The 61,652-nt window shown below is 45.2% G+C and overlaps 1 long non-coding RNA gene across 1 annotated transcript; it reads left to right on the forward strand.

Moving 5' to 3' along the window:
* The first annotated feature begins 37,978 nt into the window (after nucleotides 1-37,978).
* Nucleotides 37,979-48,753, forward strand: LOC109369312. The gene is made up of 3 exons (XR_002118228.2): nucleotides 37,979-38,101; nucleotides 46,291-46,459; nucleotides 47,249-48,753. It is a non-coding gene; the product is annotated as an uncharacterized LOC109369312 (long non-coding RNA).
* Nucleotides 48,754-61,652: the final 12,899 nt, after the last annotated feature.

A 61,652-nucleotide genomic window follows, 5' to 3' on the forward strand; every position in this document is an offset into this window, starting at 1 on the left:
AGGCTCCTTCAGAATAAAACAAATATTTGGCATTAAAATCTTCAGCAACATTTATACAGTCTGTAGGGAGGAAACCTACGTTCCTTAAAATGAAAAAAAAAATATATATTTTTTCAGGAAAAGACGTTTTAACAGAATTATTTTCTACCTTTTAAAATAACGTTTTAGGTTTTTCACTGCAGTTGCCTTTGAAGTCCAAGACACCAAAACAATCAACTTTAAAATTAGCACATAAAATTAATGATTGCTGGAGTTGGCAGAGTCGCTGGAAAACCAGGACTCTTCTGGCATTTTCATTTGGAAAAGCTTCAAAGCTGCTGCCTGTGTTTGACATTAGAAGCAAGAGCTGAAAAGTGAGGGAGAAAAGAGGAAAATATCTCCCAAATATCAGGTGCAGAGCAAATTTCAAGGGGCAGAACACCCTGTGCTGAGTTGGCAATCATGGCATTGTGACTGAAAGCTCATTTTCTTGCAATCCTCTGAATAGGAGATTGGTTTATCCACTTTGTATTATTATTATTTTTTTCTTGAGTATCAATGGGTGAAAAAATGAGGGAATGAGTTCTGGGGAGCGGTGGAAGAAGCCACTGATACAATCCTGTACAACAAACCAGCTGCCATCTCTACCCTCAATGAAATACTCCTATATAGGAATAGCCAACTCAGTTTGAGACCTAATGGTTGGATTTGGCTGAACTTAAGCTGTTCCTTCCTTAGGAGACCTGTATTTGGTCACCTTTCCTAAGACCACAACTGGAAGCCCAAGCACTTTATTGTATTTTTTTTGTTTTTCCTGCAACATCTACGAAGCACAAATTTCAGGGGAGCGAAGGACGTGAAACTGCTGCTTTATTCCTTCATTAATGGAAAGTGAAGTTTTCCCTTTCCTGTGAGAAGCCATCTGGGTGTGGGGTGGGGATGGGAGGCAACTGCAGGCAAACATGTTGGGTGGATTAATGAATGCACTGTGTGATGGTGGAAAAAGAGCTGAGCTCTGCAGGGAGGGTTGGTTATCACGGGTTGAGGAAGCTGCAACGAGGTTGGTGTGAACTGCGTGTAATACAGTCCGGCTACAAGCTGTGCGTTCCTATTTAAAAAGATGGAAAGGATGTCTTGAGAGAGAGGAGAAAGAAGAAAATATGCATCGAGAGGAGCAAAATTGGCAAAATATGAGTTGCTATAAGTTGGATTCTTGTTTTCTGGGGTGGATTTGGCTTCAAAAGTAATTAGCGTCTTGTCACGTGCTTGGGCAGTCGTGCCAAACAGCTCAACAACACATTATTTTTGTCACTGCACAAAAGGTGATACTGAGCCCAGAATAACTGTTTCTATTTATGACTTTGTCTTTTGGCCTAAGCTCAAAGGAAGTGAAAAAACAGCAATATCCTTTTCTGAAGGTCTTGGGGCACTCAAGTTTCAGATGTTAGTATACAAAGAAGCTTACCAGCATCTCAGTATCAATAACAAAGCCAGTTCCCTCCCCCCCCAATTTATTTGGATTGTTTTGTTGTTTGATGGAGAGAAAACCCAGCAGAGCAACCCCTAGGATTAGCAACCAAAGCCACAGTGATTTGCTAATGCTACATCCACCCAAGCTTTTGTGAGGTGTTAGCAGCTTCAGGAGGAAGAGGAGGACCTGATAATCAAGACTTTGTGCATGCCACAACTCCCAAGAGCCATTCCCCCACCTGGGCCATGTCTCAGCACTGTTCCCTCAAGATCCCGGGAAAATATTTTGGTGCCTTAATGCATTGGTGAAACACGTGTAGAAGAGTGAGGGAGTTCCTTCCTGCTGGAAGAAATTATTCTTTAACCTGATTATTGATGAAGCCGACAAATCAAGTTCGGTTGGCTTCTATTAACCAGACAGCTACTGCAGGGTCATACAACAGGTGAACGGTGGTGGGTATGGGTAGGAAATGGGTTTAATAAACACTTACTGAATCTCCTACTTCACTGCCTGTAAATATCCACTGAGGTATTTTAATCTTAACCTTTTTTTTTTTTTTTAATAATGCATGAAAATCTTATTAATAATTACATTTTGGAATGCTTCTGGTTACTCAATTCCAGGGCAACAGTTTAGCCTGACACAAGTGTTTGCTTTATGTAGTGTGGACTGTGCCAGTCTGTGGAGGTGATTCATCTGCTGGCTAATTAACAGATGTCTAATGTAAATTTAACATTCACTTCACCTTACATTCCTCCAGCCCAAACTTCTTTTTGATTGGGATGGCTGCAAGTGGAAGCCAAATATTTTTGTTGGTGGAGCCAAGGGGATGGCATATGCTGCTCGTTTAGATTTCCATTTCCTTTGCATCTTTTCTGGGACTGAAAGTCAGGCGTTAATATTTCCGAACACAAAATCTTTTTAATGTGAATGTTTGTGAATAAACCAAATAATAGTAAGAGCTGGAGCACCAAGCCAGCCATCATTCCTGGACAAGGAGTATCCCTGTTCTTCCAGCTGGTGCTCCACTGCTTCTTTTGGACACAAGTATTTCTGGAATACTCCAACACAGACCACGATGTAAGCAGCATCATAGGTTTCCCAATGGATGTAAACAGAATCATTGCTTTCCTGATGGCCCACATAACAAGATAAACAACTTAATCCTGCAAACAGACAGCAGGCTCTGGCAGCTGACCAGCAACGCGCTCCCCAGTGGCTGCATTGCTGGGAAATGCTAGGTAAACAACAGCCAAGATGAAAAGCAAGATACTTGTGTGTGTGTGAAGCAGAGAGGCTGAGCCTGGGACCCCATGACACCATGCAGATAAATAGTTCAGGCTCAGATGATGTTTGCCACCAGGCTTTGTGCTTTCCCCTGTGAGTGTTTGGTGATGGAAACCCAAGACGTCCCTGAGTGCACTGCACACTGGTACTGTGCCTTGGAATGGGTAGAATGGCCCCAGGAGGTGTCTGAGGGTGCCAAGCATGGCCATACACAGAGCCCACGCTGGTCACACACGGAGCTGTGCACTCTCCTTCAACTCTCTTCTTTACATCTTCACCAAACCACTGGGTTGCACTGGATGTGGTTGAATGAGACTCTATACCAGTATCTTCATTTGTGTTAAAGCAGGGAAAGCCTATGATGAGAATCTGTTTCAAATGTTTTAAAAGCAGGATCATGGTTTTATAATACATTTTAACATAAATATCCTCCTTCAACTGGCTTTTTTTTTTTCCCCTTCTTGTGAGAAAAAACCTTCTTAACGGAGCAGGATTTGGGAAGCCTCCTCTAGGGAGCTGAGCAAAATGAGCTCAGAGTGCCACTCTTGCTGCTTCACTTTGCAGGTTTGCAGAAGGGACACAGTGCATTTCCTCATCTTCCAGCTCAGCAGTGCAGAGCAAACACTGGTAAAGCCCATCGGGGCTGCAAGGTACAATCAAGTCATGTTCCTTAAGTGCTTGGAAAGCATCTGATGAAAGCCATGTGCTGATACCAGGCTCATCTAACACAGGTTTGATTTCAGGATTATCTGAAAATGACCCGAGAGAGAGAGAGAGGGCTTGGGGCTGCTCTTGAGAAATGCCTGTGCAGCATTAGCCATCAGCCATCAGAGGTCCAGGCACATCCAAGGGGATTTATTTTAGAAATTGTATAGTATTCTCACAATAGCCATCCTTCCGATGTGATTTCCAGCACCTCCTCACTATGGCCCCATTTCAGTGAGATGCTGGGCCTTTTTTCCCTATTTTGCAATCTTTTTGTGCTGTAAATGCACTTTGCACCTGGTTTGGTTGAAGGTTTGGGCCAGGCTTGTGGGGTGAGTTTGAAAAAGGCCCAGTCTGGCTCTATTACTGAAGCTCTATGGAAGAAGGACACAAACCATCCACGAGGACTTATCTTCTAAGGGATGCAAACCCATGAAACATCCTTTTGCTTTGTTAGCCAGCAGGGCTGTGCTTTTGGTGTATTTATCTTTGCTGCTATATCGACTGGTTGTACATATAAAATATTTCTGCTCCTACTGCACATACACCCACCTCGGAGAAGCTGTAGCTGAGCAAACACAAGAGAAGTGTTTTGCAGCTCCCAAGGCTTGCGAAAACAGAGTGCCCTTTCCAGCTGAAAAGTTCAGATCATCATTAGGACGGAAAGGTGTCTTCATGACTCTCTTGTGCTCCTTCATGACACAGGGAAACCTATATAAAGAAAACTGGCTGGCTGTTGAAAAGCATAAATTAGAGGAACTGGCTGGGGGAGAGGCTTCTGAGTATGTTAGGGCTCGAGAAGAAGTTCAAACGTTCTGTTCTTCAGCTGCTGGAGATAAAAGTCCTGGTACATTCAATTCCCTCTTTCTGCCGCTGCCAATAAGCAGGGGGGCTTCTTCCTCAGCCTCTTACCACTGCAGAAATAACAGAGATAAAGCAAGCAAAACAAATAAATGCTTTGTGGCTGGAATAGATAATAATTTCACCAGCTGAATATTAAAATATCAAAGCTCAAGGAAAGGATATATAATTATGGGCCTTTGAAGTTCAATAAAGGTCTGTTTCATCAATGTGCTAGCTACTATTTCAAATGCAAAGATAGAATAATAATGCTATGCTGGCATTTCTGATCCACAGAGGATATGTTAGGAGAAGAAGGAAGCCCTTTAAGACAGAAGCCGTTTAGACTGCGGCTGATTAATTATCCTACTCCAAATTTTCTGTCCCTGGTAGGAGAACACTGCTCAGCATCACTTCTTCCCACTTCACTCTTGTTGTATTCCTGATTTTCCTTTACAAGAAGGATTTATGTGTGGCCCAGTAAGAGCGGATGACACTGAAATGAGGGGACTCTATGTGATTGGGTTGGTTGGAAATATCCCCAAGTGGAACAGAAGTTCCAAATTCTTCAGCCCAGAAAAGTGTGGCTGAAATTTATTAGTAGGCTGCAATCATATTTAGATACATTTTTCCATTTGTATTAGCATCCCATTCCAGTTCTGTGATTGGGAGAAGGTGAATAAGAGTCCTCAGCTACATCTCATGGAAGAAGAGCTTTTGTTTACAGGTAGGGATGGATGCTGAGTGACCCCATAGCTTCCTATTAGTGCTTTAATAGCGGGATGTTCCCAGCTGGTCTTGGCCAGAAAGTCTGTTTATGAGGACTCAGCACTGGCATGCAAGTGTAGCACAGCCCAGCTCTGCTGGCTTTGTCGGCCAGCCTCGACCCTGGTGTGTGATGGCAGGAGCGGGTGGCTGAGGACAGCCTCTTTGCTGAGCATTTTGTAACAGGGAAATGTAATCCTTCAGATTAGTTCCACTTCACATTTGGCCTGGGTCTATATCAACAAACTGAGGGGAAAAAAACGTTGGCTCAGCACACAGAATGATCTTTGGAGGAAGACACAAATGGTTTTTTTCCAGACTTGTGTCTGTGGGGATGTGCCCTCAGTTTTTATGGGGCTGATCCAGGTGTGTGTCTACTGCAGCTTATCTGTACGTCTCTTGTTTTTTTTTGTCTTGTCTACATCTATTTAAACGCTGGTATCTCTTGTCACGCTGTTCATTACAACAGGCCATTACTGTCTGGGTGGTCATGGCCTCTACGTGCTAAGTTGAGGGAGCTGCAGTAGCTTTTGTCCTGATCCCTATGACCATTTCCATTGGTGGCTCCAAGCAGCAAGCCCCAATGATGGAAACGATCAGCCACTCAAGGCTGGAGGCTCTGCTGCCCCAATGCGGTAAGGATTTACTCTTCCTTAGTGTTCTTCAGAGCACATCAGTAGAGTAAATGTCTGACACGAAGAATTCACAATACCTAGGAGGACTTTTGCAAAACTCTTGCAACCATTCAAGTTCAGTGATGGCTTGAAGGTTGTAAATATCTTGTTCAGTTCCTTCAAACTGAAAGTGGGAGGCTTATAAGCATGAGTCCCTGGTGGGATGCTCCTGTGCTGCGCAGCTGGAGGCTTGCCCAGCACAATGTGTGATTTCCCTCAAGATGTGCTGCGCTTGTGCCCTCCCTTTTCTCTCATGCTGCTGATTTACCTTTGGCTCACCTCAATTTTGGAGCTGCTGTGGGACATCCCTAGTGGCCTCCTGACCTGCGTCCCACTGCACCAGCAGTGCTGTCCATTGAGGATGTCACTAGCAGGGGAATGTGGGTCCCTGGGAGGGCTTTGGGTCCCCACTCCTGAGCGTGTTGGCCTGGACCATCCTGGGGGCTTCTGGAGAGCACAAAGGAGTCATTCAGGAAGTATCATAAATTGAAACCAGAATTATTGTAATGAAATCTAAGTGAAACCGTAGTATAAGAGAAATAGCAAACAAGGATTTCCTCTCTTCTGGGGTAGAGAAAAAGATGAAATCAGGGAGCGACACACAGTTCAGTAGGGAGTCGGCTGGTGTCCTGGTTCTACTAGAGAGGCATTCAGCTGAGATTCAGCCCTATAGGCTTGTATTTGTGCACAGACTTTTCTGTCAGTTAGCTGCTTCTACTAAACCACTTTATAGGGACCCATGGTTTTATGGGGACCCATTTGTGGAAAAGCATCCAAATACCTGCCTTGGAGCTTGTCAGCTCTAACTGTATCCTCAGCAGACGCTGAAAGCCATAAACCTCATGCTGGGGGCTTTGAATTTTGGTTTTGAACTTAAGCCACATTCTTGGAGTGAGTTGATGGGAAAAGCCCCGAGGGACCCAGCAGTGGGGACAGGGAACTGGAGCTCCCCTTCCCTTCTGCTGGCTGGGATTTAAGTCCCATGGAGAGAGGTGGCAAAGCTTTCTGTAAAAAGCACAGGGGAACTCCCAAAAGCATTGGGAAGCCAAATGCCTCAGTTTAAGATCAACACGATGGAGGGATGGTCAGAGCAAGGAGGAAAGAACTTTCTTCATGTGAAGACAGCTCATTAAAGGCAAGCTTATCGCTTGGCCCTCAAATTATCTAATAGCGGGTTGTCCTTTCTTTGGCTGGCTCTGTTCCCTTTCTGACACCACAGACAAGAGCAAGCATGCAGCTCCAATTTAGAAATGTCAACGTCGTTTAGGTTAGGGAATGTTTATAATAATTATGAATTGCCTTTACGGTTTGTTTGCTTTCCATAGCAATTGCGAGAAGACAGCAGCTGACAGCTGTGGAAATTTCTGGTGTTGTTCTCTTAGTGTAGAAAAACATGGATCTAATTAGCGTGTACCAGCGGCACTGTATTATTAAATTAATAAAATTAGAAAGCTATTTGCACCTGTGCTAATGCAACACCATTTATCCTGAAGCACGTTAAATCATTAAGTGCTTCACATCTCTAATGACACTGCTCTACAAGCAGGCGAGCAGAAGGGGGAGAGGCGGAGCCTTCCCCAGGTTCCCAATCAAAGGAGAGAAACTCTTCCCTAGCCAAAGCAATAGGAATTAGGGCTGCTTGGTGCGTGCCATTTCTAGCAGATCAACCACGACTTTTGCTGTCAAAAAATCCTTTACAAACCCACCAAGATTCCTTTTGCTCCTTAAGCAGTAGCAGAATAGAGATGCTTGTTGAGCTGGTACGCTGTGTTAGACTTGGCTGCTGTGGGCTGATTATGGTTGATATTTTTTGAGGAAGCACATCGACCATAAGGAAGCGTGTTGGAGTCTAAGCTATACCACATCCACACAAAATATTTGCTGGGGTTGAATTTGTGCAACATGAAACCTGAGACTTTAAGTTAATTTCTATTTATTTTCAGCATTGTTGGTGGTAGGAGATAGCAACATCCCTCTTTAAAGATTGTGTACCACTCTTGCAAGGACAAAGGCAACAAACTTCGGTCAGGGTGACACCATTTATTCTTACTCCTTGGATTTGTTTTAATTTTAGTGGGATGGAGGAGGGCAATCAGGGCCAAGTGCACTGTGAGAGATATCTTGTAGGGAAGATGGCCTCGTTCTCAGAAACAACTGCATCACAGTGAGTGCCAGGGTTCAGTGAAGCAGTTGAGCACAGATTTAATTGTAACCACATGTACAAATCCCTTTGATGTCACATCATATCGGAAGCTGTGATACAAGGCAACAATTAGGCACACTGAGCCATCATATGGAACATGGATGGAGAGGGAGCAAAGAGCTGAAAGAACACACATTTACATAGGCCAAATAGATACAAGATGATGCCCTTTCCCCTCTTGCTATGCATGGCTCTCTGTTTTATTGGCAAGGAGGTTTGAGATCAAAAATAGCCCGTGTAATCTCATTAGACCTCTTGCTCAGCCCTCCAGCAGCTTGAGTTCTATCCCATGATGGTCAAAGGAAGCAGAGACACAGGTACAGATGGTGGCATGACCACCCTGGCCACCTGTCACTGTTGTGCATCTACTGCCATTCTTACCCCAAAGGTGGGGGTTGAATGTCTCACCCTGGGGCTACATCTGCATCTCCAGCAAAGGTACAATGCATTCACAGGTCACCATCCTCAGCTACTTGGCAAATCTGCTTGCAGACTGCTGTGCTCCTTTGTCCACCAGCTTCTGCTTGAAGGGACAATGTGTGTGCATGAACCATCCGCTCTGGGAGGGGATGAGCAGCAGTGCAGTCATCTGGCATTTCCGTGCATGGAGCCCAATTGGAACAGATTGCTAACATCTTCCACTTGTGGATCCCAGTTCTTCAACTGTCAGCGTTTGCTTGTGATGTAATGCTTTGCAGGGAGAAAGTTATTCCAATTCTATGTGTTTTGTAACAGATATTGCTGTGCTAGTAAATCACTGCGGAGTGGCTGCCTGCTCTGCTGTCAGATGGAGCTGCTGTGACTGCTCAGTGCATGCAGCAGTACCTGAGCAGAGCTGAAATTTGGCTGAAGCCTCCGAGAACATCTGCCCATCGTTAGCTAAAGACTTCTGAATCCCTTTTTCCTTTCCTGCCTTTCTCATTGTACGAAGGCTGAAAGAAACAGTGACTTTCGCAGAAGCTATCTGTCCTTTGTGAGCCCTCTCGGAATGAACTAATGTGCTTTACTTCATGCACAATGAAACTTCAGCACAGTGTCATCAAAGGGAGAAATTCTGTGAGTGGGTGGGCAAGGAGCTACAAGCTGTGCACATGCTGCTGATGGCCTCATGTGTCTCATCTGCAAAGCATCGAACTCGGAGGCGTAAATCCACAGGTTCAGCACTGAGAATCTGCTCCGCAGTATTTATGGCTGTTGTTTAACTTTAATCTCAGCCCTTCATTTGCTTCCTGGCTCTCATATAATTAGAGCATATTAAACAGGAGCTAACCACAAGAAATATAAAAGGTTAACGCAGTTAGGAAATGTCAGTGGAATGAATACAGCTCCCTAATTCACAGGTTCTTTCCATAAATATTTCCACCAGCCAAAATATTGACTTTAACCTTTCCATCTCCTGCACATAAAGCTTTGTTTTCCCTTGTTGCAGCAACAAATACCTCGGAGGGTGCGGATGGCGCGGCGCAGCTCACAGCTATGGTATTAATTAGGTGGCAGAGTCAGATTTCATGATTGTAAGGCACACCCAGGGATGAGAAACGTGGACATAACGAAAGGAGCAAAATCTTGTTGTGGGAAACACAGAAATTGCTTAGGACAACTGGTTGGACCTGGTCCAGCAAACTTCTAATCCCCAAATATTTGATGTGAGTAACACAGGTGTTGGGACACTGGACTAGGAAATGTCAGCGTTCTCGGCTGCTGGAGGATCCCATGGCTTGGATCTGCCCTCGTGCATTGGTCAAATCCCATCCTAAGATGTGAGATAGATGGCCACGTCCTTAACTCAAATGGAGCATCAGGCTACGGTTGCTTCACGTATGCTGGCTGTGCAGTGCTCTGTTGGGCTGCCAAGATTTTGGAGGTCCTGCTGACCCCTTCCAGTCCTTCACCAGCATTTTCTGGGATTATTCCATTCAGGGAATTTTATCCCTGAGTTTGTCTTTATAAAGTAAATGGGATTAAGTGTTGCTTAAAGTTAAGCCTTTGCCTAAGCAGTGCAATGAGAAGCCACAGACCACAAAGAGCTGAAGAGGGTGCATTGCTCGGTGCTCTCTTTGCTTATCTTTTGTCTTCTATTCACTTACCTGCAAAAACGTTCCTGTCTGTTGTAAGCCCAGTTGCCTGGACACTGGTATTTCTTTTCCTGATCAGGTACACTAGTTTGAACAGGGATGTAACTGGAGAATACAAAGCCAAGAGAGCCAGCCAAGAGAGCCAGAGTTAGAAGCATCACTTTTTAGAGCATTGAGAATTGCAGGACTGCAGGTGGAACAGCTGTCACAAAGGGCTTAGAAAGGTGTTAGCATCTGAACTGTGCAGCTCTGCAGTGCCAAGAGATTAGAGCTGGACCTGATATCTCTGAGCAGGAACAAGATATGCAGCTGTGGTGCAGTGCTGCAGCACACCAGCACCTTGCCTTCAAGCTCATTGCAGTTTATACTGCAGGTACACTGAATTCCACATTTAGTAGTTGTAAGAAGCGCCTGGTTTCCTGCAGTGCTGACTATTTAAATCTGGGTTTGATATACATGTGGCTGTATGTAGAATAAATTCTTTATGACTTACTGTAACTTTAACACCAATTCACAACACTTGTGTAATAACATGCTCCTGACAGAAATCAAGATTTGCCTTTGAGTGAATATAACTTTTATAAAAAGAACCAGAGTGAAGCAGCCCAATGAGACATGCACTTGGTTTTTTTATAAGGTTTTATGCTGCTTTCATCCTCCTAGGATGTGTGAGCTTCCCATTAGTGCATTCACTATGTACAGTCAATGAATATGCAGATGGCATAGTATATCCAGGAGCTTTGCTGATGTAATTATTACATTGGAGTAGGAAAAGAAAAACACTTACCCTATCCTGGGCTCGCAAAATAGACTCTGGTGAAGTAGATCTCCAGAAGAGATCCTTCCCCACTGCAGTCAGCTCTTAAATGGGTCCAGGAGAGGTGCAGCCAGGCTCCACCTCTTCCAGCAGCACAGGTGAGTTGCCTTCACCTGTGCTCCCGTGGCTGACTCACTGCTCGCCTCAGGTGATCAATCAGAGGCTCAGGCCGTGATTCAGCAGTCTCCATACACACTACCACCCTTGCCATCTGTCGCAAGCAATTTGCTTGTTCTCATCTTACCTCTCCCAAAGAACTGTTTCTAAGCGAAATTCAGTTGTGCATATGTTTTTTGTTATTATTATTATTAATTTATTTATTTATAGGAGGGGTTTTTTGGGTGAGGTAGTGTTTCTAAGTTTCTTTGGAAGTACACCCTGCCTGCTGCTTATAATGGGGAAAGTCAGGCTGAAGATGCATTCCTTGTCATGGTCATAGGGACAGGTAGCATCTCTGCCCTGGGGAGATGCAGGATGGCGTTGCATATGGGGCTCATTGCACACCATTTCCAGGTCTTGTCAGTGCCCTGTAAAGCTGCTGGGTCTGCTGTCCTGTGCTGCTTAGCGGGTAGGGGCAATCAAGGCTTTCTAGCAGGAATGCATCCATTCATTTCCCATTACCTTGGGGCATGGCTGGAAGGAGTGAGCTATGGATTCTCATCCCAAAAACCTTTGAGAAACAGCAGCAGTGGGATTCTGATCCTGAGGTGATTTTGGTTTGATCCAGGCATTGCTTGGTTGATGCCCTCAGCTGTCATCTCTTAGGCACTACTGGCCAAACTCCAGTCAACCTGTCCAAATTATCCGTATGGAAAAGTTTACATCTGTGATGGCTTTTCCCTTGAAAAGAGCCAGCTGAGGCCTAGGGAGGAGAGCAGGTGTGTGCTGAGTGCTTGGAGGTTGAAGCTGCACCTACTGACAGTCACACTCGCTAAAAATACATTTTTTTTTCTTCTGGGATATCTTGGGCTCTGACTCTGAACTAGATCAGGCCAGAAGGTGTTTCTTATTGGGCCAGTTTTCATTGGGAGGCAGGGACAAGCTTCTTCCTTGTGTTGTGCTGGGCTAATTTGGTGTTGGCATGGCTTCTGGACTGGTTGGAGTGTTTCTAAAGCTGGGGTCAAGGCACTCCTTCTGAATATTCTCTTTGGCACTTGCTGTACTGTAACTATTTCCAAGGCATCTTGGAGCTTTTTGACTTTTCTCAAACAAAATAAAAAGAGAGTAGGCCCCAGCTTAGCTTGGAAACCTTTGTGCCTCATAGTTAAGAGCAGATATGTGCTGTTGCTGTTGGCATTGGAATGGCTGAGAGGCTGCCCTGAGGACGCCAAGCTGCACTGGGGATGCTCCAATCCTTTGTGCTAACAGGAAACCCAAGAGGTGCCCCTAATAGTCAAGGAATAAAATCTTTCTCCACATGCTTTGAAAAGCTCACACATCCTCTGCCTCTGAAGCATCCAGGAGGAGTAAGTGGAGTCTGAAAAGCTTGGAGCCGTGATGGTTAAATGAGGGACTAAAGTCAAGATTAAAGATGCTGAACTGTGCGCCGAGGGATCTTGGCCCTATTTCGAGCCGAGCTGCCAGGCTGGGGAGGATTGCTTTGATCTGTGAAGTGGGGAAAAAGTCCTTATATAGAGATTTTGGGCTCTATGTGGGTGGGAAATCTGGGAAATGTCCGGATGCAGGAATGATGGCATTGGTATGTTTCATAATAATATGAAATAACTTAAATATGAAATCTTCTACTTTTGCTACAACTGGCATAATATTTCTTTAAATGAAAATCCTCTGGATCTGGTTATTGTAGAGCTCTTTCATCTTCAAGAGTCTTCACAAATTGTATCCAACCAAATTGCTTTAGAAACGCATCAAAATTGAGGGCTAAATATTACCTTTCTCCATTTCCTCCTAAGATAATACATTGCAGTTTCATCCTCATTGAAATGAATGACTTTGGTTCTCTATAATGTTTCTCTTAGCATCCTGGTAAGAATGCCTCATGGAATAGTTCAGCAGGGGCTGTAGTGTGGCTATGAGTCTAAATTTGTCTGTCTTTCAAATTTTAACCTCAGTTTTTGTCTTAGAAACTTCCCTTGGCAGTCATCACTAGAGGCTCCATGGGTGCCCCCGCTGAGTTGGAGGAGAGGGTTTCCCTGGGCCTGGGAGCCAATGTTGATCTTCCATATGGTCTACCCACTGACACTGTTTGCCTCTTCCCATGGAATGCAGAAGCTTTATTGCCAACAGATTTTAAAAACAGTGCCAGTGCTCCTTCACTGCCTGATTGATTAATAAGAACAGGCAGCAAAGGGCTGCAGCTCCCCTCTTGCTGTTGCATCACCTGATGGAATACAAGAGCTGCAAGATACATAATGTAGGAGCTGCACCACATCAGGAGTGCGTTTATTACCAGTTCAAAAGAAGTCGTGAGGCGTGATACATAAGTTATCAGTTCAGACTGTTTGGTTTGTGTTTCACAGGAGGCAGGGTGGCACTACAGTAACAGCCCTTTTGGTCTGAAAGCTCTATCAGAGTTATAGATGTTCAATCTAGGTTAATGCCTTTGGTCTTTGTGGGAAGTAGTGGCTGCACGGAGGCCTGAGGGATGGAAAGAAATGCACTGGACATAATAGGCATTAAGCATCGAGCATAAATCCTGGCTTGGGCTTTTTTTTTTGTTTTCCCATGGCAAACAAACTTAGAAAATATCTCTTTGGCCAAAATTTCTATGGTGACAAGAAGGTTGTGTTGCATTGCCCTTGAATATGGCATGCTCTGGTATGTGTAGGTGCTCCCAGTCAGTGCACCATGAGTGGCACATGAGGCTGGGAAGCAAAGGCAATGCAATTTAGCAATCAAGAAGACAGGGATTGAGTTGTTTGAGGTTTTGTACCTGTTGCATATGCTGTCAGTGTACACAATATTGCCAACGCTGCCATTAGATTGATTGTAAGACAGTAATAAAAGCCTCGAGCATTTGCAGACAGGGCTCTGGGCATCTTTCAGATGATTCAGGATGTTATTCTGTGTGTGCATGGGACAAATGGTGCGGGCTTGAGCAATGCACCAGAAGAAAGCCTGGGAGCATAAAGGTGATGTTCATGCAAATATAGGCCCATACAGATGTTTCTACACCACTAGAAAGCCCAGATGGCCATGGGAAGAGTGTGCACATGTGAACTGAGTGGGAGTTATTTGTGGAGCATCACCGTGTAGTGAGCAAATTTGTAACCTAACCTCCTCACCGGCTGGGGCCAAGCTATGAGAAAATGGGTAAAGTCATGGAGAAAAAGGAGACACAGTCCGCCTTAGAGGTAAAGTTTTTCCATCTGACTTCAGCTGAAGTTTGAAGTGTTTCCTAAGTAAATAATATTCACACCCATGTAAGGGAGGAGGCCTTGGTTCTGTAATGAGTCTGCAGTTTGTTCTGCGATACCTTTTTACTCTCTGCCATCGTGTTTCTCATGCTCTGGGCGAGCTTGGATGGGTATTTATATAGCAAGAATGTCTGACACCCTCACCTTTCAAACATGTACTCGGCCCTAGGAACCAAAATGATTAATATCCGCTTCTAATCACCATTGATTATATGTGGAAAACTTGGATAAATCTTCTGAGAGATTTGAAATTCAACATATATCTAGAATCCAAAATAGCCATATGGTTGTGACTCACTGCTTTAGATGCTGTTCATAAAAATCAATTATATGGTCATTTTGGCTACCAGAAGGGATCTTTTCCGTTGGCCATTTTCCGCAATATCGTATTTTATAACTTCAAAAATCATAAAATGCTTACAAATTAGATAATATTTCTGGCAAGGAACATCTTCCGTAGAGACGGATCTGTCATAGTTTATTCAAAAGCGGGCTGGAATCCTGGAACATGCTGAAATTTTTAGCATTGATGTGCTAGAAACACCTGGCAGGGAGCAGGGAAATGCAAAGCATCTGGAGAAGAAGCGAGGCTGGGGAGGGAGGTGGTCAGAGCTCTGTTCCTTGCTCAAATCTGCGTTCCTTGCCAAAGTCATGTAGAGCAGTGTTTTCCAATCTGATGGCTACAATTAGAAGGTTCAAGCCATTGCACTGTGGCTACCCAAATTGAATGCCAGGTGCTATAAGAGTGTTGCATGGTCTTACTCCCAGTGTGATGACATAGGATGTTGGTGCTGAAGTGGCTCTCCTGTGGGTTAAAGTGTTAGGCAAAGCAAGTAAGGGACTCTGAGAATCTGGTTTGTCAAGCAAAATACAACTGAGATGTGCAAAGTCTTCATAAAATATAGCATTCTTTATAGTGATCCGATCCAGTTCCATGGTAATCCTTGGGAAATGTAGGAGTCTTTGAGACAGTGAGATTTGCTATTCGTTCTTTGGGCTATGCTGCTGGGAGAGACTGGCACTGCCTGCTTCCTAGCTATAAAATATTCCAACTTCTAGTTACTGATCTTTCTGCCCTCTCTGTATGTAGATTGTTCCATGTTGAGAAATATCACTGGTCAGCATTCAGTTGGCACTTCTTTGCACTTCTGATTGCGATGGCTTTTCGTAGAACTGTAGAATCAGGATGGTTGGGCTTTGCAAGTGATGGGCTTGCCTTGGACACCTGCTTATGAAATCACAGAATCACAGAATCATTAATATTGGAAAAGACCTCTCAGATCCCCGAACCCAACCCCCACCACGTCCTCTGCCCACGTCCACCAGTGCCACATCCCCATGGTTCTCAAACACCATGTTGCCTACTGAATACGAAAAGATTACTTCCAAGATGCTCACTGTGAATTTGGCCTGAATAAAATGTAACTTAGCAGTCAGCTGCCTGTGCCTGCATATGTCAATCTGACAGGTCCACCAGCCTTTACTGAATGCCTTTTGGTGTCCTGCACTGGTTAATGCCTTGATTAGGAGTCTGTTGTGAGATTCAGGTCTGATCCTTAGATAAATCCCTGTGCAACTCTTCCTCTTCTTTGCACTTCCTGTCCCATGTGCAGGACGTCCATCAACAGAATCCAATCCAGAGCAAATGTTACCCTAATAAACAAACACATTGCTAGATTTCTTCATTTTATTTTCTAAACAGTATATATAATTTGTCTTTTTTGTTGTTTTTGTTTGTTTTGTTGTTGTTTTTTTTTTTTTTTTTGCACTGGTCCATCTCTTTGAAATATTGCTCTGCTGCTCAACGAACGTATCTTACATAAATATTTACACACGTTTGTACTTTGTAAAACATGATTTAAGTTGTGGGGCTGCAAGGAGGCTGTCTGTGTGCCCCAAACACAGCCCACATTGCCATCAAAGCTTCTAGCCATCCTCTGCTACCTTTCTGCTGCTTTCTGTTACTGAGCAGCAAGGCTCATTAGCAGGGGCAGCTGTAGATGGGGTATAGGGTAGGCTGGCAGCCTCCAGCTGTCCCAAAACTGCACCATACAGCTGTATGTGTGGCCGTACATCACTAAGGGACGCTGATTACAAAAGCCTTAGCATCCCTGCCCTGACTTACACTTTGTGAAACAACAGAAAGATGGATGCTGGTTTTTGTGACGTGTCATCTGAAAAATGTTAGAAGAAAATCTGTGAAGGCGTTGTGCTGTGATATTTGGATGCTTTCACCTAAACAGAAGCACGGATTTCAGGCAGGAGTCACTGGGTGAGGCTGTGGTCTCCAGAGGGTCCAGCTGAACATTTGTGACGGCTCCCTGACCTTAAAACATATGAATTTGTGCATTTCCATATTTATTAATACATTTTTCTGTGCGTAAATCACTGGGAAGTATTCAAAGTGAGTCATCTGAAGGGAAGGATGCATCACTGCTGCGAGCTCACTGGTGGCTCAGAGCTGACAGTCAGAAATGATGGGGAGGCCACTGGGTTTGATGTTGGTTTTACTGCTTAACTCTTTCTTAGGCATCCCTGCTACTCTAATAAAGTCGCTAGCAATTAACTGGCCTGACTGATGATTCAGCCTGTGGTTTTTGTGTTTGTTTGGATTGTTGTTTTTTTTTAAATCCTGAAACGCAAGAGAGAGTGACGGGGAAGCAGTGAGGACAAATTGGATCCAATTGATGGTCAAAGCAGCTCTAAGTAGCTCTAGTGATGGGTGATGCAGTTTTTATAGAGGCCAGCAAAGTTCACCAAAGCCCATTAAGGCTGCTGAGCCGGGTCAGTGGGCTGTGGATCAGGCGCTTCGTCGGGATGGCTGCGGGGTGAACTGTGCGCCTAATGCACTCTTAATGAAAATGTTATCCTCTGGAGTGGGGCCAGATACGACAAGAGCAGAAGCAAAGACCCTCTGCTCCCCAGAAATCATAGGAAAAGATATTACAGCTACTTCATAAGCCTTCATGTTTTAAAAGTCTAAGAAAGCCAGCCCACATCAACAGCAGAGTGAGCCGACTTCGACGCGGACACGTCATTTAATCACAATTTAATAAGGCTCCTGTATCAACCTTTCGTAATGAAACTTTTGGGTAGACCCAAACAAAGGGGTCACTGTGGGAGAGAAGAATGCAGCCTTTGATTCATGGTTTCTTTTTAGGGTTCATGATGTTTCGTTTTCAGTAAGCTGCTGGCCAAGTGAAATGCTTTCTGCATGCCAACTGTTAGCTCATAAATGGTCCTTATGAACAGCCATTTTCGATTGCTAGATGATTATCGGCCTGCTCGGCTCAGCTCCTGTGAGAAGCACGGGTTCTTCTTCCCTATAAGAAACCCTTGGGTATTTAGGCCTTGAACAAGTGCTGAATAGAGGTGTTTAGGGCCTGGATGACAAAAAGGCATTACTTTAATAAGACAGTTGGCTGCCGGGAGCCAGAAATTCGGCACACACAGCTTGGTGGTCTGGTCATGAGGGCAAGGGGTGAGCAACCAGCACCGATATCTGCTGTGCCAGATGATGCTGGAGGACATTCACCCCTGCTGATGTCAATAGTCCTCCACAGTCCATGTTTTGGGAGCCTGTTGTATGAACGAGTAACTGCTGAGTGTGGTGGATGACCTGGAGATGGTCAGTGGGGAGAGGTGAGGAGGAGGAGGGTGTCTACTGTCTGTCTGAGCTTCCTGGCAGTCTTGCTCTTGCCATGTTTCTGGCTTTAGCATGGTCTATGCCTTGTACTTCAGAAACTTGAGGAGGGTCCTGGACTGACAGGGCAAAGGCCACCCTCACCCCTGTTGTGGCTCCCCCTGGACAGCATGAGCTGAAGGTATGTTGATAGACAAAACATGGCCTCCGAGGCTATTCAATGGGTGACTTTCATCGGTGCATGCTGAGGCACAGTGTCCCTTCTTGGGATGGAGCCAGTGCTGCTTCTGTTCAGCCTTGATCAGGTCCGAATGTGGGGCATTAAGGAGGAAGAAGTATCTATGCCCAGCTATGACTCTTCCAAGCAACAAACTTGGTTTAATTGGCAATCTTAAGTAGCAAATGCTTAAATTACATGATGGGACATTGGCCAGGCAGGTGTCCTGACTCAGAGAGCATCACAGATTTGTCTTTATAGCTGTTATCTCATAAAAATTAAACAAAAACAGCTTAGATCTTCTCTACTACTACAGAAATGTTAGAATAATGAAACCATAGAATCATAGAATCATAAAATCACTTAAGTTGGAAGGGATCTTTAAAGGCCATATGGTCCCATTCCCTGCAATGAACAGGAACACCCCCATCTCCATCAGGTGCTCTGTGTCCAGCCTGACCTTGGGTTTTCCAGGGACTGGACATCCACCATCTCTCCGGGCAACCTGTGCCAGTGCCTCATCACCCTTATTGTAAAAAATTTCTTCCTTATGTCCAATCTAAATCTCTTCTTTGGTTTGAAACCATTTCTCCTTGCCCTGTAACAACAGACTCTTCTAAAGAGTCTGCTCTTTCTTATAGCCCCCTTTAGATACTGAAAGGCTGGGGGTAGAAAAGATACAAGTGTTTTGAGAGAAGGGACTGTGGGTCTGGTAATGGGACGGATATTTTGTACTTATCCACTGCTCGTTAAGCATGTGATGCTGTGCATCCTCCCCATTGCTCCCTTTCTGTCCAGAGTCCTCCTTTCTAGCAAAGCTTTGCATGTTATCTTTGGCCATCCAGAGGTCGGGTAGCGTGTCCCTGGCTCCTTCTCCTACTAATTAAATGTGGCTGAAACAAAATAAAACAGTTCTCAAACTAATCCTCATTTTCTTATTTTTACATCAGAAGCAGGGCATTCGTCCATCAGTGGCTCCAATACAATTGCTGTGAATTAAGATGACCCGTTTGTAGGGTGTCCATAAATATGGATTGCTGCTACTCAACCTAGTTTTCCTGGCAAATTCTTCTGCTTTCTCATGTGTCAGGAGATCTTCCCAAAGCTGCTGCAGAGGTGCAGCAGCCAAGTGCCTCTCTACAGATTTCTGCAGAAGCTGAGGTTATGAAGTGTCTTGTTAAATCTGAGCTGGGTTGTTTGGAGTGCTTCAGTCTCCTGATGTGACCCTTTACAAAAAAAGCCCTTTTTTGGTACTGCAGGTCATACCACCAGAGCTTGGCATCCCAATGCTGGGTCACCTCTGGGAACACTGACCTGAGCCCTGAAGTCAGGCTGACTTTCAGCGAGGTAACACCACTCTTCAGCTTCATGTGGTACTCATCATACTGACAAAATGGGTCCTGGCTGTTCCATGCAGGAGGACACATCCTTTCTCTTGTTTGCTGGTGGTTCCATTAAGCATTGTATTGGATGGAATTCTAGGGAGCTGATGTGTTACCTGGTGGTGAAATAAGAAGTGAAAGGTTGGTCTTCACCACTGACTGGAGCTCTCAATGGAGCGAGGAAGCAAAAGGCTTTTCTCCTTGCTCTGTGAAAGTAGGTGCAGATGGTTCTGAGGTGTTATTGAAGCTGATTGATCCTTCTGTCCCATGCTGGAAGGCACCTCCCAGGTTAACATCGCCTCCTTCGCTCTGCTCAGGTTGAGAAGGTGCTGGATGTTGAGGTATCGTGTGGGTATGGAGAAGCATGTCCTCTGCTCCGAGGACAATGGAATGCTGCTCTGAGTGAGCACTCCTCCTGGTGCCCAAGGGGGCCCTATTTCCCACACACCTCCACCAGCACTGGTTTGGAGGGATCCTTACCATGCAGAAGCAGCCTCCAACCCTATGTCAGCTCCCTCTGATCGTGATGTTCCTCCTGTCCTTGATTTGTGAGCTATAAGTCCTTCCACCTTCGCTGCTACCTCTGACTGTTGGCTAACCCAGGCGGGAAGTAACCTGCACTCATTGCTTAGCATGTTGGGGGAGGAAGAAAAAGGCTGAAAGCACGCCAGCACCAAACACAGGAAAGGTTGTTTTTCGTTTATTGTTGAGATATCAAAGATAAGGGAAGCATAGAAGCAGCTCTAGAGGAGCGGGCGGAAGGCCTCGCGCTGTAGGAAGCATCAGCCAAATAAAAGTGGAGGATGTTTATGGTGTGAAATCGGGAAGTGTTTTCAGGAAGCTGCTAAGAAAATTCAGCTGAGATAGGAGAAGGGAAAACAAGAATGCAGAGAGCAAGAGGAGAGAGGCTCAGTTGTTTAGCCATATTTATAGAAAATTGGACCATCATCAAATCTGATGGCCACTGGTGAGCTGCCATCCATGTTCCTGCCCCTCTTGGCCCTGAGGGGTCACATGCAGGAAATGAAGCTGTTGTGTGTGCAAGGTTATTTTGGGGCCCGAGACTATTTCAAGAGGCATCAGCAAGGCCAGCTCATCAGCACTGCTGCAGATGGACTTTGAGCGGGTCAACTTGGCTCATGGAATTAATGTGTTTAGGCAGCAAAGAGCTTTGGAGGAAAACTACCTTAGTCTTTTTTGGGTTTTTTTTTTTGAGCAGCTGTTGCTGCAGCTCTCTCTGCATTGAATGGAGGCATCTCTGTTTCCTCAACAGGAAATGGATGTGGGGAAAGGTGCATCACTTGGAGGGCTCAGCAGGAGAGAGGTGGGCTGCCTACACAGGGCATTTGAGGTCATCAACAAAACAACCCTTTGGGACAGAACTGGGCTGCTCATCTCCATTTAAGACTATTTCTTGTGCCAGCTTGTCATTAGAGATTATTGGCTTTGTCCCTGTAATAAAAATCATGATACAAAAGATGATCAGTGCAGAAAAAATGGCAGACTCCCTTGCATGAAGGACCAGAAGTCCTCAGTTTCCTTTCTCTAACGAAAAATTCATGTTGTGGCATGGGTTAGTGAAAACAGTCTGTTTAATCAATAACAACAAAGTCCTGGAATATGATCCCTAGGCAAAACACAAAGCCTGCTGATGATTAAATACCTGGGACAAATGAAAGGAAATAATCCTTCATGGATGCTGCGGTCACTCCAAAATTCACTGCTGCAAGAAATCATGTAAATCAAGTGGTTATAACGTTATTTTTAAGGACTGTTTTAGTTTCACACTCATCAATAGCATGGTTGGGTTAGGCAGGCAGTACGAGAGGAGTATCCTTCTCATCTCCAGAAGAATTGCATGGCTCAGGGGGAGGAATTACTCCTCATTTGTGAGCTCTAATGACTGATCGTGGGCATTGCCGGGGGGAGGAAGTCACTTTCCTGAGCATTGCATTTCACCTACTTAGAAAGAGAAGTTGCTTGACAAGATAGACTTACGATTTGATTGCAAGTCAGGCCAATATTTCCATATACTTGATTTAAATTTTAATCAAAGTAAATTGTTTTTCAAGTACTGATAACAGAGCAATGGCTCCAAAAATAAAACATGAGGAGCAATCTATCAGACATGTCTGTCAGCCAAACTGACTCCATCCCATAAACCTGCCTAAACAGCCCTTTGCTTGAAACAATAAAAACTGGAAGGGATTGAAAGCCTCAGCTTTAAAAATCACTCTTTGTACATTCTTTTTTTTTTGTAAAAAAAGGCCCAGTTCTAAATCGGTGTAATTTGGAGTAGGTTAATGTAAAAAAACCCCAAACCATTCAATAAATCTTTTAGTGGAGTTCAAAAGCAATGGGTGTAAGAAACCAGAAAATGGATGATATGACATTTTCCAACACTCTATAATGTTCATATTATTCAGAGAACTGCCAACCACAATTGTTTGAATACTCTTTTAACCAATCTTGCTCACTGAACTCATGAGCCAGCCACTGGTCTCCCCAGGGGGAAGCATATGGGAAGACAGTAGCACAATTATAAGTAATATGGTGTCTGCCTCTTAATCCTTGGTTGAGCCCTTGTGCCAGAGAGCTGTTAAGTAGATACTCAAATTTAAGCCTGTGCTCAATTTTTATCTTTCATGTGTGTTTTTTTTTGAGTGAAAAGCCCCCAAACACTCTTGAGTTTCCTTCGGTGAGGGGCTGAGCTGGCTGTGCACGGAGTTGGCACCTCCTGCCTGCTTGGTGCTTCAAGCTCTGCAAACATTGCCGGATGCTTTCTGTCATCAGTTAACACTGGTTTCTAATTGCAAAACCTTATTTGAATCCCGTCTCCCTCTAATGATGGGGAATCATTTGGAAGGAGGCAAATGGGGAGTTGGAGGTTTGGCATCCGAGGCTGTCTCCTATATCAATGATGAAATAGCAGACGTGCAACTCTCCCCATAACCATGCACCTCCATTGACCACCAGAGAGTGGGACTTGCAGGGGTTTTGGAAGGAGAGTGTCATGTTGTGAGCCCACAGAGCTGCTGCTGGCTTTTGGCTGATGAATTAAGTGCATTCTGGCTGGGCTGTATCTTCTGCTCCCCTGCAGGGATGGCTTCTCCATTGCGTGCTGGCGTCTGTGCTGAACGCGAGTCTGGCATCCCCTTGCCTGTCCTGAAAATTAGTGACATCTGAAGAAAATGAATTATGAAAACAAGATTACAAAAAGCTCACTGCGTGGAAAGAGAAGTGGAGGGACTGAAGCCCTCCTGGATGGATCATGCAGACTGTGTGGTCCTCTGGCATCCTGGGGGTCCATAAGGCATGAGACCTGCCCAGCACAGAGGTGGGCACAAGAATGGGAATGGCGGTGAAACAGAGCTGAAAGCCTGTTTATTTTACTTGTGTTTTATTTTCTCTCCTCTTTGATGGGGGACAATGCTGCATGCACCTCGGCCGCAGGCTCACAATGGACAATGCCCAGTGGAAGATGGCCAGCTTCTTTCTTCCCATGGTATTTTAGCACTCATTAATCCTTTTGATTTTATCCTCTTTGAAGCCCAGGCTCTGGATGCTTTTCAGCACACACTGAATTTGGACATGAAAACACTTGAACCAGTGCAAAAGTTTAAATCCCTTATTCATACACCCTGGAAAGGCTCTCACTTGATATGCTGAGAATGACTGACTTTATTATGTTTATCTTTTGGCAATATCTCCTCTTGCAATTGATAGTGTCTCGCCTTTTCCTGGTGCCATGTTCAATTTCCAGCCCCAGTAAACGAAAGGGGCTGTCGTGCTCCTTTGCCACACCGTAGCATGCTCTGTGCAGCCCTCAATTTCAGCAGTGAATATATGGAGAAGGAAAATAAACACACAACGGAACAGCACACACAGACACACATATGATAAAAAGTCTGGTCTTTCACCTAATTTAGACCAGAAAATTGGCATCTGATTTTATTGTTCAGCCTGACTCCAAGAACACAAGAATATTTTTTCCTTCGAAACGACAACTGCCAAAATATGAAGAATGATATCTGCTGTTTTGAACTAATTGGGATTAACTGTTTCATGGCTGCTTGATTCGAAACAAGTGTTTTAGCAGCAGGAGGATTTATGGAATCTCACAGTGTGAGGGTCCTGCCCATAACCCAGCAGTTGGATCTACGTAGGAGGCAATTTCTGACCTGCACCTTTGGGTGTCTGAAGCAGAAATAAATTATTTCCCAAATTCTCAGCCCTAGGAAGCTGCTGCTCAGCTCCCATTACAGCATGGAATGCTAAGCTGGGAGCTGCCAAGCCGGACAAGGGAGCTTTCAGCAGATTGGTTCCATTTTAATTAGTGTTTTCTGCACACTTCTTCATTTTGCATTTTCATGACAACTGTTGATACGACTTGCATTTTTGTAACTGTTTCCAAAAGGCAGGAAAATAACTTGATCCCATTGAGAACTCAAGTGCTTAATTAAGATTGTTGGGATTTGAAATAACATTGCAACTAGAGTTGTGTCTGTTTCTCTTCCGGGCTTTAGGATCCATGTTTTCAAGCTTTTTGCTGTAAATGAGGGCCTGGAAATTTATCCTGGGGTTTCAAAATTGCCAAGTGTTGCAAAACCTGCCAGAAGGACTGAGAGATCTGAGAGCACGGGGCTTGAGAGAGGACTGGGGAACAGTCCACCCTTTGCTTGAGGCCGATTGGGATGTTGAAATAGGTGTAGAAAAAACCCACCAGGTTTTGTTAAGGAACTGCTCTGAAGATTCTTACAGGAGAAGCTGAGTGTAAATCATGGCATGTTTTATGGAGGAACCATGTAGCATTTTTAGCACAATTTCCTGGCACCTTCTACATTAACTGCTTCCAGACAGAGGATCTGGAGATCTTGGTCAGGGACAGTCTGGGCCACCAGGATTTGTGTGCAATGCATGTGCAGGGCAGGGCAGCCAATCCAACTGCAGAGCAGAAGACCAGGAGGAAAAAAGCAGTATTTCTTATGCAGATCCCAGGGGACCTCTTGAGGCAAAGATGCCTGAGCAGTGTGGTACACCACTAGCCCAGATGTTTGGGCTGTGGTGTGAGCACAGCAAGCCTGGAGACAAGCTGTGCTGGGAGTAGCCTGTAGGGACAGGCATGTGAGAACTACATGGAGTCATCAGGTCTACCAGCCCCCTGTCCATCTCAGCTGGCACTGCAAGGATCACCTCCAGGAGCATGGCTTGAGCCAGGCTGTCAGGCTGGAAAGGTCCTTTGTGCCCAGAGTGTCACCACGTAGGGTGTTATTTCCTGCTTGAATAATGAATCTGCTTGTCCAGCTGCCCTTGGGATGCTCCTCAGCCCCGGAGATCTGAGATGGCCTCCAAGGAAATAGACAAGACAGAGGCCAAACAGAAGTAGGAGTCTGCAGGCTTTGCTTATTTTCATGTTTCGTTAATGCTTTAATTAAATTGACATTCAGGCACAGAGATTTCCGGCCAGTGTCTCAGTTAAAGGTTATGTGTATGTGTACACAAACGTTAAACTACCAGGGCACACGGCTCCCACTCTCACAGCCACGCTTGCAGCCAAGAGCTGCTCTCAAGGTCTGCAGTATGGAGCTGATACTCTGACTCCATTGCAGAGGCACTGCCCATGGCCTGCACAAGGATCTCAAACTATCGTTTTTTCATTGAATTGAATCATAGAATCATAGAATATCCCAAGTTAGAAGGGACCTTAAGGACCATCAAGTCCAAATCCTGGCCACACATGTGACCACCCAAAAATCACAGACCATATGTCTGAGAGCGTTGTCCAGATGCTTCTTGAACTCTGTCAAGCTCTGTGCCTTCTCCACTGCCTTGGTTGTGCACTGGGGAGACTGCTGCATGCTCAAACACCCTCTTGGTGAAGAACCTTATCCTATTATCCAACCTGAACCTCCCTTGAGGTACTGTCCCATCTTTGATTTGAGCTGTATGCCCATTTCTGCAGGTGGAATCCTCGAACACCACTTTGGGGAGAATTTGTGAAAGCTTGTGTTGCTCACAAATCACGCCTGATGATGTTAGTCAAGGACATTGGAGCTCCTTGGTGCCAGCCTCTAGGGTAGGAGGCCATAAATTTTGGGATGGTCATGTTGGGCAAGAGTTGTGAGAGGAGGTATAAGGCCCTGGGACAGGAGGAGCTTTCTAGGAATGACATCTTCCTGGACAACCTTTAGGAATATCCTGAAGGAGCTGTGCAAGCAGCAGACAGAAGGGCAGGGAACTTTCTGCCTGAGGAAAAGAGATGCTTGCCCCCAGCTGATGGTATTTCTTCTTCCCAACGCAGCCCACCTTTGTGAGATCTCCCCAGCCCTGCTAATCTGCTTTCACTGCTGGGTCATTGAGGAAACCACTAAGCCGGCTGAGAGAATGTTGATTTGGGGTGGTTGGTTGGTTTGTTTGGTGTGGGAGTCTGCCATGAAAATCTGGGGCAAATTAAATAAAACAAAGCAAAGATTTTTCTTAGGAAGTTGAAAGGAAATGTCGGAAACCCACGTTGCATTTTATAACTTGGTGGAAAGGAAGAAGTGAGCACATAGACTCTCCATCCTGCCTGAGACTTCCCAACTCCTAAGACTACAGAATAAGTGACCCCATCAAACAAACAAACAAACAAGTCTATGAGGTGGCAGAGGTTCACAGACCATGAAAAAAAAGAACATTTATTTATTTTTATTTTAATTTCTCACTTTGCTGCTTTTACCCTGTAGAAGGCTTCACCAGATTTCCTCCATGTGATTTCCCCCTCCTGTTGCAGAGGTGGAGAGAGACATCCCCAGACCCAGCAGCCTCGCACCTGGCTCTGATTCCCCACTCACCCTCCAGAGTTAATGATGTGCCAAGTGTTGAGGTCCTGGCTTCAATCTGAGCATCATATGGGAAGAGCTGGCTGGGGAAAGGTTGTCAGCTGTGGGGCAGAGCTTAGCGTGGTAAAACACGGAACATGGGTGAGGGAAGCCCAAGCTGGAGAATTTGTGGGGTGGGAGAGAGCTGGGGAAGCCCCACACCATGACTGCAAGCAAGGAGCTGGTACTTCTAGAGCTGCATCATCCTACTTCTGAAGATACAAAGATGAAAAGATCCTTTGGTGTCTTTCATCCATCCCGGGAGCCACGCACATGCTTCAGAAACAGCAGCTTGCTTTCTTCTTTCTATCCCTGCTTCTGATTTGCTCAGTCACCTCAGGCAAATCATTTAACCCCAGCTTCAACCTATTTTACAGGGATGTTGCAAGGCTTAATTAAGGCTTGTAAAAGGTCTCGAGTTCCTGAGAGGTGCCTGTTAGAGGGAGGTGATTAATCACATGCTGATGGGAGGGATAACGTGGGGGTAAGTCCATGCAGTCAGCAATAGGGCAGATGATATTTTTCCCTGGGGGAATGAAAACCAGGGGGGTTGTAAAAGCATGCACATATCAGATTTATTCATTTTGGATATCGAGTTGTTGAAACTGTAGAGAGACCGTGGCCAAAACCACAGAAATCTGACTGTATGGCTGTGATAAAGACATTCCCAGTTTCAACAAAAATCAATCACAGATACATAAATTAGGGTGTTTCTCCCCAGACTTTGGAGTCACAAAGGCAAGCAACTCGCAAAACTTTGAGTTTTTGAGATAAAAGCTTAGCACTTTCTCTGAACATCGTCCTGACCCCCTGAACACACCAGAATCACCCTGTTAGCATTCATTACTGTTGTGCAAAAGGGAGGAAGGAGGTGGATGTGGAAGAAATGCCATTTGCTGGTCTTTGTGTAGTTGTTCACATAATTGCCCAGTTGCCCTTTCAAATAGAAAAGAAGAGGAAGAGTAAGTCTAGTTAGCTTCAAGGTGAGCCAGTTCTTCTCTTTTGTGGAAGAAGAGGCAGAAAAGTCACCTGCTGAACTCCATGCGTGGTTTCACTCTTTTGTTTTGTTCTGGCCCGGTTCTTCTTCCCTGTAACTTCATCCATAGACTCACTCTTCAGAGGCAGAGCATAAATCAGCATTGTTTCCTGGATGGCTGGGCTCCTCATGCTTTTTTCCTTGGGGAACATCCAGTATGATAGGGAAGGATGGCTGTGCCCTTTGTCTCCACCTCAACACGCAACTCGGTGAAAACTGGATTTTATTCTTCCAGGAACCGAACGGAGCCAGCTGAAACCAGAGATTATCATCAGTGAGGAATCCTGCCTGGGGAGCTTCCACCAACCAGGAGAGCAGTTAGTTTGAGATTTTTTAAAGCATTTTTTTTATGGCACGGCAGTTTTAGTTGAGCTAAATGAAGCTTATTGCAGTGGGGAATTCATCATGCGCATGTTTAAAAATCTTTTAAGATTGGATATTTTAACTCCAGCAAATAATCAAGTCCCAGGAACAATTTAGATGAGTAATATATTAAAAACAGGCTTACACGGATCCAAGAAAAACGTTGGAGGATCCATAGGGGTCATTGTTATGCACCGCAGGCTTAAATATATTGACTTTTACAACTGCGAATGGATGGTTGCATAGTGGTTTCCACTGAAGAGCAGTTTCAGTTGTGATAACTCATACAAAGTGAAATTCAGTCTTGTGCTCAGAGCCGGCATGAGGTCTAAGAACTAAGTGAACTTAATCTTTATCTCTCTACAAACATTGCATCTCTTTAATCCTTGAGGCATGCCATTCCTGGGAGGATCCTGCATAATAGATGCGATAGAGCAGAGCAGGAATCGGATTTGTTATTTATGGAAAAATCTGAAATCAGAGAAAACGTGTTCTGAAATTACAGGAAAGAAAACATTTTCCAAAGGGGAAGTAAATCTTGAAACCAAAAATAAACTGATTTTTTTTTTTTGTTCACCAATGGAAACGTTTTTCACTTCTCTAAAGTTGCACCATTGTATTTCAAATGAAAGAGAATATTTAAATGTGCTGGTCAGAGCAATGGCAACCATTCCATTCCAGGAAGGGCAGAACACTTTCTGCAGGCAGGATTTCTATCTGATGTGAAATTTGTGGAGCACAGAGATTTTTATGGAATATTGTTTGTTTTCCAATGGAACAACAACAAAAAATCAAAACAAGGACTTTGTCCTGGAAAACGTGCAAACCACTATGTTAAACCCATGATGTCTGAGAATGTTTGTGAGATTTGGAAGTGTACTGACAGGAAGCATTCATGATGTGTGGGTAGATAGGATGTGTCCATGTATGCACGGGATTCTCCGTGGCACTGTAATCTGGATTTTGGACTATTGGAAGAGACACTCCAATGGTTGGACTAGATGATCTTAGTGATCTTTCCAACTTTACTGATTCAGTGATTCTATCTGAATTGGAACAATACAGCAGCAGAACCCATTGACAGGGTGCTGCGTACTGAGAAATGCCATCTTGCAGAACTGAGCTTCACGAAACAGGAAAATGTTGGCTTTCACTTGTTAGAGCTATGCATATCTCTAGGTCTTCACTGAAAGGATTTGAATTAATTTTAAGTCAAATTTATATCCTTGTTCTGGAAGAACTGCTGCTGATGATTTTCTCCCTGAAGACAAATTTGTCATTAACAAAACCAGGAGAGGTGGCAGTGTCAGAAGCAGAGCTCGTAATCACCTCCAGTAGCAAGATATTGTGCAGGAGCCCAAACATCAGAAGGAAAATATTTTGCCTTATAGGAATTATTTCTTCCTAGCCCACTGGAGGAGCTACACCACTTGCTAATTAGGGAATTGGGGACAGGGGGTTCAGGAGTTGTAATCCTTGGCTGAGGGAAGCGGTGCATTCATTACAGCTGTCACTCATTTCCCTCCTGTCTCATTTTTCTGATCTGTAAATTGAGGTTAATACCCTCTGTAGACCGAAGGTGCAGGGAGGATTAATTAAATGGCATCTGTAAGCATTGCAGTCTGCTCTTCACCCCGTGTGCGGAGCTCCAGAAGAAACTGCAACGTCTCAAATTTTGTTTTCTGTTGAAAAAGGGAATATTGATGCTTCAGCTCTGAATCACCGAGGCGTAAGTTTTCATCCAAAAATCACCAACAGAATGACACAAAGAAAACTGTCCCGTTGGAAAGTGTTTAATGGGTTCACCTGTGAAAGGGAACAGGGAGGCTTTTCTTACTGAAACAAACAGCCCAATGCCAGCATCCCAAATACTTGGCAATGGCATAATCACAGCTCTAACAGAGCACTGAGTTTTCCTGTCGCAACAAATGAGAACTGCTCTGTGTTAAAAACAAAGCAAAGGGGAAGAAAACAAACCAGAACCCCAACCCTTGGAGCAGTCCAGGGAAACCGGTTCACTACTGGGCATATCTCAAAACCTATCCAGGAACTGTGTGTTCTCAAACCTATTAATTTTACCCACTGGTTGCTTTTTAGGCTACGTTAGCAAACAAAACAAGCTGGCTGACAATTTGTGCTGTGCTGCAAGGCGAACAAACACCACTCCCAATGGCTTTTCCAATTCCAGGGACGGAGCAGTCAACTTAACTACTTATTTACTCAGCTCTGCTCACCCAGAAAGGGCCCACTCTGATGGATGGCCCCGACCTCCCCGCTCCGCATGGCCACCAGCCAGGCTGCCACTTGGGTGTCTTCTGTGCAAATCTCCCCTCTGGCAGCGATCCAGCCTGTTTTTGTTCCATTCCATGCTAAGAAATACTACACTTCCCTGGAATGGGTGACCTAGAAGTCACACGTGAGTTAAAGAGAAGCATAAGTTATCTGGACTTGCAGCCATGAAACCATTCTCTGGGAGGAAAGGGTAAATAAACAAGTCATTTATTAGCAAGTAAAATTGTTTTTTTGCTTTGAAATGCAAAAATGTGCTCTCTAGTGAGCGGTGTTTGGAGCTTCACCCTTTGCTCTCACCAGGCAGAGTCTAAGAGTATCAGGAGCAAAACTGCTTTCAAGTCACCCATCCAGCTGTCCGCTGCAGGGAAGCATTTGTCCACTTCACCACTCCTTGCAGCCCTCTGTTGGGGTTCAGCCACCACCTGCAGGGGAGCAGAGGGGGTACCACATTGCCCTGCATGCAGGTGTTCATTAACACCAAGGTGAAGGTAGAGGTTATCCATGCAGAGCCAGCGATGGAGCAATGGAAGGCGTCCATGAGCATTTGCTGGTCAGCATTTTTCACCAACAAAGCATTACCACAGCGTGTCAGGGATATATGCAGACTCCCCACCTGCCCATCGGGCCTACATGCTTTAAGACAGCTCCTTCCAGCCACCTCCCCAGAATTAACTGCTATGTTAATTAACTCGTGCATCCTCAGGAAGCTCCTGTGTCATACGTCTGCTCTGTGTCACATTCACATGATGAGCAGGGCTGGAGAGTTGCTGGTGAAAGTGAGACAGTGCTTGACAGGGCAGCTTGGTGATGGGCATCCTTATAGAATCACAGAATCATGAAGTTTGGAAAAGACCTGCGAGATCCCCAGCCCCAACCCACCCCACCATGCCCACTGACCACGTCCCTCGGTGCCACATCCCCTCTGTTCCTCCACTGTCCTCCATGGACAGTGACCCCACCACCACGCAGACCACCCAGCTTCAGTCCCTTCAGAAAGGGCTTTCAGGTCCATAAGGCTGTTTAGAAACGCTGATTCAGAATAGGAGGAAGCTGCTGTCCCCAAGGATGTTGACAGGTAGAATCTATCACTGCCACAGATTTTCTCCATTGCAGCGCACAGCTCTGTTCAGGCTTGTCACACGCTCAGGAAAGAGAGCTAAACATTTTTCACACTGAAATAAGGACTCAGGCACCAACCCCTTCCTCCAGCATGTGGGTTTGAAGAGTTGTTTGTGGTGATTCTAAAGCACACTGAGGACCTCAAATAAACTGTCCTGAGAGAGGCACAGGCTGACGGGAACAGATCCGAGCACATCTCGCCACGTTTCCTGCAGCTCCGACGTTCGCTGTGTTTGGGCTGCGTCAGCTGTGATTTATATAACTGCAGGATCATAGCATTGAATATTTCTTAAAGGCTGCCTTTTCCCCATAGACAGGACTGTAGAAATGAGATTCCTGACATTCCTCGTGTCGTCCAGCTGAGACGTGTGGCACAGACAGCATTTTTGTGCGGCGGTTGCATGTCTGTTTTGGAAAAGCGAGCTGTGTTTGTTACTGAATCCTCTCTCTTCATCTTATTTAGACTCTTCTTCGTTCCCTGCCGTTGTTATGAGCATGAACCCAGCACCTCTGTGAGGAGAGCGATTGCTTCACGAGTAAAGTTGTGGGTTTTTAGTGGTCTGCTCCTTCTGGATGGGTACTTTGAGTAAATAAATGTGCTACCACCATTTCATAACTTGCCCATAGGAGGGTTAAAATAAGCTGAGGAAAACAACAGAACAAATCAATTTATTTTAGCTGGTACGACTTGAACTGGTCATTGAGAAGTAAGTCTTGCTCGCTGGTTTAAATAGCAGTGATTTAATTTTAGCACTGTGGCCAGTGTGGGAGCTTTGGGTTGAAGCAAACAGAGGTGCCATGGCTCTGGTTTGGAGGAGTCATCTCAGGTCTCGTGGGCAGCCAAGCCCTTCTTGCAGCAGCCCTAATGCTCATTTCAGATTGCAGCGGGGGTGAATGGAGCTCCAGCATGGAATGGTGGGGAAAAGTGGGAAGGAGTGGGATTGGGATTGGGATTGACAGGTCACGATGGCCTATTTCTCTGCAACACTCATCTCCAAGCTCCGCCGCTTCTTGGCAGTGAGGGTTTCTATCACCCAGGCAGAAGAAGCAAGGGCATCTTCCCCACCCAGTGTATGACCCCCAGCATGTGACAGCATTTTGAGCTTCAGAGGCCAAGATGTCAGCTCTGGTTTTCCAAATGGATTTCATAGAATCACGATGTCATCGAGGTTGGAAAAGACCTTTAAAATCACCAAGTCCAACCGTTTCTAAGAAAAATTCTGAATTTCAGGCACTTTGGTCCATGGGCTCTGCTGGATTCCCAGAGCTTCCTTCGTTTTGGAAGGAGCCAGTCCAGAAGAATGAGCTCTCTACCAAAGCTTTCTGGGTCACGGTTTGTATTTGATTTTTCTCAATGTCAACTAAAATGAAAAGGCCACAGAGACATTACCTCTGTTTATAAAATGACAGAAACAAACACTTGCATTTGCGAAAGCAAATGTCAACACCATTGATCCAGACCGGGTTGTTTATGATAAAGAAAGGTTGATATTTAATGGAAGGTTAACTCCTTTTTTTTTTTTTTCAAGGTGCCTAAAATCACCAGGCTTTGCAGAGAATGTGGTTTGGATTAAGAAACATCTGAGTTAACAAAAGCAAAGTCAAAGTTAATACGTACCTAGCTTTGTCTTAGCCTGCCTTTAATTTTGGAGTAAAACTCTAATGATTGCAGTAAATTTGTTCATTTATGAAACAGAGAGGAAATGCAATACACAGAAGAGATTAGGGGCAAGAAAACATCCCATTTGCTGGCACAAAGACAAGCGTGTTGCTACTATAGCCCTTGCACTGCTTCCTTCAGCTCTCCTGGAAACAGGGACTTGGATTTTTCAAGGACACAAAAAACTTCCATATCGGAAAGGGAAAAAAGTCAGGATGGAAGGAGAGATTTGAGGGCAAAATCCTTGTCCTGATGTGGTGGCATGGGCTGGGGACCTGCAGAGAAGCAGCAGCATTTCCCCATTTTCCACGCTCTGGAATGGAGGCGAGTGCTGTCCCTGTGCCTGCAGGCAGGAGGTCCGTTTGATGTCGCGGCGAGGGGAGGAACTGCGATGGGTTTGGAAAGCGCCTGTTTTGGCGGTGGCCCTGATAAGGCAGGCGGTGGCTTTGATGGCGAAAGAGGAGCTCCAGGGGAACCCTGGGCGTTTGGATGACAGCACGGGCACGGAGCTCGTAACGCACTCCCCTCGGGTTATCTAAATAGCGCATAAATCACTGTCAAGGCTGCCATTTCCTCCGACGGGGACCTGTGTAAGTGATTAATAACGCACAAACAGTGGTACTTTGTGGAACTGCAGTAAATTTTATTATAACTTCCTTCCACTTGATAAGCACTTCCACGGAGACGCCCTCTCCCACCCATCCGCCGCTTGCAGAAGACCCGTAGCCCCCAGGTTAGGGAGGGCTTCGGCCATTTAACGACCAGCTGCAAGCCATGAAAGAGAGTGTTTTGGCTTAGTTTTGTTTTCTTTGACTGGATGGAGCCTCTGGTCTCCACCGGTTGATGCTGGGTTGGATCTTGCACACCTGCTGTTTTGAAAGTCCAATCAAGCATCAAGCAGAGTACAACGCTGTGCAGGGATGCCCATCCCATGATGAGCTGAGGGGGCTGCAGTGAGAAGAAACGCTGCTTTGCAACAGAGAAAGGCCACAACTCAGTGCTTGGGGGTTGGCAAGCAATAGGAATGATTGCTAATGCTCTCAGTACTTTGTCCTGTTTTTGAGGATTCAAATATTCTCTAAATATTTACACAGACGTGTGTGTCTGTACACGTGGAATGCTGTTTTTCTAAATGATATGTAATTTGTTTCAAGTGGGAGTATGAGTTACTGGTAGAGGAAGCACAGTGCATAGCAGCAATGAGCAGCAATATTTACTGGGGTAATTATTGACCGATCTGCAGTGTGGGACACGGTTGCTGTTGCATTTTACGGACTTCTATCAGCTTTATATCAGCAATCAAGAATGACAGCAGTGTGTGGGACAGGCTTGATCTGGGGCTGTGGCTGTTACAGGCTGAGATGCTGCTGGAGTTCTGCTATGATGCTGAGTGGGGTACATAGCAAGTGCAGCTCATGCACCTCCACTTACAACCATGTGGTCCACGAATGAACTTCCTTCCCCTTCTCTTGGCTAAGCACAATCCAAGTGAGTTTCGTGCTCTGCTGTGTGCAGATGGCTGACGGCAGCTGGCACGGTGCCCCGTGGATGCATTGCAATAACACACATTTTATGTGAAGGGAAAAGCCTCTGGAGAAACAAAGCTTTGAACCATTCAGTTCGTAATGGCTCAACGCTGGCAGCAAAAGCTGTGAATGAAAACTTGTGGGACACCGTGCAAGCCAGTTAATCTAGATGGGTTTTCTTATTTTTTTTTCCTAGTAGGCATGAAGTGTAGGTTGAATTTTATTCTGACAGCCAAATATGGGACTGATTGCAGAGCAGCGCCCATGTGCCCACACTTCTGGGCTTTGGTTGTGAATAAAATGGAAATGATGTGGCAAGGCATTTTTGCAATTCCTAGAACAAGTCCAAATGGTTTACATGAAAGAGCGGAGGCAAACAGCACCTGAGCTTGCTGGGAACACAACTGCTGTAGGTTATGCTTGAGCATTCCTGTCCTGAGGGAGGCTGAGCACCTGCTGAGAGCCATTGAAATGAGCTCTGTTGCTGCTGTTATGGTGGGGGTCCACACGGTGCAGGAGCTGTCATTAGCAGCAAGGTGATGGTTCTGGCACCAGCACTGGGTCGTGGGTGGGACACCCATCCCAGATTCTTGACATGTCATTCCATGGCAGTCATTGGTGGGATATTCACCACAGTTTTGGGTGGGATGCCCATCCCAGATTCTTGACATCTCAGCCCATTGCATTTGTGAAGAGAAAATGGAAACTTCCAAAGGAACAAAAAAAAAAACACCTTGAAATCAAGAGTAGAGAGGAAGTGGGACTCCTCTGAAGGCCCAAAGGCAGGGTGGATGCCCAAGGTTTCCAATGGCATGCAGCAGTCATAGGAGAAGAGAACATTTTTTCCTGTTGCCTCCATGTAAGTGGATTTATGCACATTCAAAGCAAATGAACCTTTGGCAAGAGAGATTTCTAGCAAAGTCCAAGCCACAAATATGTTTCAGGGAAAAGGTAGAACACTGATTTTTATTTTTTGAAAAATAATTTCCCAGAAAATACGAGGGAATTTTCAGCAACTTTTACGAATTCATTTGTGAAGCCTTTACAATTTTTGTGGGTTTTTATCCTCCCATCCTAATCTTTACACAACTTAACAGTAACTAGCATTTCTGATGGAGTTCTCACTCAAGAATGTCCACAGGAAGTCAACTCATGAAGATGTATTGCGGAGAAAAATTCCTTCGACAGTTTTAAGCTCAGAATTACTCAAAGCCCCACCACAAAATACTGAAAGATCTGCTGAAATTTATTAAAAACACAGGGAATTTGAAAGATCATGAAGAAATAAGCGTCCGCTGTCCCACAAAAAAGGATTTATGTCTGCACACAAGACAGATATGTATTGTAGTATATTCTGACACGGAGCAAAGAAAAGCAAGCAGCCACCAGATCTGCCTCTCACACATCCACATGGAAATTGAGTCCTTCTTTCATAGTTTGGCTTTGAGCCCATGTCCTGTGGTGGATCTTAGGGACGATGGTCAACACAGCCAGGGGACAACCCCTGTCCTTCATCGGGACGGCTGGGCAACAAGAGACCTCAGCACATGGCACATCCCCTACCTGACCACAGGGGTAGGAAAAGGAGAAGACTGGGTTATTTCCCAGGCAAGGATGTGATTGGGAAGCATCTACACGTGAGGAATGCATGACCTCTCCCCAACTCCTGGTTCTTATATCCACCACACTTTGGGGTTTAAATTCAAACCTCTTCACGTTTTCGCTGTTATCATGGCTTTCAGTAAATGCTCTTTTATATTGCGCTGCATCATTTATATCAAAACCAGATCAGAAAAAATTCTCTTTAGCCCTTTTTTTTTATGACTGTTGGTGAATTTCAAAGCACTTCAGGATTACGCAGAGAAAGAAAGGTACTTCCATCCTTTATCTGAAATAGATTCATTCCTGTCACCAAAATGCTTTAAAAAAATAATAAATAAAAGACAAACTAATTCCAGACAAGACAGATGGATGTGATCATTCTGCTTTGGATGATGCTGAGCCCTTCCAATGTATTTTGCGTGGGTAAAATGCTGAACAAAATGTTATTTTCACAGAAATACCTTGTGTGATTATGTATGTGTATGTATGTATGCACGTATGCGTGCGAATATTTTTATGCTCCCATGAAATATTTCAGGCTCTCCCCCAAGACAAAATGATAACCTGATTGTGCAGAAGAGGTGATGTGTAGAAGTCCACCGGTTTGGTTTCCTATTAGAGATGGTTTCTTGTACGTCTAAGATGAAGAATTCTGTGTAAATGAGATGGTCTGGATACTTTTGGGGCTTCATTCTTGCTTTAGGCAGCAGCCACTGGGACTGTGCACTTTTGGAAATGTGGCCTCTTGTTCAAGCAGTCTTCATTAGATCTCTTAAAGTCCTACCAGCCTCCAAGTCTAACTGTGGTTTGGAAAGGTCTTGAATCTCAAAGGAAAATGGCCCCATGGTTTGCGTATGGGGGAGTCAATTTAAAAAAAGGGCATTTCGTCTTTTTATTCCAATAATGCCATTCTCCACTCATCTAGAGTGGGTTTCTGAAGAGGTTTCCATACATTTTACTAGTACAGCTGGGGAAAAGCAAGAAGTATTTTTTATTTCCCAAATCCATCAATTCTATGCTTTTTAAAGTATTTTTTTTATTTTATTTTTTTTTAAATCATTCATTTACAGGAACATTCTCCGTTCTGGCTGGCCTTCTGGACCCCATTGTGAGTATTGCTGAGCACAGAATATGCTTCTTTATGGCTTTGGTTTCCTGCTTGCACCTGCTCCAGCATTTGCACTGCTGTGGTTTGCAGCCCTAGGAGAAGTAATTTGCATGAGTCTACTGCAAAGTCTTCACTAACCCTTCTTTCTCATTGAGAATATAACCTTGATTTACCCTTTGCACATGCTGCCACGCTGCTAGAAAACGGGCTACAGACTCAGACTGCTTTTCTTCAGATGTTTTGTTTTCTGTCTTTTTAATTGCTCTCTGGTAAAAACCGGTCACTTGCTGCAAAGTAAGAGTTGACAAAGTGCACTCCTGGCTGCCAAACCAACACAAAGTGAACCTCATCAGCTGTGCTCCGAGTTACCCACAGCAAATCCTCTTGCCCCAAAGATTGCATCAACCTCTTTGACATTGTGCAAAAAAGGAGCCAGCTCTTGGGGAAGAGGAAGATCAGTTTAAAGAAAGCTCATTTTCTTGTTATTAACAGTCATATTTATCATAGGGCTCTTGGGGAAGTATTTCTGTATTTCTGCATGCTTGTGTGCAGGGGTGTTTGCACAGAGGGGAACATCTATAGCTGAACAAAGAGAAACAATATGGAGAACTGGTCGAGTTCTCTGTCCTGTGTTACATTGGAAGAAAGGACATTCATTTGAACTTGCTCTGGAAAGTCCTATTGTACAGAGCAAACAGGAGAATCAAAATAAACTGAAAGCCTTGCAAGGGCTGAGCCATTCTGTTCTTCCAGGACTTGCCCTCCTGCCTTAAATCATCACAGTTTTCAGTATCTTTAACTTAACCAGGGGCTTTAGGTAACATGTAGGCAATCCCCAATATTTTTATTCCGATCGAAATGTCCCCAAAGGTTTTAAAAAATCAAGAAAAAACTGCATTTAATTGTACGGCATTTTACCCACACCTCTGAAAGCTGTGCAGAGTCTCATCCCAGGTGGTGTAAATCAATGGGCTAATGAGGAGAAAGGAACCATGCTCATTTAGGTCTCTGCAAACGCAGCCTCTACCACATCATGGCTACCAGCAGCTTGGGCTTAGAGGAGGCATGGAGGCTGGGTCTGTTCAAGGCATGGCTTGCAGGTAATGCGTTCAATTCACCTTATATTTTTGGACTGAACGCAGCTTGTTTCCAGTCACAGTATCCAGCAGAGCATTTTGTGGGAGGTTCAGAGGTGCTGTTTTGTGCCTTTTCAATCTGCTGAGTGTTAGTGACTGTTTACCTGTGACCTCTGCGGTGATTTTTTTCGGTTCTTTGTGATGATAAAGCACGCACCCCCCTTATTCCTTCTGCCCCTTTGGAGTGGTGTCTGGAGATGGGACCTCAGTAATGAGGACCACGTGCAGCGTGGGGCTCAGGTGCTGGGAGGGAGCGGTGGTTCTGAAGCGCTGGCACAGCTCACCCTGTTTGGGTAGACCCAGTGGTTTGGACACTCCAATGACATCCATATGCAATGATTTTCTCAATTCACAATGTTGAAACTAAAAACCCCTTGGCTTTAAACTTTAAGCCTCCCCATACGTTCCCCTGAGAATGAGCGTTTCTGGCAAACTGTAAGTTCTTAAATATCACTTCTCCAATTACATTCTCACAGGTTAGTATTTATGCAGGCCTGGCTTCTCAAATCCACGGTGCTGGTACTGGGCTGAGACTTAATGCATCACAGGTGGCTCTCGGTGCTTTGGGCTCTCTGACCAAACTGGTTCCAGATGGCCACACAGTATGAGTAATAACATCAGCTCATTAAGTTGCAAAGTTTCAACTACAATCACAGAATTATCAATGAAATAAAAGCTAACGGCGTATCGGCTGCACCCTAAGCCACAAATAGGATTTACAGCAAAACAAAAACCTCCTTTTGAACCCAGATCTCTCAGCGTTTCGATATAGGGTGTCCACATAATAGGTTTATTCATTAGTGATAAAAAAAAAAAAATTAGCCCCATGCTCTCCAAAAGGCATTCCTGAAAGCTACTGAACTGCAGTCTTATGAGTCCTTTTTTTTTTTTTTGTCAAAAGCTTTTGATTGGGGTCATTGGAAACATACAGCAGTATTTACCTGTGCTGACTTATCTGGAATGAGCCTAGGTCTTGGATCAAAGAGAGAAGTGACAGAATGCATTATTATTACCTCGTTTCAGGTTATGCTTGCGTGTGTTATTATTTGTGCAAATTGTTATCTGTCTGTAATGTGCCTATTATATTTAGAAGGATGGCTCTTCTAACACGTACAGGTAGCTTCTGGTACTGGTGTTGGTCTAGATGTTCTTTCTGTTCAGCAAAATGTTTCTCCAAGCTCCTGCAGAGGGTGGGTTGATTGTGCTTCTTTATCTTGTCTCTCAAGGGGAGAATTTTGCATAAAGAATGTAAACAGAGTAGAAAAACATATTTAAGCAATGCCTCTTTGGATTCTCGTACTCCTCAAGCCAAGCAGGAGGTGTCAGTACACAAATACAGCAGGGACTGAACAGCAGCTAACGTGAATCCATTACGTTCTCCTTGACTCAGACACCCTTGGCTTTTGTTGACTTGCTGAAACCCCTGTTCCTGATTCCTGAAACCACAGTGCAACAAGCATTTAGCATCAAGCACACCATTGGCCTCCCTGGTTCCAAATGGGATTTCTCATGCATGTGAAGTGATGTGCATATATGAGTGTGATGATGTGGCCAGGCTGGAGCTGCCGTGTGGGATGTGAGCAGAGCCCCTCTGCCATGGTGTGGGCTGGGAAATGTGATGGGGCTGTAACAGAGAGGGCTGTGTAGTCCCTTTCTTTGGTTCTGCTAAATATGACTCCTGTGCTGGGAAACCAGGACTTGATTAGTAGGAGAACCTGAATCTCTGAAAGAGAGAGATGTGCAGGTGAAATCCCCCTCCACTTCTACCTCAAGGTCTGTTTACTGCAAGCAGTGTTGTATATGGGTTGTGTGATAGTTCAAGCATTAGTGTGTTAGGAAAGGTGTGTGCATCTAGCATCCTTCTATTTAGGATTTAATTACTGATGTAAGTAAACCTATAGGTGGTTCTTTCTCCATCCTGTAATTGTGAGGGTCTCACAGATGTGCAGTATCACTGCTTCCAGATGTTGACTGCCTTTTCAGAGCACTGGGCACTGACCCAAGGAAGGATTTTGTATTGGGGAATTCTGGCACCGTGTTTCCAGCAATGTGTGCACTGAGGAAATTATTGTGTGCAACTGTAATGCAGAGACACCACTAGAGGCTGAGCTTAAGTCCTGGGGCAGGCACAGTATTGATCAAAAGTCAGGACTGTGGGCAAGCATGGACAAAATATAGTGGTGATTTAGTGTGTTTTCTTCTCAAGCCACTATTATCCTTCGTGCTTTTGAATTGTGGTGTCTCCAAGCCGCACGGGTTTTTGCTGAGGGAGCCGGTGTTACTTTGAGACTTGAGGGTTGTGTTCTGACCTACTGCTTTTGACGCACAATTTGGGCAAAGTAATGCATAAGTCTTGGGTTAGTATCTCCACCCTGCCCATGTGGCATCAATTGAAAGAGCACAGATCAACCCATGAGCCCTAATCCAAGGAAAGCTCTGAGGTACTTCCTCCAGGGCCGGGGTGCTGAGGGTGGGCATTAGCATGGAACTGGGCATTGAGCTGCATCCAGGTGGGGCTTTGTAGGAAGAACCTCTATCCTGGCTTTTGGGTTGTTTTGGGGAGCTTTGACAAAAGGACATCTAAATGCAACTTGCACCCTTGGCTCGAGGGTCTCCTGGCTGCCTCTCTGAGATGATGCTGAAACACCAGGCTTCTTGGGAATGAGATTGCTGCCCACTCGCCCCACCACAGGAGGCCTCAAGAGCTACATGTCCTGGCAGGAAGCCCTAGATGAGATACCACAGGATCAGCACCCTGTTTTGGAACTCTGCTCTATGCAAGGATGCTTTTGGGAGCCGAAGAGGGTGGTGTTCAGATCTCCCCACCTCTTGAAGCAACTGTGGGATGTGTGAACCCAGGTCTCACCCAGGCAGTGTATGGAGCAGAGTGGTGCTTGAGCATGTCTGCAGAGTGAGGAATGCCAGATCCACCCGCTGTCTCCAGATTTGTCTCCCCAGCCAGGCTCTGGATCTGATTTGGAGGCAGAGAGATTTATAAGGCATTCTCTTAATTGGGGGGCCCCTGTAACGTTTCGGCTGAGGAACGAACACGGGGAATGAGGAGACCTAACAGAGAGGCAATGGCAAACAGCGACCTGGAAGGGAACGTACAGGGATAGGGAGACTGGTGGCATGTGCTGTAAAGAAGTAGGGGCAATAAAATACACCAATAAAAATGATGTGTATGGCCCTAGCCTCATCTAAGAAGAGGGAACAACAGCAGGTCTCTTCTGAGGGCAAATGAGAAAACCCTCCATCTGCAAGCAATTATCAGAAACACATGGGAGAGGTGGACAGGGCAGACGAATCTGAAAGCCATATGATATTGCACAGAAGAGCAAGGCTCATGTAAAGCCTGGGAGTTCATATATTTCACAGCTCACGTTGCATGGAGACTTAGAGTTCTCTGAAACCATCAACTCGGACAGCTCTTCTCATTTCAGCCTCAAGGTCTGTGTGCAGATGCCCTGAGCTGGTATGAGCTCAGGGCTGGAGGGGCTGGCACGCTGCTGGGAGGGTTGGGAGCCTGTGTGGCTTGGTGCTGCGCATTATAAAACATTTGCAGCTAATCTATGTCACACAGCCACAGGAAACCAAAGCAGATTGATGAGCTGGGGCAGCAAGAGCAATATAGGTGCGAGGCAACTAGTGCTACTGATGTGCTTTTGGGAATTTCCTATCAGTGCAGCATCAGGATGATATTTGTGGCAGGGATGGGAGCTTCTGAAGCATTGTATGTGTCCTCTTACATACGTGCATGAAGAGGAGAATTCCCTTTGCTGCAAGGACTGTGATGATGTCTGAAGAATCTTCAGTCATTAAGGTTGGAGCAGACCTTCAAGATCATCTAGTCTACCCATCATCACTGTGCTCCCTAAATCATGTCCTTTGAGCTGCCTTTCTGCTGTCTGGAGACTAGATAGTAGTTTTTGTCTTGGCATTTCCTTGCTGACCTGTTCCTTTCTCTTGGAAAGGAGAGGGCCTGGGGACCATCCCTCTCTCTGCATTGTACTGCTGGTGCTTTTGTTCTGAGTATGTATTCTCGATAGCGAGAGAATACAAAAGCAGAGGGCACCCTTGCTCACAAGAGCATCCTGAAAGAGTGCTGCTAGTCATCTGCACCAGCAAGGTGAGCAAGCAGCAGAAGCAAAGCAGCGTGGCTGGACAGAGGGGCTGGTCTCATTGCTTCTGTGTAAATGTAAATATATAGACATATTTTAAAATGCAGAAGCAAGGCACTTAGACACTTGACCGTCCAAAGAAAGAAGCAGGGCAGGGCTGAATGGTCAGGGATAAGCAAGACTCCAGCCAAGTTGGCTCTAGGGCAAAGGATTGGATGAGCAGTGTTGTTGGCTGTCGAGATCACTTCCCTAAGCCTCCAGGACTGGTGAGCCCTATGGATTGCAGCCCCTGTACAGAGCAGTTGTGTTGGGACCATTTGGTGCTACGAAACACAGAGCAGATCCTGTCTGCTGTGACCCAGCCCTCCAGGCTGGCTCAGCTGGGCATGTCTGTCCTTGGGCTGCTGATCCAAACCAGCTCCTTGAGCTGCTCTGCATCCACTTGTGAAGAATGTGTTTCTGACCAGATGGATGCCATCAGTTCACTGATTTGGATGTATTTAACTTCTGTCCAGTGCATGTCCAAATAGTGAAGCAGCCTAACAGTGCCCTAAATCAGGCTACTCTGTAGGTTTATTCACCAAATGCTTCATGTTGCAAATGCAGGGAGGTTCCCTTTGCATCCTGAATGTGTTCCTGGCCATTAACGTGGCTGTGGGTTTTGAACAAAGCAAGCAGATGTTCTTGTGCTCTGCAGATCACCTTTGCTGCACAGGATGGTGCTTATGCCTCATTGGGCAGGGATGTGTTCAGCCTCAGTGCATGTGCTCTGCTCCACCAAGCACTGGAAGTAGAAGCTCTACTGGGTTTCATTGCAGAAGGGGCAGCTTTGCCAGCATGAAGAACTTGTTTGGAGCCTGCTTTCATCTCTCTCTGTTATCAGAACTATTAAAGTGAAGCTAGAGCTCTCTAGGCCTCATTGGACAATGACCCCAACATCCCCCTCAGTTCCAAGCACTGAACAACTGAAAAACAAAAGCCAGCCCCTAAACTCCTGAAAACCCTAGGGTATCCATCACTGCCATACATAATCACAGTTAGAAATCCAAATGAAGTCTGCAGCCTGTCAGCTCTGCAGACAGATTTGGTGGTGATACGAGCAAAGCCAACATTTAAAAATGACTGAATTCTCATTATAAAGATACATGATCCTCCTTCTCATTGAGAACAGTTGGGTTTTGCTTCCAGTGGAGAGCCAAGCCATTTATTTTATAGCTCCATTGTACGCTGCACTGGGAATTGTTCCTGCAGATAGAGGTTTCTAGCATGTTTTTCCTATGTACTTTATTCTACATGCACTGTGCCCTTTGCACATGCTGAGGGCTCTCACATGAATTACACTTTGCCTGATTTGGTTGGATGGGTTTCCTACATTTGTGTCCTATAAATTGGCATGGTGATGTATTTATTTTGGTAATCAACCAGTTCTTTGTAAATCTGTGAGCTTAATCCTCCAAGAGAGAGAAATAAAAGGCTCAGTCTCTTTTTCTAACAATGAAGATAAATACCTTTATTTTCATAACTCTTGGACATCTATTTTTTTTTTTCCATGGCATTCTGCCAAATCATGAGGTCCTAGCTCAGGCAAGAGAACGCAGATGTCTGTAAGTCCTTCACCAGGCTTGTTAGGGCATGGAAAATCTCTTCAAGACGAAAGATGGTGTGGTGGTTTTGCTCTTGAGTGAGAATTTAGTTTGACTAGGGTAACTTCTTGCCTCTGCTGTGTATTTCCAACATGACCCTGCCTCACCTCTCTCGCTACATCTGCTCCCCAAAATCTCCTGCTGTGGAGCACATAAATCTCACTGGTGCCGAGGCCCTCTCACTGCAGGTTGGTGCGTGCAGGAATTCCAGCTGAGGCTGTGAAGTGTACTGGAGGCAATGCAGGCAGGAGAGCAGCAATGGGCTTTTGGCTCTGTCTGTGGGTCAGGACTGGCTCCACACTGCTCAGAGTGCTGGGATATAAGCCAGAAGCCACCTGAGCTCAGTAACGCACAGCCACGGCCATAACATTGTCTGCTCTCACCTTCTTAGTGCTGTCACTGTTGTATGCCAGCTTGGATACTGGTTGTGGTAAAGGTAGCTCACAGTTGTGCCCCTCTGGTGGTGGGGCCTGATGGTAAGGGTTTTAAGTCGCTGTGAGGGAGGTTGAGCTTGGATCTTAAGGAAAAAAAAAATAATCACAGAAGGAGTAGTAATAAGTTCCATAGTTCATTGGAACAAACTGTCCAGGGAGTGGTGGAGTTGCAATCTGTGGCGGTGTTTAAAGACCATGGAGATGTGACACTGAGTGACATGATTAATGAGCATGGTAGGGTGGGTTAGGGTTGGACTTGAGGATATTGGTTATATTTTCCAACCTTAATGATTCTATTGTGAGCTGAAAGAACTGAAATGGAGTCTGTTGCTCCTTCCAACAGCTTGTCCTTTCCCAGGTGCTCCTAATCTAGCACCATCCCTCATCTGCTGACTCTCAGTGCTTTGGTTGAGACAAACTGTACAAGCATCCAGGTTTCACTCATGTCAGCCTGGGTGCTCAGAAGACCTTCCTGTTGTATTTCAAACAAAAAGTTCTGGGAAAATGAGCATGGAGGCTGAGTGCTTGAGCAATGCAGTGTGCAGGGAGCTGGCCTCCACATGAGAGGTGATGCTGGCTGGGAGTTGGTGGAGGCTGCAGGCACAAGCTTGGGTCACTTGGCTCATCTCACGAGGTGGTATAATACATCAGGCATGTTGGTTGATGTGGTATTACTGACTGCAGTGTGATAAGGATCTCTGCATGCTTCTGCCCACCCTCCGTTTTTTCCCCCTGGTTGGAGGGAAAATTGCACAGCAGTGGCCAGTGGGAGGTGGGGGATAGCACAACCCTGCTCTGCTGCCATCTGGGTCAGGAGCCTGATGCAAGTAAAAATGTGCAATTTCTACTTGGCAGAGTTCCTCTCCGTGCATGCTTCCCCTCGTGCTCACAGCTCTATTTGTTATTCTAAAACACCCACAATCAGAGTGTGAGCTGCAGACTTGTAGTTGGGGAGAGAGTCCCAGTACATGTTAAATATTCACTTAACTGAAGTGATATTGTGTGTGTCGACCAAGCTTTGCAGTACAGTGCAGGGATGATGTGATCAAGGGTTGGAGCACAGTGAGAGTCTCCTGCTGGTCTTCAGTTGATGTCCAAGTGCCTGTAGCCTGCAGGTGCTCATCATCTCTGACCTCTATTGCCTGTGGTGGGAGCTATGATTGAGGTTGGAGTTAGGCATAATATGGCTATGATGAGCAGCTTACAACCTCTCTAGTGCTACCTTCACCCTAGTTAAAGGTGTTCATCACGGTGCTTTCATGACCAGCTAGGCTTTCATCTGACAGCTGGTTTAAAAACCATCCCTTGAGACTTGAACTGTGGCCACCATCACTCTGGCTGTAGCATAGGCTTTGTTTCTGGGAGTTAAGTTCACAAACCACTAAAAATCATTCCTTTCTCTCTGCTTCTTTCAAGATTTTTTTTTTGTGTGTGTGCTGCTAGTAATTTGAGAGAAATTTTGTAATTTGGGAGATGGGGGAAGGAAGTTTATGGGAAGGCAAGTGTTTCCTGAGTGACTGTTTCCATGGGCAAAAAAATCCCTTTGCAAAAAGAAATGATGTTCCTCTTTTTTTTTTTTTAATACCTAGCTTTACCATGAAAGCACTATGTTGGCCATAAATCTTAAGGCTGCTTAATTCCTATAAAATTCTGCCAGGAGGATCAAATAATTTTACTGCCCCATGTCAAATTAATAGCTGGGTGTCAACCAGTGTCACTTCCTGCTTGAAAAATGACCATCGTGTTAAGCAGGCTTTATTTATGCTTTTCTGCCTGATGATCACAAGTAGTAAAAGTGAACTGCGAATGTGGGGAAGAGTCAGTGCTCACTTGGTTAATAGCATCACCAGTTCTTTCTGGAGTCAGCTCATGGTGATGCCCACGCTGCAGAACTTGGTGTTCTCACTGGACAAGTGCTGACTTTATTTCTCCTTTTATGCATGGTTGTCACCCAGGAGAGACTGTCCTACTGTCCATTGGCTTGCTAGAGGCAGTGACCTGACTGAAGTTGCCTCTGCCTTCCTCCATCCAGCTTATGCGAGCAGATGGAAACAGCAGCTGCCAAGCACACCACACCTCCCAGCCTGCAATAACAATCACACATCACCTCACCTCTGGCCCACAGTAAGTGTCTGGAGAACTTTTCTTTTGCTGTTTGCCCCTTGTTTGAGCTTATTCTCTTTGGCTTGACCCGTAGCTGGGGACGTGGCTTTCAGGGCACTACTGAAATGCATTAATAGAGGCCAGGCGAGGACGTGACGATTGGCAGCTTGAAAGAAACTTGCTTTCTGAGTCAGCTCTCAACTTCTCCAGCACTGCCAGCACTAGGACTTGCTGCCGTTTCTCCTGTTGCCCTGGCTATCGTCCTTTTCTCTGAGCCCAGCTATTTCCACTGTATATTTTGAAAAGAGCTGGAACGTTCCACTCAGTTTTCCAAAATCTGAGTATCATTCCTCATTGCCCTCCCTAACACTTAAGAGTCAGCCCTGGATATGCTACAGGTTATTTTTATCCATCCTAAATTGTCATGGTCCGCCCAATCTGGCCCAGGCATTTGCAGCTGGATCAGCAGCCCTGCATCCACACACTCTGGGAGCTAAGAGATGCAATAGATAGGGTCTAAAAGTACAAGAACCCTCCTGGCTCAGCTGAATTAAGAAGGGAAACATCCAGTGTAGAGGTTGGGCCCTAGTGAAGCCCATTGTGGTGGTTCTTTGACAATCTTCTTACAAGGGAAGGTAAATCTTGTAGAGAAGCGACATGGAAAAAGTCTGTACGTAGTTTCAGCTGGGAACCAGGGTTGGGACATGCTCCAGCTAGCGTGTTCCTTGCTGAAACCATCAGTCTTTACCTCATCTGAGCAGGACAGCATGCCCTTCCTGTCTTTTTCTGCCTTTCATCGGTTGTTCCCAGGTCAACATCAGCGCCCACGTGGCCCCTGAGAATTGAAGACTTGATTATGACCATGCGTCATGAGATGCAACTGTGTTCAGCTTAGATAATTCTTCCTGCAGAACAAGGAAAGGAAGAAAGAAAAACAACAAGGAGAAAGGATAAGGGTGCCCTTATGGTGCAGAATTATCTGTTCTATACTCCGTCTTCTGAGCTTCCTTTTCCTTTATGAGCTTTACACTCATAACTAGGGCAGTTTTGACATGCATACCTCTTGCAATCAATCAGCCGACCACTGAGCCGAGGAGTGTCTACCACGTTACTAATCCCCAGTAATTACCAGGGGACCAGTCACGGAGTGAACCATGAGGTTGACTCGGTTTGATTTACTTCGTTGCTCTCTTCAGCCCAGATGTTCAGAGATGCACAGGTTTTTGTGCCAAAGAATAGCCCATTTGCAACAAGCAGCCATTAGGTGCTAATATCCGTTTGCCACAGGTTTGGCAATGTGAGCCATGCTTACACAGGAACTGCAGCTGCAGGATATGAACATCTGAAAGCACTGTTAGAACATAAGAAAAAGAAAACAGCTCAGACACATGACCTCAAGGCCAACATTTTATTAAAAATATATATTAATGCTGCTCCCTCTGATAAAGAACTTATTTAGGCCATGCTTAAATTGAAACCTAACCTATTGCTTAGAACTACTGTATCTTCCTACCCAGGGGTTTATTTTGTCACCGGGCCAAATACAAAGTCATGTAGTTAGAAGTCTTTGGCACCTGCCTGCACATTTGCATCTGGGAAGAAAATATTTCTGTCCCTTTCTCTCCCTTTTCTCTGTATGCAGTTGGCTTGCAGAGCCAAAGCTACCCCTAGGGCTCGCTTCTCATATTTGCTCTCAGAACAAATTGATTTCCAAGCCACCAAGCATTGGGTTGGCTGTGGGGATTGAAGCCTGGTTGGCCGTTTCTGATGATAGTCTGTGAAATTCAAGTGTGACAAAGCATTCAGGAGGATGCTTAATTATATTACAAGGTGTGAGGAACTTGGAACAGCAATATGGGGACCGCTGTAGAGAAGATTATTGTGCCTCAAATTTTCCAGCGTGGTGAGCTTATAAAACATAAGTTTTCTTTATTTTATACCATTTTTATGTTATAATTATGTTTTACCTCGCACTATTAAATGTATAGAAAGCCTTAGTATTTTATAACCTTGCTGAACTGGAAAGTTTGAGGCATGAGCATTTCACAGTGATGACAGTTTGATGCATTGATTTTTATTTTTTTTATTTCTGGGGGGTTGATCAAATGCCCTTGTCAAAATTCCTTAAGAGCATCTCACCCATATCCAAGTTTTTAATACTCAAAGTCTGATTCAAGACCTTAAAAAAGACTTTAACTCATTCATGAAAGTTGTGTTGGTCTTATAATGAGTGGATTTACCCAAGCTTTGTAACAGTAATAATAAACAATTCTTAATGACATCAATGTGTTATTTCTGATCGCTTTCCCCTGGGATTCAACCATGTTACAAAGGAAGCTGGTGTCACTCTCTTTTAAAGATAAAACACACCCAGCTTACCAGCAGGGATGTTAATTAGACTTAGGACATCCATATTTAATCTTCTTGCTTTTATCCTTTCCCTACATGTGAAATATTTAATGACATGTGGAAGCAAATTAGTTGAACATCTGTTTTGTACTGGCCTCATCCATCCCACCCATCATTCAGCGTGTGGGAGGATTTGGGGGTGAAATTAGCTGTGAAAGAGGCAGATATAAAAATAGCATGGGGTCCTCCTCAGCTGTTGTTCTAGACAGGCTTAATCTTCACTATAACTAGTGGGTTTGGCTTGAGATATTCCAAGCTGAGTGTCCTGATTGCTTCTCTTATAGCAGTAATCTGAAGAAGGATGTTGTAAACTGGAGTTGTGCTGTGGAGGTTGGAAAAGGCCAGTAAGGTCATCGTATCCAACCATCAACTCATCACCACTATGGCCATTAAACCATGTTGCTCAGTGCCACGTTTCCCTTACTGTCCTGGGCAGTAAATCCATTCCTAGGTGTTTTCCATGCAGTCCTCTTCCACAGCCAGCTTCAAAAGTAAAGGTAGCATGGGTCTTCTTGGAGATGTCCTGTGTGCTCTGGTGTTGGTACAGCAATGCTGAGTAGGTGGCTTGAGGAAATTGATGAGCAGGGACGATGCTGCTGCAATATGGGCATTTAACCAAAAGACAGAACGGCCTCTGTTTTAGAGGAGGCTCAAGATGGTGTCTTCTGGACTTGAAATGGGAAGTGCTTGCATCTGGCAAGTCCTCCTCGGAATGGTAAAGCAATCATCCTGCCTGGAACAGGCCTTTCAAGTGCACTGGTCTCACTCTTGCCAACGTGTAACTTGGTGCAGCTGAGCTGCTTGGGCACAAATTTCTACTCCTGAATGGAAAGTGGGGGCCAGGTGTGAGCTGCAGCCCTCCCAGCAGTGCTTGATGGCAAGCTGTGCCTGGAGGTGACTTGCCTGCCTGCTGCAAGAATCTGTAAGTCACACACCCATAACTGCATGGAAATGGCTGGGCAAATATTTTGAAAGACAGAAACATTTTAGAAACCACTGCTGTGTGAGTCACGTGCATGAAAAAAGGTGAACCAACAAGTTCTCCCTGGCAAGCCATTTGCTGACCATTCCTTGTCCTGGCAGCACTGCTCCCTTTCCTCCTTCCCCCTCCTCTTATCTGCTTGCTTTTAAACCTTGCTGTTCAAAGTTTCCAAATTGATTTTTTTTATTTTTTTTCTCCCCCCATCCCAAATTTCTAATGTCAATAAATACTTCAAAGGTAGAGAGAACTCGCATGCCAGCTCCTAGCCTAGAGCTTACTTTTACAGCTCTGCAATAAACCCCTCTAAAAAAATGTTTATAATGGCCATGACCGTGGTACTTAACTATTGCAGTGCTCTCTATCACCCTCATAATGTTAAGTGCCAATAAATCACCTGAGCTGTCATGGCATCCTGTATTTATTTACAAAGCCCTTGGAGGAGTATTTTTTCAGTTTTCTTGACTAAGGGGAACAAAAGCTGGAGGCTCTCTTTCTCACAGGGGAAAGCGGATGAAATGCTGCCTGACCCCCCAGCTGGCCTCTTGTACCCCAGGTAGGCTGAGGGCTGCAAGCACTGCTATTTTTGGAGGGGTTTCACAGGGGATCCAGTGCTGAGCAGTGGCTGCTCAGTGGTCGTGAATGTTGCTTAAGCTGTGCTCAGGGCTGAGTCTGCGGCCAAAAATGAGTTTTGTGGGATGGCACAAGCATGCATTAAAACACGAGGCATGAAGCGAAGACTTCTGCTTGTAGGAGCTGCTCCAAAACCATCCAGGCTCTGCTTATAGTTGGATCTAGCTCCGGGTTTTGATCTGGTCCTCCTAGACTCAACCGTCTCCCTCTTGTGCAGAGGGTGTTTGCTCTTTAGTCTATTGAGCGTTCACAGAATTTCACCCACTGAGAAGCAAAGGAAGTGAAACCATAAAGTACAACTTATCCTTCATCGTAAACACTTGGTTTCCTGTGTGCTACCATCTGTCCTCTAGAGGTTTTTGGAGACAACTCCCCATCAAAATGCAGGATGGAGAAATCCATTGTTAGAACACTTGGTATGAGCACGGGTGCAGTCTTGGTTTAAAATCAGTGCCTTAAAAAAACAAACTGCTTTCTCAAAAAAGTAAACGCAGTAAGTTTCCCAATTGTATCAATAACCTGGGGGCAAAATGGGTTTTGAGGCAGAAATGGGACATAAAGGAAAACAAGGTTTAACTGTTGGGACTCAAAGTCAGTATTAGAAATAAAAGGCCAAACAGCCTTGAAAGCCACCTGCCTCCTCTTGGGGCGTGTTGTGAAGATCCTCATGGCACACAGCAGTAGAAGAAGCTGCTGGCTCTGAGTGTATCACCTGGTTGGAATTTTTCATGGAGCTTGAACTTATTAGAAAACAGCCCCAGTCAAGCAGAACTGTGCAAATTAAATTGGATTTACATGATGAGGTGGAGCCTGAGCACAGCAGCTAGGAAATGCCTGGGAAGAAAAAGACAAACCGGGGGGAGCGGGGCTGCTCTGAGTAAACAGTGCTTTTAAAAATAATAATAATATATATATAAAAGAAGTTGAACTAACAGCAATAAAATTAAAACTCCCGCTTTAGCTGCCCTGGGGGAGGGATTCAAAATGAGACACTGAAGGAGAGTTAAATATGAAAGGAAATAAACAGATTTCAGCTCATAATAAGCAGGAGGCTGGGATATTGTAGGATAAAGTGTTCTGGGATGGTGTGAGCTGACCCGGAGCATGTTCCTGTTGTGAGGAAGGGTGAAGACTTGATCTTCAGCCCTGTGGAAGCCTGTAGGATTTAATCTATTTGCTTCAAAAGACTTTGGGTGAAGCCTGAGCTACTAGAAGGTGTTAGGAGCTTTGTGTTCTTTTCTCTTTAAGGAATATGCCTGTTAGATTGTGTTCCTGCCTATTATCTTATCAAAATATGGTTTCTTCATCAGTAACATGTAGGCTTCGTTCTCTGAATCTGTAAATTCTGAATTGCTTCCATATGCAAGATATTTCACTGGAGAGACCCTCTGCTTTAGGAGCATCATTACTGCCCAGTGTAATCTTCTGTGACTCATAACGTAAACCCAAAGTTATTGCAATTTATTAGCAATCACAATTTGCCAGGAAAATAGCATCAAGAGCGTATCAGAGCAAGTAACTCAATTGCAAAATGAGCATGTCCTCTATTGCAGTCTGAACCCATTAATGTTGACTTTCCAAATCCGAAGAGTGATTTCCTCTTGGGCCTGTTAATAATGTGGTGCGGTATGCTTTCCATTGAAGGAAGCAACAGGACTTTATTGAATATATGGAAAGGAATTGGTTTTCTGCCTTGTTACTTAACAGCTGATCCTTACTGTCAACATTTGTGATGAGTCAACCTCAAGAAATAATACAGCCAAAGGCTTAATCTGGTGCCACTGTGATTTGTGGGATAATGCTGGAGAGAGGAGGTGGTGGCTGTGCTGGGGACCAGGCAGGAGGTGTTGCAGGACCTCTGCCTCCAGGTCACCCTGGCAGAAGTGCACAGGACTCCTCTTAAAAATCAAGGGATTTGCCTACGGAGATAACATGTTGCTATTGCCATCTGCAGAGCTTGGGATAGGGGTACGGAAGAAACGGGGTGAAATAAAGTCATGAAACAAGTGCTAAATGGTGCCATTTCCTGAAGGAGTAGTTTAGCTTATGAGAAATCCTCCCATTTGCATCCTACTGTTTGGAGTGTGGATTTGGAAGGGTGAGGAATGGCTCTTTATAGGTAACACTGTGATTCCCCTGATCCTGCAGGGCTTGTGGCTGGGATTTCCTCCAGCTAAATACTGGTGTGAGCAGCCTCAGAGTCTGCTCCTATAGAAATATTGGTCTGTAGCAAGTCTAGCCATCAGCTGTATAGGGCCAACTTGTTACCTCAGAGCTCTGGGCTTGATGTGAACCATTGCAGAGGCAGCAGTGCCATGTAGCTTTAAATAGAGCTGGTCTTGGAAACTACTGAGGTCCTTCAGCATTGACCAGAGATGTGCCTAAGACAGTTCCCATGTAGAGGGCAGTGGTGGCTTGGCCTTGCTCTTGTGCACAGTCACAGTGAATATCCTTGCAAGCCTCAGACCCATCCCTACTGTTACCAGGCAACTTGGAAAGCTCTGTGAAGTGGGGATCACGTCAGATGTCTGAAAGTGGCCATGCAGCTGGGCTGAAACTATTGGGTGGATTTGAGGAGAAGCCAACCCATCCATCCTGGTGGAAAGAACAACCTCTGTAGTTGGTATAAACAGACGTTGCTCTGGTGTAACAGCCAAGCTGGTCTGAAAAAGGGGGTTTGCTTACAGAGGAAAGAACAACTCTGCTGGAAATGATTGTTCTGGGACTGATTTAAAGAGCACTGGGTAATCTTATGCAGATTCCCGCAGGGCAGCCGTAAGTTAAGTGATGAAAATGTCTGCGTGTTTTACACAGCTCTGTTCCAGGACTAGGGAGAGGCAGCAATGCTGAAACACTGCGCAGGGCCCCGTGCAGCCAGAGTCACTGCCCGGGAGGTGGGATGCATCTAAGCCATGGAACTGGGCATGCATAGAGCTTTTGAAGTAGCTTAGCTGCAGGTGGAGTGCTAACAGCATCTTGATGCTGCAGAGGGCTTCCCCAGAAGGAATGTGCAGTCCCATCCAGCTTCTTGCTTGAATCTGACCACCTTAAGCTGGGTGTACTTGATGTCTTGGGACTGAGCAGGAAGAGCAATGGTTCCTCTTGCTCATCTGCAGAGCTGCTCTGGAGTTGCCTCTCTGTCCAGGGATTTACTCTGAAGGATGTAGTTCTTCATCTAGAGATATCTGTAGCCACAGTTCCAATCTGAAGTCTGCAGCGCCTAGGAGTAGCCAGTGCCCGGGAGAATGACTTCTAATTTACACGTGCTTCTTATTTACATAATTTGCATCTTAATTTGTAGTGCACAGACAGAGATAAAAATGAGAGCTTGGAAGAGGTGGAGGCTGCTTGTTTGCAATGCTGTGTTTGATGTGGCTGCCTTTTTGTGCTGGAGCCTTGTGTGTGTGACATAAGTAGTCTTAAAAATACAAGGGATTGGGTGGAAGGAAAAGAAGAATGGAAACTGCAAGTCTTTTACTATGCTATACAACATAATAACCCTGGAAATTAACTATGGGAAAGCTGTGGAGCTGGGTTTTTTATGTCATACATTTGTTCTCAGTATAACAGAGACCTTCCCACTTGCTGCACAGGAGCCATGCCCAAGGGGACGTGGTTATAATGAGCTCCAGAGCAGGGTGTCCCTTCTGGGGTATCTGTGTGTTTTGCCCATAAAACTTACACCACCACCCCCCTAAGACAAACAAAAAAAAAATATATTAGAAAGTGAACTCCAAAGGCTTCTGTGATGAATGGGGTCCTTTGTTTCGAAACAGCATCGCCCAAAGTGGGGAGACTTGCAGCAAGATTTCAAGCTGCTAATGAAGAAAGTCTGCTGTGGCTATTGAGGTGGAAAAGCAGCAGTCCATACCCAAAGAACAGCATGCTGAGGATGACCATGTGGAGAAGCCTTTGGGTGCGTGTATGTGAGAAATTGGGTATTGTCATTTTGTCCATATTGCTTGGGCAGCTCTTGCCAAAGACAGTTTGCCAAATCCCAGTAAGTCCTGGGGTTTGGTTATTGCTGAACAGTCTCTGGTTGCTTTAAGATGCAGAAGGAAGGCTCTGAAGGTGCTGGGATATGAGCCTACATCCTTACCTCAGCCTTGTCCCAAACAGAGTTTATCCTCTGGAAGAACCTCCTTACATTTGGTTGACTCTCTATCACAGGAAGGCAGGTTTATGACATGCGTTCACTCTGCAGCGCTCGCAGTGCTAATGAATCTGTGTAGTTAATCAATGTAGTGTGAGCACTTGGAAAAAAAAAAGTCCATAAAACCATACAATTTATGCTTACTCTTTGCAGAATGTTTTCTATTCCATCAGTCTAAACACTGAGTAGTATTTTAAACAGATGTAGGCCATCAGTTTCTATAAACATCGTAATTGTTTGGCACCGCCGCTGCTTACATTTAAAGATGCAGTTTGTGAGGATCCACGCAGACACCAGGCGTGTGCTTTCTGCTGCATGCAGGAACACCGTTTACGTACCACCGGAGGCCTGTAACTTTCCTCCTGTACAACCGGTTCAGCTCCAAGCCTGGCACCAAACAGCGGCTGTTATCCTCACGGCTTTATATAGCTCCATCCTACACACCCAACCATTTTAGTGGGGTTTGATGGGAGGATGTGGTTTGGATCCCGCCCCAAAAGCTCTCTGTTCTCATTGCCCCACTCACAAGTAGATGCCACATTGCTGGCACTTTTTGTTGCTTGGGAGAAAGCATACAGCCTCCCAGAGCCCAGCTCGGCTGCTCACCCACCATTTGTATAGAGCTCTTCAAACTATGGGTGATCATTAAGGCCATGTTCGTATTGCCATCCCCAGAAAGCAGGGAGGTGTGGTCTCCGTGTCGGATCGCTCAGCCTCTCGTAAAAATGATGAATGGAGCTGGAGATGGGGGGGTGAAAGGAAGGGATGGATAATATTCATGCTAATAAATCTAGTACAGCAATTAGCATCGCCTTTACAAATATGTGTGTTATCAGCACAAATGGAAAGCCAGATGAGAGCAGCAGCCAAGTGCTGCTCTGTGTTTATAATCAAACAGGATGGGCCCAGCATTAGCCAGGACTGCTGGCCAAGCCCAGGGTCCTCCTGGGCTGGGATGAGCAGCTCTTGATGGGCAGTCTTTCATGCTGAGCTCAGCCATGGCTCAGTCACTCTTAATCCATGTTAGCCTGCAGCACGATGGTTGGGGGGATGGCCATCATCTTGTTGTAACTATTTTTGTTAATGATTCCTTTCATAAACCCTAGCTGGGTAGATCAAAATGGAATGCTTTTGTACTGTGGCATTACTGAATATGTCATTGATTTCAGGGCTTTGTTGCTCCTGTCCGAAGAATAGCCCCATGTGTGTTCCCCTCTTGTTCTGAAACAGCAAGTGAAAACTATGAAATGAGATTTCACTGATAGCATACGTTCAACTTGCAGGCTCATTTCTTAACGTACTTTGGCTGCAGACTCTAGCTGAGCAACCAGATTGCTGCAGCATCACGAGTGTGGATAAACGTACAGTCTGAGCATTGCATAACTTTTGCCTCATTGGGACTTGCAGGGAAAGCTGTGAGTATCACCGCAGCCCAAGAAAATGACTGCTGCTTCATTCTCTGAGCCTCTAAAGTGAGTGTGTATGTTTTCAGGTTGCTTTCCTATCATATATTAGTCGTAGGTCAGTTTGGCATTGAGAAAGATGTGGCCAGATTGTGAAGATCAGTCTCTTCCCTGCATGCAAGGTTAATTCTTGCTCTGATCTGTCCAGTGGAAGAGAAATCTCTCTAGAGTGTAGTATACACAGAGATAAAGTATCAGCCAGCTAATTAATTAACTTGTTTAGTTGTCCCAGTGATGGAGATCTCCAGGGTACCTGGTAGACACCAGGTGTGAGGAATAGGCCCCTGTAAAAGCCAAAAGGAGCCATCTTTCTCAGAAAGCACTGAACTTCACCCAGAAGGAAGCTTCCAAATGTATACGAGGAAACCTAAAGTTGGAGGAGAAGGCTGGAGTAAATGGAAGTGGTTCGTGGTTGTGGTTGCTCAGTGGTCAAAGCAGTTTGCTCTTCTGTCTGTGCACAAGGGTTTTATTGTAGGAATTCCTGCTCATGTCACTAGAAATTCAGCTCTCTGGGTCAGAGGGGAATGGGGAGCATGGCTCAGGAGTCAAAAATGCAACAAACTTGGCTTCAGATGGATTTTGCACTCTCTGACCAGGGCAGGAGCTGATGTCAAACTTTCCCCAGGAGTCATACTCCTAAATGGAAAGGAGCCCAAAATGATTGCATGTTGACTGCCTGCTCAAAGATGACTGGCTGTTACTGCCAGACCGTTTGGGGAGGTTTGCTCTTGGAAAACGGACTGCCTCCCGTGTGCTGATTTTTCTCTGGAGAACAGGCATTTCTCAATCGTGGCCGAGCCACCAGCTCTTTCCAAACTTGGGGTTAAAGAGGGCATCTGTTTTCACCTAATTTCCATCTGCACATGGTTGGGAATGGAGCAGCAGATGCTCTACGGCTGTGCTGTCCCCTCCCTTTCAAACAAGGTTGGTGTCACAGGAGGTCTGGGAGCTTCCTCATGGTGGTTTTTGGCAGAAGGCTGTGGAAAAAGACCTTTCCTGGGTACCTCTGACTGAAACACACTTCTGGTGTGTGTTTGGAATAACAGACACTTACGGGAAAGAATCTGGTACTTTCCTCCTGTTCTTTTACTGTAGTGATTGATTTTAAAAGCAGCAGGTTTCTTCTCCCTCTATGACGCATAAATAGGTTTTCTTTACTGCAGCAGAAAAGCTGAATTCTTAGACAACCAAGTCATCTGTAGTTAATGCTGCTGCATGGTTGTAGACATCTACTCACACCATCATTTGAGTTCTTCTTAATTGTATTGGGATCCTTGCTGAGGTTTCTCAAGTAATGTTTCCATTTCTAATGAGTAGCTCTTGTACTGATGTGGGGGACCCAGCCTTTGTGGTATTCTGACAGCTACACAGATGTCTTAAAATGAAGAAAACAAAGTTAATACATCCGTTCTGGTCTCTTACGAAGGTAGTATTCATCTTGTTTTGTATGTAAGATCTATTCTTCTAAACTAATTTGCCCATTTCTACTGAGGAGAAGAGCCCATCCATTAAAGCAGTGATGCCTCCTGGTCCCATCATCCTCAGAGCTTGAGAAATACCACATCAAGATCTGAATCACAAGACTTGACCTCTGCCAAACTGCAACCTGAAGTCCAAACCTCAGTAACTGTTATTTAGGAAAGGCTCGTTCTGAGATAGGGTTTAGCAATTCCTGAGTGTGTTTCCAGCCTGGTAGGGAGCAGAGCACACCTCCCAGCTGTAGCTCCTCAGCATGCCCCCAGCTCTGTGCAAGCTGCACATCCCACTTTCCACCACCACCCTATGGCACAGAGGTGCCCCTTCCCTGCAAGGATTTCTCCAGCAGCCATGCAGAAGTCAAGCTCTGGAAACAATCCCCTCTGGACTCTAATGTTTCCACCAAAGCAAAAAAACAGGAAAAGTGAACGAAGTAGCTATTTGTGTGACTTTCAGGACCGTGAAGTCCTTTGCTTGATGGTTGCAAGGCACATGCCTCGGGAAGAATGGGCCTCTTTTCAGCCACAGGGCAGTGGCAAAGGCCTTCTGTTCAGTGTGGGTTCTTGATCCATTACGCTTTTGCCATTCCCAGTAACCCAAGATCCAACAAGGGTTCCTTTTACATCATTTGGGACTGAACTGGAACAGGGCTGGGCAAAGTCTTCCCAGTTGAATGGGAGGAGGAAAGGTGTTTACGCGCGTGCCTGGGCACTGGTGGGCATCTTGAATCTGCGGGGAAGTCATCGAGAAGTCACGTTAATTATTTTTAATGAACTGGGCCAAAGCTGATTGTTATTTGTATACCATTAGCTTGGAAAGCAGTGAAAGTATTTGGCATCCCTCCCCAGCCATTACAGGGACCCCTTTGTGCTTTCCTTTTCCCCACTTTTCTGTCATGTGCATAGCTGGCTCCTACATCCCCACTTGCTGACGCTGATTGATTGCATTAATATCACTGTAAATATTACATAATCTTCTCTTACAACGCGAGAAGGAACTGATGAGGTTTATGCTGCCAAGAATTTTCAGGCTGGAAAATAATAATAAAAATAATTTAGAAAAAAAATCTCTCTCCTTTACTCTTCCCCTTCTTTTTTCTTTTTGCCACTGGCCCTGTTGACAGCAACCCAAGAAAAGGCTGTATCCACCCTCGGTGGCCATGGCTTCAATGGAACAGTGAAAAAGAGGTGGGAAAAGGCAGACATAAAGTGACAGGAAACTCAGCCTCAATAGGTGTTATGAGGAGAGGTGAAAGCCAGGGGTCAGTAAGGTTGGAAAGACAACTAAGATCATCTGGTCCAACCATCAATGCGTGCCTGTGACCGCTGTAGACCATGTCGCTCAGCGTGGGATAGTAAAGTATGCCAGACCACTTATGGAGCAAATGTAGCTTTCAAAAAAATAGGGTTCACGTGAGTTAAGAAGAGGCCAGCCCCATTCCCTCCCCATCTTCTGCTGCAGACAGCCCCAGATCAGGTTGCATTTTGAAGCAATCGCGCTGTTTTCAGACTGCGTAAAAAATCCATTTATCATATCAGCATTACATTAGCTGAAGTATAGGAGATAAAAATTATCTTGGAAATCTAAACATAGATTCTAATCTAAGGTACAGCAGCATCTGTTTCCCATTACTTTTTATTGCTTGCAAGATTTAAGCTGTGTTCCTCCTGTGGTGAGATCTTTCTGAATGTAGAGGTCCATGCTTCCCAGCGCCGCTGGTCCCAGAGCTGATCTCTGCCCATCTCCTGGGGCTCATCAGCATGGGATTTGCTGATTGCTCAGTGTGCAGCATGCACCCTGTGGGCAGCAGGCCTGGCTGGGTTGAGGTTGTGCTGACTGTGGCCAGTGTCATCACGGTGGTTGGATGAAGGGGCTTTGCTCAGGGACCGTTGCAGAGATGTTCATCATGCTGGGGCATACCAACCCAATGTGACTGTGGATTCAGTGTGATATGAATTCATGGATCTAAAGCAATGACTTCTAGCTTCCCTCCTCCAGCTGGGCTCTTTCTGAGCTGTGCTTTGGGGACAATGAACTCCTCCTAGGATGCTGGCAGCAGTGACTCAAACCTACCAGTGCTTCTTAAGGGTCAAAACCTTGCACAGCTCAGCCACTGGCTGCTGGATTTGAGATGTATGAAGGTAGAAACCAGGTAGTTGTGCTTCATTGCCACCAGCTTAGTGTCCTGCAGCACCAGCAGCCTTCACCATCCTCACCTGGACCCTTTGATGGGCTCCACTTGAACTCAGCCATTTTCTGTCCATCCTGCCTGAGCTGTGCTGCAGGACTGCCTGCTCCTTCCTTGTTCCTAAGCTGCTGCTTGGTTTTTCCTTTAGAGAGCAGCCCTGCTCTTGTTTCTCCCTGATGCCAGCAAGCTTGCTGTTAGCTATAGCCCTCAGGGCACAGTGCAGGGGATGTGCTGTGAGCTCAGCCTTGCCCTGCTGCTCAGAGACAAGTATGCAGCTCTGCAAACTACTGTTTGCCTCTTGAGACAAATTATGGCATGCTGCAATAGCTGTGGAATAGCATAAGAGGAGCATGCAATGAATCATGATGCATATGCACACGAGGGGAAAAGTTCAACCTTCTGTTTGCCATTATCTGACTCTTGAAAGCTGCATTTTCTTTGCAGAGTTGATTTCTGTGGCGTTTCCTAAGTTTGTCTGTCTGTCTCAAGGCAAGTGAAAGAATGTGCATCACCACTCAAAACTTTGCAGTTGTGCTGGCTTGCAACTCAAAATGGCTTGAGAGAGCAAAAGCATCATGTAATGTGGAATTTGGGCCACAACAGCCTGCATCTGGCAGCTAAATGCATTTCCCTGGCTCTCCCAGTTGGGGTGCTGCAGTGCCCTGAGCACAGCACTGTGGCCTCGTGCCTGGGGTGCAGGTGGGAATGGGTAGAGAGGGAATCTCTGCCAAACAACTCAAAGTGGACTCTGCCTCTCAAGGTAGCTGATTTTTCCCAGCACTAACAATGAGGGCATGTGCTGACTAATCTCTGAAATTAGCTCCCTTGGGCTGTTTGGGATTTTCAGGGAAGTCTGAAGTCCCATCAAATTACTATTACCAATACAGGAAAATTAGTCTTTAATTAATTTAATTGCTAGCGTGCATAAGTAGTACTAAAGATCTGTGCTACCCAAGACAAGAGGGGGGATTTGTTAAGCTCTGCTCAGTGCATCAGATTTTGTCAGAACTGTCAACTGCGCAGTGGATGCTCGTCCTTCCTCAGGCAAAGGTTTAGCGTGCAAAGAAAAGGCTGGGAGATTTTTAGTCATCTCTTAATGACCTGTGAACATTCACATGAGGAAGGCTTTCTATGGGGGAAAAAATAATACCTCCTTAATGTAGCAGAAAAAAAATGAGGTTCAGAATAATGAGGAAACAGAAGTTAAACACATTTAGTGTTGACATGACATGGATTTTCAAGAATGATACTAATTGCGCATTGAAACCCATTAGCTCAGTGGCTGAAGCAGCCTGTATTCCTTCCTTCCTTCCTCCCCTTGGCTGCCTAAACTCTTCTGGAGAGCACAGACAGAGGTGGTGTGGTGCAGGAGTCAGCTGGGAGATGATTGTAATGCTTCCAGAACCCCAGAGTGTTAACCCTGAAACCTAAGGATGGCCATCTCCACCAGCTGTACTCCACGGCCAGCTCCTTGGCTTTGATTGGGATTGAGCAGCTGGAATAGTGTCACAGTTTCATCCCAATTCTCCCTGCTGAACCACTTAGCTCTTCCCTATGTTTGCATTTAACACTAAAACCTAAGGATGGCCACCTCCATCAGCAGTACTCCAGGGCTGACTCCCTGGGCAGCGTGTGTACTTTGGGAACAGCTGGAGTAAAGTCACCCTGTTTCACCCCAGTTCTCCTTCCTGGCCCACCTTCCTCTGCCCTACGCTTGTTTGTGTGTGCTGCTTTTGTTGCAGTGCTATTTACACACACATGATTCACATGCCTAAAACTGCAAGTGGGATTATGTAGCAATGAAAGGAACTAAACGAACCATTTGACTTGAATCTAACATGACAAATGAACCTGGCAAAAATATGATGACCTTTGAAGTGTTTATGCAGATCTGATTATTCCTGGGGAAAAGG

The sequence above is a fragment of the Meleagris gallopavo genome, chromosome 10 (genome assembly GCF_000146605.3).
Source record: "Meleagris gallopavo isolate NT-WF06-2002-E0010 breed Aviagen turkey brand Nicholas breeding stock chromosome 10, Turkey_5.1, whole genome shotgun sequence".
In the NCBI taxonomy this organism is placed as follows: Eukaryota; Metazoa; Chordata; class Aves; order Galliformes; family Phasianidae; genus Meleagris; species Meleagris gallopavo.